Source organism: Gastrolobium bilobum, unplaced genomic scaffold (genome assembly GCF_033153095.1).
Source record: "Gastrolobium bilobum isolate Gb01-03AN ecotype WA unplaced genomic scaffold, APGP_CSIRO_Gbil_v1 utg8959, whole genome shotgun sequence".
Classification (NCBI taxonomy): Eukaryota; Viridiplantae; Streptophyta; class Magnoliopsida; order Fabales; family Fabaceae; genus Gastrolobium; species Gastrolobium bilobum.
Genome location: NW_026899316.1, coordinates 463048 through 534961, shown reverse-complemented (window position 1 = coordinate 534961; position 71914 = coordinate 463048). Strand labels below are relative to the sequence as shown.

The 71914-nt window shown below is 34.4% G+C and overlaps 6 protein-coding genes across 9 annotated transcripts in view; 1 reads left to right on the top strand and 5 right to left on the bottom strand.

The window, feature by feature from the left end:
* LOC133289506 (auxin-responsive protein IAA11-like) overlaps window positions 1-3000 on the bottom strand; it is a 5200-nt gene extending 2200 nt beyond the window's left edge. For both annotated transcript variants that reach the window (XM_061487480.1, XM_061487481.1), the window contains exon 1: window positions 2651-3000. In XM_061487480.1, the coding sequence (XP_061343464.1) occupies window positions 2651-2871 (221 nt within the window). In that variant the 5' untranslated portion in view covers window positions 2872-3000. The remainder of the gene's footprint in view (window positions 1-2650) is intronic.
* Window positions 3001-8236: 5236 nt separating this feature from the next.
* On the bottom strand, window positions 8237-10821 carry LOC133289517 (uncharacterized). Its single transcript, XM_061487491.1, has 4 exons — window positions 10543-10821; window positions 9908-10042; window positions 8865-9052; window positions 8237-8629 (listed from the first exon to the last, which is right to left on the bottom strand). The coding sequence occupies exons 1-4, from the start codon at window positions 10599-10601 to the stop codon at window positions 8421-8423; spliced, it is 591 nt and encodes a 196-aa protein (XP_061343475.1). The 5' UTR covers window positions 10602-10821; the 3' UTR covers window positions 8237-8420.
* Window positions 10822-26810: 15989 nt separating this feature from the next.
* Window positions 26811-28942, top strand: LOC133289504 (uncharacterized). Its single transcript, XM_061487478.1, has 4 exons — window positions 26811-27037; window positions 27225-28140; window positions 28361-28533; window positions 28645-28942. Exons 2-4 carry the CDS (start codon window positions 27289-27291, stop codon window positions 28766-28768), a joined length of 1149 nt encoding a protein of 382 aa, XP_061343462.1. The 5' UTR covers window positions 26811-27037; window positions 27225-27288; the 3' UTR covers window positions 28769-28942.
* A 2401-nt stretch (window positions 28943-31343) lies between these two features.
* Window positions 31344-39627, bottom strand: LOC133289485 (nuclear transport factor 2). Of its 2 annotated transcripts, none has more exons than XM_061487434.1 (9): window positions 39266-39627; window positions 39044-39178; window positions 37545-37851; window positions 36920-37182; window positions 36123-36321; window positions 35456-35577; window positions 35303-35368; window positions 34768-34849; window positions 31344-31934 (listed from the first exon to the last, which is right to left on the bottom strand). In XM_061487434.1, the coding sequence occupies exons 1-9, from the start codon at window positions 39302-39304 to the stop codon at window positions 31789-31791; spliced, it is 1359 nt and encodes a 452-aa protein (XP_061343418.1). In that variant the 5' UTR covers window positions 39305-39627; the 3' UTR covers window positions 31344-31788. The 2 variants fall into 2 exon arrangements, with proteins under 2 accessions (XP_061343418.1, XP_061343419.1); XM_061487435.1 differs by having other exon boundaries at window positions 36920-37179.
* A 1091-nt stretch (window positions 39628-40718) lies between these two features.
* Window positions 40719-50640, bottom strand: LOC133289477 (pre-mRNA-processing factor 39-1). Of its 2 annotated transcripts, XM_061487406.1 has the most exons (15): window positions 50382-50640; window positions 49585-50078; window positions 48630-48736; window positions 47845-48074; window positions 47674-47727; window positions 47058-47225; window positions 46569-46932; window positions 45928-46071; window positions 44629-44781; window positions 44419-44535; window positions 43984-44064; window positions 43699-43854; window positions 42298-42594; window positions 41558-41671; window positions 40719-41084 (listed from the first exon to the last, which is right to left on the bottom strand). In XM_061487406.1, the coding sequence occupies exons 2-15, from the start codon at window positions 50039-50041 to the stop codon at window positions 40986-40988; spliced, it is 2541 nt and encodes an 846-aa protein (XP_061343390.1). In that variant the 5' UTR covers window positions 50042-50078; window positions 50382-50640; the 3' UTR covers window positions 40719-40985. The 2 variants fall into 2 exon arrangements, with proteins under 2 accessions (XP_061343390.1, XP_061343391.1); XM_061487407.1 differs by lacking the exon at window positions 47674-47727 and having other exon boundaries at window positions 40720-41084; window positions 50382-50638.
* A 13423-nt stretch (window positions 50641-64063) lies between these two features.
* On the bottom strand, window positions 64064-65556 carry LOC133289519 (plasmodesmata-located protein 1-like). The gene is made up of 2 exons (XM_061487494.1): window positions 64805-65556; window positions 64064-64442 (listed from the first exon to the last, which is right to left on the bottom strand). The coding sequence occupies exons 1-2, from the start codon at window positions 65550-65552 to the stop codon at window positions 64312-64314; spliced, it is 879 nt and encodes a 292-aa protein (XP_061343478.1). The 5' UTR covers window positions 65553-65556; the 3' UTR covers window positions 64064-64311.
* Between the last annotated feature and the right edge of the window lie 6358 nt (window positions 65557-71914).

Sequence of the window (71914 nt, the reverse complement as noted above, 5' to 3'; positions counted from 1 at the left end):
AGAAATGATAGTAATCCTTGTTATATTAAACTACACAACATTGGTGCTATTATATAGCAAACCAATTGAAGAATACAAAGAGACACACTCAATGTGGGACTTCTACACTATTAACACTAACACTCTTCACACTCCCCCTCAAGCTGTAGCATATAGATCATATGCTACAAGCTTGATACATAAATAATACTCTCATTAGGAACCAAAAACAACAATGCTACATCAACGAAATGAAATGACTAAGTACAACAAATCAACTGGAATGACCATCAGTCTGAAGAGCTGATAAAGAGACAATGCTGGAATGGACATCAGAGCATGGATGGTGCCGGAATTATCATCGGCAAAGACAACTGAGCTGACCAGGACATCAGCATCAAGATCCCTCTCAGACATTTCATTTAACAGTTGGTGAGCAGCCGTGGTTTCCCCTTGACTATGCTACAAGCTTATTACAAGAGAGACCAAGTAACATAACATCAAAATAAATCTCCTAAATGAGAAACCAAAAATCAACAATGTGCTAAAAATGGCGTCGAAATGAACATCAACATGGAAGATGCCGGAATGATCATCGGCAAAGACAATTGTGCTGGAATGACCATCAGCAACATGGACGGTGCTCCCCCTCAAGAGGAACTTCTAAACAGTGCCGGAATTATCGTCGGCAAAGACAATTGTGCTGGAATGACCATCAGCAACATGGACAGTGCTCCCCCTCAAGAGGAACTTCTAAACAGTGCCGGAATTATCATCGGCAAAGACAATTGTGCTGGAATGACCATCAGCAACATGGACAGTGCTCCCCCTCAAGAGGAACTTCTAAACAGTGCCAGAATTATCATCAGCAAAGACAATCATCAGCAAAGACAATTGTGCTGGAATGACCATCAGCAACATGGACAGTGCTCCCCTCAAGAGGAACTTCGGTGTCAGAATTAACATCAGCGGAGACAACATCAGCAACTTGGACAGTGCTCCCTCTCGAGATGGATGATGAATAGTATAAATACTCCATCTTGGGAAGAAAGAAGATTAAAGGAAAAACAAAGCTTCGCGGAATCGGAAAAGTCGTCGGAGACGGCGGTGGGTCGTCGAAAAAGTCATCGGAGACGGTGGTGGATCGCCGAAAAATTCGCCGGAAAGTCATCGGAAAAGTCGCCAGAGACGTCTGTCAACGGTGGACGACGCGGTCAACGGTGGTCGGTCAACGACAACGGTGGTTAACCCAACAACTTCCCAAGGATCATTCTTTTCTGATGTGACAGATCAGTCTAAGCTGCAGTCACAGAGCATACTAAGAAAAACCCGAAAAAGAAATAGCAACGGGAATCCCTCAAGGAGGGTGATATCTCTCTATAACCATATTGAAATTATGGAAAATAGAACTAAGTTAAACGGATTAAGATTCCTCTTGTTAGGCTCTAGATACCATGTTAAATCTCATAGATACAAGAAGAAATGATAATAATCCTTGTTATATTAAACTACACAACATTGGTGCTATTATATAGCAAACCAATTGAAGAATACAAAGAGACACACTCAATGTGGGACTTCTACACTATTAACACTAACACTCTTAACAGTAACTATAAACCAATTTTTATTTTTTTTTGGATAAAAGTAAAAGCATAACAATTCAAAAGCAAGATAATTACCCTACAACTTGAGAATTTAATCCACTGAAGCAAAATTATAACTCTGCATACTTCATATTCTAGGTGGGTAATTTCTACATCATAAGTTGAGTTGCTTTACTTTTGGTTTTTTGTTTTTTTTTTTGAGATATTCTAATCGGTGCATCGCTTTGAATTTAGTCCAATTCGGGGTGAATTCCGAAATTAAGACTTTAAACTTCTTCCAAAAACGGTACCGGGCGTCAATATTATTTGATTAAAGCCTTACTTTTGTTTAACAAATAATATAAGGGTATCAAAATTTGCATGACCTACCGAGCAGACTGAATCTGCTTGGTGAATAATGAAATAAATAATTATAAGATATATATATATATATATAATTATTTAATATAATCTTCATAATATTATACCTAAAATACATAAAAAAAATTTAAAAAATGTAAGTTTCGTTTGATAACAAAACAAATCACTTAGTATATTTTACATGCCCCGGCTTTACATTAGGGATAAATAAATATTACGTTCCTAATCAACCATTTTTATCTAATAAATGATGATATTGGTAGCCGCGCTATACAGATACGGCAACCAAGTCATTAATACCCATCATAGAATACCACTACAATATATAAAAGATTACGGGATAGTTAGCTCTCGTATGGAAAAAATGGCACTAACACTTATTTTTTTCAGGATAGGCATGCGGATCTTGATGTTTTTTTTTAGGTCAGGATACGACCACTTATCCTAGTTAAAATTTTGCTGCAATTTTTTTCATCAGCAATGAAAGAAGAACCGACGAACCCAAAGATTATTACCTAAAACCAATGATAACCAGGAATGATCCATCAAGTAAATGAAAGGCATAAGACATACTAAATTGGATAGCGTGTGATAAACATTAAACACCATAACAAACACAAGTCATTTGTTATTATACTATAATAAGAGGCTACCTAACTACTACTAAATCAAGGAAAATGGGGTGAAGATCATTTGTAATTTACCTGAGACCATTAGAGGGGACAACAGAATCAGGAGGTGTGTTGGTCCCAGAAGTGACATTAGAGGAAGAAGGAAAAACCTTTGTGGCATATGGAGAGAGGCTTAAGGCGAGACCCAATTCAAGGTGAGACTCATCTGGGGAAGAAGAATCCTCGGAGGAGAGGACCAAGTTATCATCTTTAGACAACGTTGACATTGACCCACAATTTGAAAAACCCTGCATGAAACGGGTCTGAACTGAAGAAGTGTGAAGAGTGTGGGAGTGGATAAAATTTGAAGGTGGTTAAAAAGAAAGAGATTATGATGATGATGGATGAAGAAGGATGGGGTAGGAGAGGAAGGGTATGGTGTGGATTATTGGAAAAGCAGAAGAAGAATGAGGGATATATACAAACAAAAACAAAAGAAGGGTAATGGTTAATTAGGTTAGGTGAGGTTTGATTGGTGATGGGAATGTAGTGACAGATATGGTGGCGTGGTTAACAAGAACTCAAGAGAGGGTATAAGTGATTGCTGTGTGGTCCCCACATGTCTGTTCTGTGCACCTCCATCATCATCAATGTCCTTTTCCTTTCTACTTGCTGTGTCTAGTTAGTGCATCTTTCTTTATTTACACTTTGGAATTGGAATCATGTTTGGTTACACATATGGTGAAATATCAAAAATGGAAATGAGCTATAAAATAAGATATCCTTCAAAATGGTTGCAGGTGTGGTAGGACACACGCACAACACACTACACACGACAAAGACCAAAATGCCAACTTTTCAGAAATAAAATCCCTAAAAATAGCATGTTTTAGGATGCGTTATCAGTTGCCTGAATAAGGATTTTTGACAATGAGGTCCTGTTTGCATGACATGGCAATCTATTGGGTTACTCTTATGTTATCTGTCACTTATAATGTTTTCTTATGCAATTGGGTTATGTGTCACCTGTATCAGGATCCGCTGATAGAATAATTTATCTTGGACCCGTTATTTTTTACAATAAATCAGACAAAATATGGCAAACTGATCCATTGGAATTGATAATGAATTCTAAAATGTAGTATTTTAATATTTTATTTAAGGAAAAATATTTCTATTTAATTGCTGAACAAAATTTTCGGTTACACTCACATAAAATTAAATAGATTCTATTATAGAAAAAAGTATTAGTGAAAACTCACCCTATATATGAACCCTTTTATTTATGAACCGTGACATTTCAACTATTAAAATGCCAAAAAGCGACATTTTGATTCTTGTCCCACACAGCACAACTATATATATATATACATATATATATATATATATGAAAAAGTATTTCTCCAGTCACTGGAGATAATTTTATCTATTTCCAATGAACTCAAAACGATGTCGTCTTCGATTATAAGATTAAAAAAATATAATGATAAAAGACTAATATAACACTGCAATATATCAGAATTATAAAAATATCTTGATTTTCGTCCTAAAATGACGTCATTTTGAGTTCACCGGAGATAACTTATTTCCATTTACTGAAAAAATCTTTTACGCATATATATATATAGAGGTAGGATCCTTTGACACCTCATCTAAGAGTCATTGGATTAAAAAAGATCAATGGTGTCACAAGCTTACAAATCAGAGCCGCTGATCTTTTTTGATCCAATGACTTTTAGATGAGGTGTCAAATTTCAAGTTTGACACTGGTGTCAAAGAATCCTACCTCATATAAATGGATTCTTTTTTAATGTTAAAAAAAATATAATATGATCATATGAAAAATCATAATTATACAAAGATAAATTAATAATAATAAAAAAAGAAAAAACAATAAAATAGATAGTTATAAAATCATAACTGTTGATTTACCTTTGTATAATTATGATCACGTCAATATTTATTTTTCACACGATAAAATCAAAATATATATATATATATATATATATATATATATATATATATACACGCTCCAAACGACAACCCGACAAAAGTGGGGCCAAACCATCATTCGACTCGAGAAATTAAGTAGCCTGTCGTTTACGAAAAAACCCTGCATCCAATTGAATGGCCACACATATCTTTGACGTTCTGGTGCCGCGTTTCGCGTATCCATGCCGCCATCTGTTCTCTCCTCTGCCGTTTGTCGACGGTCCACGAGACAGTGATGTGTGATGTCTCCTTTGTGCAGAGCCCACGGACACGTGGAATATTGACACCTTTTAATATTAAGATAATTTTTTCCTACCCTTAAAATTAGGAATTTGACTCAACTAATTGGATTTAATCCACTCATTTTTTATTATTAATACATTATTGCTTAATCTCTTTGCCAACATGATCAACGAACAATATCGTATTAAACAACATTGTACAACATTTAATACATAAGCACAATAAAATAAATTATATTATTAATCATATGAAACATCAAACTCAATAATGCGATAACTAGAGGTTTAAATGAGTTAAGTCAAGCCAAGTTTTAGCTTAAATAAGTCAAATCTATAAAAAATATTTTCAGTTTAGTTTGGCCAATTAGTTTAGTACCATCTAAATTCTAGACTTGACTTATTTATGAAAAATTAAAAGCTTAGTTTGGCTTATTTATAATTATAAAATATATTTTTTTCAAACTCACATACGTCCAAATGTTGAGACTATAAATTCATCAAATTCTGTATTCTTTCGTAAGAGAAAAAATAATCCTAAAACTCACTCAGTCCACATATAAATTTATATCTTTCATGCTATCTAGTCGGAACAAAAAATAACATTTTCAATACATTCAACTATCCCATTAGAGATTCGATTCATGGGCTAGTTTGGAACCAATTCAAGATTCATTAAAGCTGAGACTTATGATCGAATAATAAGTTTCACAAATCCTTTTTAAACATTGATCCAACTCATAAGAGAAGCACACAGACCCACCCACATGGAACTTGTATAGAACCCAAAAATAGGATTAATAATTCAATGACATAAAACTATATTAGTTATTATAATAATATATCAAGTCAGCTCACAGACTTTCAAGCTAAATCTTGTTAAATTAGACTTGGACTTGTTTTCTAAACAAGTTTTTTTTTAAAGCTTAAGCTCGTTCTATTTATTAAATAAGTCAGGTCAAGCCAAAATCTTGGGCCTCTAACAAACCGCTCGATCCATTTACACTCCTAGCGATAACATATAACACTTTTTTTAATAATGCATCAAAATTAAATTCTAATAATTTTACAACAATATATGACTAATTCCTTATCTATCTTCCAAAACACTAACATTATAAATAACTAGTTTTTTATACCCAAAAAAATTAAAGTAAGAACACATTTTTAGTAAAGCAAATGATCACGTCTTACTATTCTTATGCATTATTACCAAGGGGTCACTGATAGAATTCAACCCGTGGTAGACACCCTGATGATGCAAACAATAATTTCTAAAGCGTTTTATGGCTGGATACATCAAAACATGTTTGGCAACTTCCAAGAGGAAGGAAATGACTCAAAATCAGTGTTTTAAAACCCCACCCCGCCCCCCGATTGACCCGGGTCAACCCTGACCCCTCCCCTCTGAGGGTTGGGGTCACAAGTTGGACCATATATGCATATCGACCCCTCCGACCCCCAAAACCCGGCCGGGTTTCAGTGACTCCGGGGTCAGAGGGGGTCACTGCATATTTTTTTTTTATAAAAAAATTCAATGAAACAACATCATTTTATTAAAAAAAATAAAATAAAAGTGCTTGTAAACCTAAATCTAATCGTTCTCTTCTCTTCCAGCGACTTAGATGTCTTCGATCTTCACCTCGCTGCCGTAAATCTTCTAGAAAAGGTAAGAATTTTACCCATTCAAATGAAATTGTTACGGTCGTCAATAGAAAACAAAAGCTCATTCTTACTTCCTTTAAATTTTCATTTGTCAGGAACCTTCTCAAAAGAAGCAGAATCGGATCAGCGTAGTGAACCCATTAGAATATGAGTTTTATATTTTGGTATCTTGATACTTTAATTAGGTTGTGTAATATTGACTTATGGTTGTAATTGGCGAATTATGTTAAGTATATTTTGAATCTTTAATGATTGGTGGTTTGTTTTTTAATATTTTCATATAGGATATATATATTTATGTTTTTTTAACAGTGTTTAAAAATCCGGTCCGGCCATCGACCCGGTCGAGGTCAGGGGTCACGGGTTCAACCGGGAGGTCACGGGTTTAACCGGGGGGTCACGGGGTCACTATGCTGACCCGGTTTTATATATTAAAAAAATATAAATATATATATATCCTATATGAAAATATTAAAAAACAAACCATCAATCCCAAAGATTCAAAATATACTTAACATAATTCACCAATTACAACCACAAGTCAATATTACACAACCTAATTAAAGTATCAAAATACCAAAGTACAAAATTCATATTCTAATGGGGTTACTACGCTGACCTGGTTCTGCCTCTTTTGATAAGGTCTCTGACAAAAGAAAATTTAAAGGAAGTAAGAATGAGTTTTGTTTTCCATCGACGATCGTAAGGATTTCATTTGAATGGGTAAAATTCTTATCTTTTCTAGAAGATTCACGACAGCGAGGTGAAGATTGAAAACGTCTAGGTCACTAGGAGAGAAGAGAACGATTAGATTTAGGTTTGCAAGCATTTTTATTTTATTTTTTTAATAAGACAATGTTGTTTCATGGAATATTTTTTTAAAAAAAAAAAACATGCAATGACCCCCTTTGACCCCTCTGACCCGGGAGTCACTGAAACCGGCTGGGTTTTGGGGGTCAGAGGGGTCGATATGCATATAGGGTCCAACTTGTGACCCCAACCCTCAGAGGGGCGGGGTCAGGGTTGACCCGGGTCAACCCGGGAGGTGGGGCGGGGTTTTAAAACACTGTTTTTAATATATAAAACCGGGTCAACGTAGTGACCCCGTGACCCCCCGATTGAACCTGTGACCCCTGACCTCAGCCGGGTCGACGGCCGAGCCAGGTTTTTAAACACCCCTGAAAACAGTGCGGAAGAAAATGAAAGCACTTTACTTTGCTTCAATGTTTCTAGAGAAGAGGATTATTTGTGAAATTTAAATTTTAGTACAGTCTTCCGGAAACCTTATTGAAAAGAGATATGAACATAATTACAAAGAGTTCTTTTCATAAGAATCCCCCTTTTTTGGGATAAGTTCGGCTGTTAGGCTTCAACATATCTTCCCCTTTCATTCATTCTAAAGATATTTTAAAGAATGGTGCTGCAAATTTTCTCACTTCATCAGTTTATTTTCAATTTTTCATTTTCACAATCTAAACGTATCTCCTCTTAACCCACCAAAACTGTTAGTTCAAATTGATGTGCAAGAGTAGTCTGAGTTATAAGTCTGTCCTAGCATTGTACAATATTAAATACATAAGCAGAATAAAATAAGTTTATCTGGATTTGGGCTCGAAACATAGACAAATGAAAAATAAAACCCAATCTCTCTTGTCCTTGATTATTTGGTCATACATGTTCAGATAATCAACTCTTGTAAAAGTTAAGATTAAGAAGTCAGCAAGATTAAAAAGAAACAGAAGGATGCAGGATAAAACAAAATGCACATCATTCTACAAGGCAACATACATTTATTTTCATAATGAAATAAGATGGTGAATGTTATTATAACGTATTGCACCAAAACAATATTTGGAAACTTATTCACTCAACCAAATATTGACGTCCTCCTAACCTCAAATCATATAAAGGTTTAAAATATAAAAGCTTGTTTATAGCTGAATTGAAGATCAAACGTAAGCTTACTATTATTGATTGGAACTCAATTTTGCCTCTGAATTTTCTGATGGACGAGCTATGCACTCGGTGCAAGCATTACATGAAGGAGGCAAATTGTCAGAGAGATCAATCCGCAAGGTTTGATGCGTCTCCTCATTCCCAGGTACATGAAGGAGAGCATCCATGATTAAAATGTCCCAATCACGAGGAATAAAAAAGGAAGACCAAGTGTCATCATCTGTTTCAAATAAGCCAAACCAATAATCATTACTATTAGCTTTCAAACTGACCTCAATGTCCCCACTTTCCAAACAATAGATTTTACAAAGCCAAGTAGAATTCATAAGCAAAAATATAGCTAGAATAAGCAAGCAAATTCATATCATGCTAGTAATACAGATTAATTCAGTTAACCAAGAGTTTGGGAAAAAGTTTCCATTAAAATCATAAAGATAAATGTTCAAATTGCTAACCTCCATTGCGTACCGCCTTCAGCCGCAAGACACCTGAGCCCAGTGGTCCAGAAACAGGAAATGAGCAAGACACGGAATGCCTCTTATGAGCTACTGCAAGAGATGCATTGTACCATGGACCTCTAGCAATTGGTTCTCCAATAGCATCTATTATTGCCTGGTTCTTGCTCACCTTCTCCATGGCCTTGCTGCAAATTTCACAGCTAATAATTTTAGAATCTGCCAAGGTGAACAAGTTTTAAATTTTGAAATGTAAAGAATAATAGTTGAGAAACTCCTTTCGTGATATGAATTTGTAATCGGATCTCAGAAAAGTATTCAAGAAGCTTACTATCTATTATCTACTATATAAAGATGAAAGCAAATTAAAAATAGAATAGAATTTACTTGATGGGATTGGAGGCTGAAGAATTTGAAAATAGTGATTGGTTTAACCTCAATTAGAGGGCTATCCTCATTTTCGCAGAAAGATATCACAGGGAAGCTATAATTGTAATGCTGGAATGTAGGTAGAAAAAGACATGAAAAGAACAAATGTTTTAGAAGCCCTCCTTCCTTCCTGATAACCATCTTAGAGCTAGCAAAATAAACAGAATTATTAACTAAGTCTTGCAGATCTGATTTGCACGCACTGCCTTTTTTATTTTCAATGAAAAATGAAAATGCTATGCGAGTTAAATTGAAACAAAAGATCACTACAAAATTTAGATGCTAAACTAACTAAACAAATTGATTAGGTTCTAAATATAACCACCATTATTAGTTATTATTATGTTGGAGGGGATAAGAGAATGGTCAAGTTTCAGTTTTAAGCAAAACTATTGGCCTTCTTGAGGAAATGCTCCTCTCCAAAGATAATGAAGATGGGAGACAAGAAATATCATAAACAACGTACATAAAACTGTAAGGTATATTTGGGCTTCTTCTTCTAAAATCTAAACCACAGTAGGTTAAAACGCAGATCTTAATAGATTTCTCACGCCTGACAAATGCATTATCTTGAGATCACAGTAGTTATTATCACATTACAGCTCAGTATATACCTGCTACAGCCATGATAGATAGCAAGGTCATTAAGGGCACTCAGACCAACGCCACCTGTAATAGTAATCAAAACAAATGACACTGCTTTACGACCGAAATATTTGCTCTTCTCTTCATCCACATTCCTTGTGGAACTGCAACAATTTAAAATTGGTAGTCACAATCAAGGACCATATTACAGTTCATACAGTTTCAACCAAGTAATGACAACGAGTACTTTACCATTTTCAATTGAAAAAAAAAAAAAAAAAGGAATAAGTATTTTACTTCCTATGTGTTAGGATTCATCTTACTGTATTCTCAATTCACAGATTTTACCATGAGCAATGCAAACTGCAGACCCCCTAATTTGGGTTAGGGGATTTGATTATTTTATTGAGCTCTGATGCCCGAAATTTTGAAGGGTGGAAAATTGAGGTTACAAATGAGTCTGAGTACACTAAAAATCCTCACTTTTTTGCAACTTTAATCAGCCAACAGAAAAATTTTCCCCTAATAGTCATACAACTCAAAATAAAGTTACATATATATCCAGCAACAATCATCAAATTCAAATACAAGGGGGGAAACAAAAAAAAAAAAAAAAAAAAAAAAAAGTACCAAGAGGAAACACATGAAACAACGTAGAACTCACCTTGATATCTGAGGTTTTGGGGAGAGTTTGAGGAAGGAGCTTAATTTCTTTGCTAACATGATCAACTAACAATATGGTATCTCAGCACAATACTGTCGGTATCCTTGGATTTCGTGATTCACCGAATTACAATGTTCTGTTGTGTTGTATATAGATCAGACAAAATACAAAATGGAAGTGAAGAATGGGAAAGCACAATTACACGAACCCTAATCTCATGCAGCTGCTACAGTCTCTACTCTTATGTTCTGCTTTTCCTTCTCAAGGTTAAGTAAATGTATGGTTGGATTGGACTAGTTTTTCTTTTCTTTTTTTTGGGTTACAAAATTAAATATTTTAATTATCATAAATATGTCAATACTAAATCTGTTTTGTTATTTGAAAAATGTACGGGAGAGAGTAACTGTATCCCCTTTTCAGAGGTGAAAGTATGCATGAATGTATTTTCTCGGGCTGGTGAAACCTAATTATATATTGAGATATGTAATCCATCTTGCTGGGTTGTGATATAAAAACTGATGACGCATTAAGGGTGTATTTTGGTGGAGGAAAAAAAAAAAAAAAATTGGCTAATACTCTTGTGATTTGTTTTAGAATTATTTATGTTTCTGTGGTTTTTTTCTATCACATATATCTATGTGCTTTGTAAAAAATAAAAAATCACAGGGACATATGTGATAAAAAAACATACCCTTTTGCAAACTACAGGAGCATATGTGATAGAAAAAAAATCACAGGGACATTGGTAAAATTTTCCCAAAAATTAATTATTCGATAATAATGAAAAAATAAATTTTCCTGAAATGTTATCAAATAGTTATTTAGTAGGTTAAAATATTCACAAAAATATTGAGTTAATTTTCTTGATGCTATATTTAGTTGATTGTGAAATATTGCTGAGAATTAGGATTGAGGTTAATTTTGTTTTTGGTAGATAGATTGAGATTAATTATATCCCAAAAAATATTAAATATTTACATCATATGGTATTCTCAAAATACCACCAAATGAGTGATATTTTAAAATAGAATTTTTTTTCATAATATGAAACCTGACTTTCCTGGAAAAAGTTTTACAATCCTCATCAAATGTAGAAAAATCGAATTTCCAATCTCACTTTTTCATAATTTTAAAAAAGAAAATTACCAAATACCCCCTAATGAATTATTATTAGGTTGAATCTATGCAATGTATGTTGTTCTATTACTTTTTATATATAAATAAAATTGCTATACTCATATTTTATTTGACCTTCCTCTAATTGCTATATATTTTTTTTGGTAAAAGCTTTTTTCAGTCAATAGAGATAAATTATTTTCAGTGAGCCCAAAATGACAATGTTTTGTAGTAGAATTCAAGTGTTTTTGTAATTATAATTTATTGCAGCGTTATATTAGTCTTTATCATTATAATTTTATAATCTTACAATCTCAAAACGACATCGTTTTGGACTCACTAGAGATAATTTTATCTCCAATGACTGAAGAAATATTTTTTCGATATTTTATATTTATTTATGAGGTAGGATATTCTTACTATCAAATATTTCTACTATTAATTTAGTACCACTTTTCGACTGTTGGATCCCATTTTTCAGCAGAAAATCTCTGAAAAGTTTTTGAATAGAGAGGAAAAAAATAATTTTTGACGTACTATCAGTACATAGTTATATTAGATTAATAATAGAAATATTTGGTATTCTTATTTTACATATATAACAAATTTTGCTACGTAGGTACAAAATCACCCACCTTTTTCAAAAACATCGACTATAGGATTCTTTTATTGCTCCTTCAATCCACACTAAAGAAAAGGAAGCCTTGAAGGAGTTCATATACTGACTTGCATTAATTCAGAATGCACAATGTCTAATTTAGATAATTAGTTGGAAATAAGTTGTGAATTGATTACTTTCTAAGTGGGAATGTGATTAATATTTTATTTTAAATTTTAAAACCAAATTGCTCCCCGTGGTGGGCAAAAGCACCATTGTACAAACCTTTTTCAAAAGATTACTTTGTTCAAAGCATTTGAGAGAAGTTCTTCCATAGTAAAGCAGTTAAAGACATTAGTCAAATATACAAGTCCAGTCCCGTCGACAACCATGACAAGACCCCCTCTACATTAGCTATCAGTTGGCAGTCCCATCAGCAACCATGGCGAGACACCAAACAGTCTCGTAAGCCACGTTGACGGCAATGCATCACACATACTTCAAGCACTACTCACGTTAGGTATCATGATGGACTCATTGAACTAAACTCAACCGAGACCCTCCCTTCCTCGTTCCCTCATCTCATTTCTTTGTTTTTGTTTCTCTCACTAATGTTTTCGTTTGTGTTTTTCTCCTCCTTCTCTCTAAATTCATTTCTGCTTGTCAGAGTTTGGATGTTGTGCACAACTCTCCTCTCAATTTCCAGTCGATTATTGTTGACGAACTCGGCAAGTGTACCGGTCGTACAAATAATAAAGTGATAAGAAAAGTTGTCGATTCCACGAAGACGGATGATCAAGCAATAATTTATCTATTTAACTAAAGTTGGATCGATCATAAAAGGATTTCTTGAGAGTATTGTAATTAAATTAAAAACAGAATTTATAAAATTATTTTTGGTTTTTAATATTTTAGAAATTAAATTCAGAATTAATTAAAGCTAGAAATTGGTTTTAAGTTTTAATAAAAAGGCGTAGCTAGGATTCAACTTCCCCAATGGTTTCTTAACGAGTTTGTTTATTCTTATGATTACATTTAAGATCAAATTATTAACAGCACTTTCTATAATTGACTAAATCTCAATCCCTTGGTAATCTAATCCTTTATTCTAATCCAAAGCCCAATCCCTTAGTACTTCTTCATAAAATAAGCATTAACGCAAGAACCTACGGTTATAGAATTCATAAGTCTATCCCTAAATCATACAAATTCCAGCAATCAATCAATTGGAATCATACACCAACATCCCTATTGTCATGGACGACTCTAATGCTCATTCAAGACTGGCAAGATCATAAATAAGACTAGGAATAAGTATCAGATTGATTGCATAATTTAAAAGCAAGAATGTAATTCATAAGAAATAAACAAATATCAACTAAGAACCCATTGGTTCTGTATCTTCCTAACTACTAAAAGTAATTTAGCTATGCATAATTGTGAAGACAGAATTAAAATAAACTGGAAAATAAATAAAGTTCATGATGAAACTTGATTAAGGAAGACAATCAATGATAGAGATTGGATTCCTCCCTTCTCCTCTGCATCGCTCCAGCGTTCCTCTTCCGCTCCTGCCTTCGTGTTTGTCTCTGACTTCTTTCGCGTTCCAGAATGAATTTCACGGCTTCCTTCGCGTTGTATTTAAAGGGTGAAACTTGGGCTTCTGAATTTTGGACCCGCTCGCTGAAGCGAGCTGCTCAGCGAGCATTATTTTTGCTGGTCGCCCAATCACTCGCTTAAGCGAGGAACTTTGCGAGCTTTAGTAATTTGCTTGCTCACTTGCTCGCTTCAGCGAGCAGTGGAGCGAGCGTTATAATTTTTTTATTTTTTATTTATTTAATTTCTGATTCTCTTCTTGCTCCGCGGATTCCACTGTCGCCTCGTCCTTATCATATTGATATTTTGTTATTCTAGTCTAAACAACCTGAAACAACAGCCAATATTTAGAATTTTATCTATTTGTTGACAATCCATTTTGTTTTACTGTTTTTATTGTTTTAACACTATATTTTTAACTATTTTAATAATTATTTGAACTCTTTTTAACTATAAAAACATAGTGTCTTGGACACTTATCAAACCATTCCCAGATTTACTCATTGCTGTCCTCAGCAATGAATTGAATTAAGAACATGGAATAATGCAAGCATGCTTAATATAAAACTAGGCACTACATCAATTTATGAATGATCAGACTTAGACAAAAAATAATAGGATTTTAAAGAACAAACAATTAACTAAGCAGACTTGAAAGTAAGCAAGTTATAAAATCCAAGTATGAGTTCAGTCAGTCAAGCATAAACACTGAGTTTTAACACATCTCTCACTAGATATATCAAGTCACCCATCACTCATCTGTCTAAAGGTAAGTGTTTCACTCGAATTTTCACTGTATCAATATTTTCATAAGCTTGATAATATTCTCACTTTCCATAAATAATTCACATGCACAAAGATCAAGAGGTCTTTATTCAGGTTGTAATGGGGCTGGGCTGAAGGTAAGATAAATAAGGAAAAACTAGCTAAAACAATGAAATACATAAAGATCATGGTAAAGTGTAAACACTCAAACAATAATCCTTTTTCTCCTTTCCTTCTTCCTTTTTTTTCAGCACTTTTATTTCTTTTTCTGTATTTTTCTTTTCTTTTTCAACCTCCAATACTTTTCTCTTTTTCATTTTCATTTTCTTTCAACATTTTTATTTGCATAGAAACAATAAATATTTTTATTTTTCACCATTTTCTAACCTTTGCTTTTGCTCCATTCACCTAACCTCCTTTTTCACCACTTTTGAATTACATGATAAAGTACTCATGTTTACACCGTACCATGAAATGTCTATAATCCAATTTTATTTAAGGTAGATGTGTATGTGGAGTGGCTAATCAAGACAACAGGTATTAAGAACATAAAAGGTTTATGCTCAAGGGGCTAAACAAGGGATATCATAATGGTTGGCTTTTTGGCTAACTAGTTAAAACAATAAAATGCCTCAATCATTTCAAACATGCATGCAAACAATTACTTCAAGGAGAAACAAAGCAAGTTCTGGTAATATTTTCAACAGTAAAATGCACACTGAAAAGAATTTTCTGTTTAGGCTCAAACCTCACGGTTATATGTGTGCAATTCAGTAATTTATGCTCTTTCTCAATCACTTATACTGTAATTTTATTATTCTTACTGACTCTTAGACTAACTCAATCAAGGCTTATTCATAAAAAAAATATAAAATATACTCTGAGTCATCACATTATAAATTAATTTTACTGATTAATTCCAACTTAGCATGATTTAGTAATCCAGACAGAGAAAAGAAACACAATAAAATAAAGAGGAATAAGGAAAAGAATTTTCCTTGTTTTTCTGAAAAAAATTTGCGGCTCTTCTCATCACAGGGATCATAGTTGTACCAACTGCTACTACTGCTACTATATATATATGGTGCGGTGCGTCCCCATTCCCAGATTTAAAAATTTGTTGTCCTCAGCAATTAATAAATCAAAAAGAAAGAAATGCACACATCAACATAAAAATATCATCAGATAAAGTCAGTAGTAGCCATCATGCTCACAACAGAGTGAGAAAAATAAAATTTGTACATCACCATAGTCATCAATAATCAAAACAAAACAAAACTAAAATGGTTTTAGAAAATAAAATCTACTAGCATCATAAAATAAAATAAAATAACAAACTTAAAAGCGATAAATTCTTAGGTTGCCTCTTAAGAGCGCTTGTTTAACGTCATTAGCTTGACGTTATATCTTCCTTAGTCATGGCGGCTTGTAGCCGGAATTCAAAGATGATGCCATTCCTTTTATCATAAATATTGCTTTGCCGTAATAGTACTCTCGTGCATATGGGCGAGAAGGTTTGGCCTCAAGAACTCTAAACTTAGTCTTGATGTGCTTTCCTTTGCTCTTCGGCTTTGCCATCGTCACCTCCGGCTTGCAACTCTCATCTGGCTTATGATTTTTCTTTTCTTCTTCTTCAACCTTTTTTTCCTCAATAAAGAAAGTTTTCTCTGCCTGAGTTGTAGGTGGTGGAGTTTCTTTTTCATACATTTTGAGAATAGTCTTTTCTCCTTCCACCCTTAAGATCAATTCACCTTTAGGCACATCAATTAGTGCTCCGGAGGTTGCTAAGAAAGGTCTCCCAAAGATCATGGGAACAGTAGCGTCCTCCTCTATATCCAAGATAACAAAGTCCATCGGGAAGATGAACTTGTCCACCTTAACTAGTATGTCCTCTATTACTCCATATGCTTGCTTGGTGGAGCGGTCAGCTATTTGCAGAATCATATTGATCGACTTTACTTCTGTGATTCCCAGCTTCTTCATCATAGATAATTGCATTACGTTGATGTTGGCACCTAAATCACATAAAACTCTCTCTATTGTGATTTAGCCAATCGTGCAAGGAATACTAAAACTCCATGGATCCTTTAATTTCGGAGGTAAATTCTTCTGCATGATTGCACTACACTCCTCTGTCAGAATAGTGGATCCTTCTACTGTGAGCTTCCGCTTCTTGATTAGGATCTCTTTTAGAAACTTAGCATATGATGGCATTTGCTCTAAAGCTTCCACGAATGGGATATTGATGTGAAACTTCTTAAAAATCTCTAAGAATTTAGAGAAATTTTTCTTCTGCTCATGCTGTTGTAACCTTTGAGGATAAGGAGCCTTAACATAAGGATTATCTCCAAGTGATTTCATCATTTCCTCTAAAGAAAGCTTCTTTATTACTTTCTTACGCGGGGTATCATTTAACGGTCCTCTAAAAATTGTGACATCTCTATCGACAGGATCGTCAGCTTTCTTTTCAGCAGGATTTTCCTTCTCTGCATCTTTTTCACTACTTGGTGCAGCTATTGGTTTTTCCACACTTTCCATTGTAATGATGGCATTACATTGTTCCTTGGGATTAATAATTGTATTACTAGGAAAGGTTCCTTAAGGCCTCTCAGCCATCTGTTTGGCAAGCTAACCAATCTGATTCTCCAGATTCTTTATGGAAGCTTCTTGATTTTTTAAAGATGCTTTTGTTTCTTCTGCAAAAATTTCTTGAGATTGAGCCATCTTATCGAATGCAATTTCTCAAGCTGCCTTTTGACTAGATTGCTCTGGTTGAATTCCCAGATTAGCTTGTTGTGGTCCTCCTTGATTATACGAAAGTGCAGAATGGTTTCTCCAGCCAGTATTATAAGTGTTGATGTAAGGATTGTTCTCCCTACGTTGGTCGTACCAAAGAGAATTCACCTGAGATGGATTTATTGTAACCATAGCCTCACATTTATCGGCACTATGAGGTCCGCCACAAGTATCACAGACTACAGGAAATTGCGAATTAACAGCAGAGATTTGATTTTGAGTAAAAAGCTTAACAAGTGAATCTAGCCTTTGATCCATCTTGTCTTGTTTGGCTAACAAAGCGTCATACCCTTCTAACTGCATAACTCCTCTCTTAGGTTGAACTGGTGTGACCTCGTTATCTTCAGATGCAATCTTCTCAATTAGCTCAATATCCCTAGTTGGAGTGATTTCTCCGATGCTTCCTCCAGCTGCAGCATTAAGGAGTACTCGATATGTCGATGTAACCCCTTTGTAAAAAATTCGGACCTTCTCGCCATTCGATAGAACATACTGTGAACATCTCCTGATTAGTTCTTTAAATCTCCCTCATCTCACACACAGGGATTCGCCTTCAAGCTGCTTGAAGTTTTCAATCTGTTCTTTCAGCTCGGAGAATCGAGACAGTGGGAAAAACTTCCTTTGGAATTTCTCAACTAATTCTTCCCACGTGGAGATGCTATCAGCAGGTTGTAATTCCAACCAATTAAGTGCTCTTTCTTTTAAAGAAAAGGGAAACAACATCAAACAGATTTCTCCAGGAAGAACCCCATTAGCTTTAATGAGGCTACACAATTGTAGGAATTTAGTGATGTGGCGGTTTGGGTCTTCGATCGGGTTTCCTTCAAAAAGATTACTTTGAATTAGATTCAGAAAGAAGACTTTTATTTCAAAATTATTGGCATGAATTTGAGGTCTCCTAATACTTGCAGTCGGATGCGAGAAATTAGGGTTTAAGAAATGGCTCATCAGTTCTTCGGGTGGATTTTGGTTATCCTCGGCCATGACTAGTCCTTCCACAGAATTGGAGCTCGATGCGTCTTGTGTCTTCTTTGCGGTCAAACGTTTCCTATTAGTTCTTTCTAAACGTCCTAACTCTGGTTCGTACTGTAGGTCACTCGGATTAACAGTGCCTCGTAGATGCATAAATCAAAAAACTAAGGCTCAGTGAGTCCAACTAACAGAAACCACTAACTAACAGAATATTTAAAGCAAAAAAATTAGACAAAGAAAATAAAATAACAAAACTAAATAAAATAAATAAAAATAAAGATATTAAACTAAGAAAGCAAAATAAATGACAGTAAAAAAAAAAAAAACTAAAATAAAATAAAATACGCAAAATAAAAATAAGAGAAATAAAAAAATTAAAATTAAAATTAAAACAAAGAAACTAATAACTAACAAAAATAAAACTAAAAACAAAACAAAATAAAAAAATATCCAATCTATAATTTTATAGATATAATTAATGTTGATTAAATCAATCCCCGGCAACGGGGCCAAAAACTTGTTGACGAACTCGGAAAGTGTACCGGTCGTACAAGTAATAAAGTGATAAGAAAAGTTGTCGATCCCACGAGAACTGATGACCAAGCAATAATTTATCTATTTAACTAAAGTTGGATCGATCATAAAAGGATTTCTTGAGAGTATTGTAATTAAATTAAAAACAGAATTTATAAAATTATTTTTGGTTTTTAATATTTTAGAAATTAAATTCAGAATTAATTAAAGCTAGAAATTGGTTTTGAGTTTTAATAAAAAGGCGTAGCTAGGATTCGATTTCCCCAATGGTTTCTTAACGAGTTTGTTTATTCTTACGATTACATTCAAGATCAAATTATTAACAGCTCTTTCTGTAATTGACTAAATCTCAATCCCTTGGTAATCTAATCCTTTATTCTAATCCAAAGCCTAATCCCTTAGTACTTCTTCATAAAATAAGCATTAACGCAAGAACCTACTGTTATAGAATTCATAAGTCTATCCCTAGATCATACAAATTCCAGCAATCAATCGGAATCATACACCAACATCCCTATTGTCATGCACGACTCTAATGCTCATTCAAGACTGGCCAGATCATAAATAAGACTAGGAATAAATATCAGATTGATTGCATAATTTAAAAGCAAGAATGTAATTCATAAGAAACAAACAAACATCAACTAAGAACCCATTGGTTCTGTATCTTCCTAACTACTAAAAGTAATTTAGCTATGCATAATTATAAAGACAGAATTAAAATAAACTGGAAAATAAATAAAGTTCATGATGAAACTTGATTAAGGAAGACGATCAATGATAGAGATTGGATTCCTCCCTTCTCCTCTGCATCGCTCCAGCGTTCCTCTTCCGCTCCTGCCTTTGTGTTTGTCTCTGACTTCTTTTGCGTTCCAGAATGAATTTCACGGCTTCCTTCGCGTTGTATTTAAAGGGTGAAACTTGGGCTTCTGAATTTTGGACCTGCTCGCTGAGGAGCTCGCTGAAGCGAGCTGCTCAGCGAGCATTATTTTTGTTGGTCGCCCAATCACTCGCTTAAGCGAGGAACCTTGCGAGCTTTAGTAATTTGCTCGCTCACGTGCTCGCTTCAGCGAGCAGTGGAGCGAGCGTTTCAATTTTTTATTTTTTATTTATTTAATTTCTGATTCTCTTCTTGCTCCGCGGATTCCACTATTGCTTCGTCCTTATCATATTGGTATTTTGTTATTCTAGTCTAAACAACCTGAAACAACAACCAATATTTAGAATTTTATCTATTTGTTGACAATTCATTCTGTTTTATTGTTTTATTATTTTAACACTATATTTTTAACTATTTTAATAATTATTTGAACTCGTTTTAACTATAAAAACATAGTGTCTTGGACTGTTTTACTGTTTTATCAGTTATCATCCTTACTTGTAAGTGTAGTTATTTTATTTAGGTATTATTTTATATGTTATTTATAAACCCTAGGATAGAAACTTATTTAGTAAAATAAATAATTAATAATGAAATAATAATTATATGTAGGTTTTTATTGAAATAATGATTGTAATACAATTGGGGATAGAATGTGTGGGGCAATCTGTTTGCTGAAATGCCACATAGAAGATTCAAATGGAATGTAAAATAAATGCCACAGATAATATTTTTTAATTATTAAAATTAGGTTTATAATTAAATAGTAATTGTAATGAAATAATTACTATATAGTAAAATAATTAGTATAATTAATTAATTAGTAATGAAATAATTAAATGCTAAATTTAATTACTATATAATTAGTATTTTAATTAAATAGTAATTATAATTTATGAAACCCTAGGAAATAAACTTATTTAGTAAAATAATTAATTAGTAATTAAATAATTAAACAGTAATTTTAATTAGTGTTTTAATTAAATAGTAATCAAAATTTATGAAACCCTAACATAGAAACTTATTTAGTAAAATAATTAATTATTTTATAATTAGTGTTTTAATTAATAGTAATCATAATTTATTAAACCCTAGCAAAGAAATCTATTTAGTAAAATAATTAATTAGTAATGAAATAATTAAATGCTGATTTTAATTACTATATAATTAGTATTTTAATTAAATAGTAATTATAATTTATGAAACCCAAGGAAATAAACCTATTTAGTAAAATAATTACACTAATTTTAATTAGTTTATAGTTAGTGTTTTAATTAAATAGTAATCACAATTTATGAAACTCTAGCATAGAAACCTATTTAGTAAAATATTCAATTATATTATATTAGTGTTTTAATTAATAGTAATCATAATTTATGAAGCCCTAGCTTAGAAACCTATTTAGTAAAATAATTAATTAGTTACGAAATAATTAGACACTAATTTAATTAGTTTATAATTAGTGTTTTAATTAAATAGTAATCATAATTAATTTTTTATTTGTAAATTATTATTTGTTATATAGCTACTAACGCCCCTGCATTGTCCCTGGTTCCAAAGAGTAGGGCGTACTTGATGAGGCTGTGCAGCAGTCACACATATCACAAGTCGTATGGAATGACGGACATTTGAAGTCTATGAGGGTGAGCGAGCCTAAAAGGGTATGGGCAACAGAGATGCCATAACCCAGATGACATCCCTCTGAACTTGCAGCAGCACTTGATGCGTGGAGGTCCTGTCAGCAACCATGTTGACGGGAACAATACCATCAAGGTGGCTTATGTGACTGCTGGGTGTTTTGCCATAGTTGCTAACGAGACTTCCAATTTATGGCTGATTTGGAGAGGGTCTCGTCATGGTTGTTGACGGGACTGAAACCGTATGTTTGACTGACGACTTTGACCGCTCTACTAAGAAAAAACTTTTGTCAAATACTTTGAACACGACAATCTTTTGAAAAAAAAGTTTGTACAACGGTGATTTTGCCCCCGGTAATGCCTCCGAATTTAATGCATCTTGGCATTTGAGATTGGCCAGCTGAAGTTGTAAATGGTTAAAACCTACCTTATGCCAATTTATGATTGAATGAACAAAATATAATGTTTAGTACAGTTTTAACTGACAGAAAAAGTTGAATCTTTATGTATTCTCAAGCTGTATCCTTATTCCTTCATATGTCATCATTCAATTTTTATATATACCAAATCAGCACGTGTGTCTCTAGGATTTTTATAAGCTTTTAAGCTCATGCATCAATTTTTTTTCTCTCAAAAAATAGAACCCTTGTTTTAAGTTCTATCTACTTGCATTTCCCCGTCAAAGGCTAAGAAGACAGTTGCACCAATATGGCACAATTTGGAAATTTAGAATTCAGGGACTATTTTGTTTTGTTATTATCGCTCTTACCACGTCACACGTAGTCATAGGTCATTTTATTGCCATGTGACACATAATCGTAATGGAGTGCATGGTTCAATTCGATTTGGTTTTTTTGTCGAACTGAATTAGAAAAAATAATTTAGTTCTTAAAATTGAATTAGTTTATTAATTTAGTTCAGTTTTGAATTGGTTTATAACCAGTTTGATTCAATTCAGAACCAGTTATGAATTAGTTTTTAAAATCAATTTTGAATCCAAATAAAAATTATATAAGAAATTGAAGGAATATATATATATATATATATATATAAATGATACTAAAAATTAAAAAAAAATATTTAAAAATAAAAATACATAAGAGAAAAAAAGAAAAGAAAAGAAAATAAATAAAGAAAAAAAGAAGACGGTAAATAAATAAACAAGAGAAGAGAAATATAGAGAAAAAAGAAAAATAAATGAAAAGAATAGAAAAAAAATCAATTTGGTTCATGATCTGGTTTTCATTTCAAGAACTAATTTTTAAAAATAATTTTTTTAAGTGTAATATTTTTTGTGGTTCTTTTTCCACAGTCGTAAAACTGATTTTTGAATCAGTTCTAAAACCATATGAAAATGTTAAGGAAAAAATAAAAATAAAATATAAATATAAATAATACCATAAATTTGAAAAAAAAAAAGCAATAAACAATTAAAATAAAGTAAAAATAAGAGAGAGAAGTGCATAAGAAAAAATAAAAATTAAAGAAATAAAGTAATAAAAGTAAAGATAAAAAAAAATATCTACCAAAAAAAGATAAAAGAAAGAACAAACTAAATAATGAAGAAAAATAGAGATAAAATATATATATATATATAAAAGCAATTTGATTCATGATTTTTAAAGCAATTTGGTTCTTAAACTAGTTTTGAAAATCACTTCGCTTCATAAATAGTTCAATTCATGAATTGATTTTTCAAAAATAATCCAATTTAAGAACTAATTTTTAAAAAGCAATTCAGTTAAAAAATTGATTTTTAGAAGCTAGTTTGCTTAAATACAGTTCAGTTCAATTCCATGCCACTACTTAAAGATACGAACCATGCATGTCCATTACATCAAACAGTTGTCATCTAACATCTGAGACTAACATGATTGAAAGATGCAATGTTCAACAACCTCCAACTGAGCTTTTCAATTTAGAGACTTCTACGAAGTTTGGTGGTAAAGTTTAAGAACTAATATAATAATAAAATAGGATGTTATATCTATTTTTTTATGTTTACTTTATGTATTATTCTCTAACACGATAACAATCTTAATTGATTTTCAAATTTTTTTCTCTCTTCCAATTGTCAATTAAAATTAATCTAATGGTATTAAAAAATAATAGGTAAAATAAACATAAAAAAATAGACATAATATTATATCCTTATAATAATTTATCCATATGTTTTATGGGTTATATTTATCTTATGTTATATAAGATAAACAAAATTCTTACACACACAAAATGAATGTGGATCCCACATCTATTTTTCTTTCTCCTCTTACATGTGGATCCCACTCCACTTGTAATTTTATTTCTATAACATAAGATAACTATTTTTCTACAACAAAAAATAAATATAACCCATGTTTTATTGTATATATGGCAACACTTTTATTTATATATTTTTGGGGCACAATACATGAAAACAATTCTATTCAAATATTTTTCATGAAAATATAATATTTTCTAAACAATTAATTATTCGTTCACAAATATACGTACCAATGCTATTAAATCTGGCTTAATCATTGACTTGGTCAAAGTATTGAGACACTGGATTACTAGTTCAATCGCATGACCTTGCAAATCTATAATTTATATTAAAAACTATAAACATACTCAAATACCTATAAAAAATAATATCAATTTTAAATATTTTAATTTGAAAAATAATAAATCACACATATTATCCAACAAAGGATCAAACAAAAATATATAACGTGTAATACTGGTGCTTCCAGTTCAGTAGATGACATCTTTAGCTATAAATTAAATCAAAATTCCTTGTATAGTGCATAACCAAGATAATATTAATGTTATAAGTACATAACTTATTTAAGTCAATAAACAACAAATTACTCAAATATTTCAAAATAAAACAAACCACTTATGAATTTAACAAAATGATTTCCTTTATGCATTTTTTTTTTGAATCGGGTCGGATCATTGGTTGAACTGACCGGGTCACCGGTTTTTACTAGGGGTGTTCACGGTCTGGATTGGATCGGTTTTGGAAGCAAAAATCATCCGATCCAATTTCTTCGGTTTGATCATGTAATCATCCATTTGGTTTGGATTTTTTTCAAATCCGATCCGATCCAATCCAATTTTTATCGGTTTCGATTGGATTGATTTTCGATTTTTTTTAAAATCCTAAAATTTATTTCATGATTATTGTGCAAATAACATTTTTTTTGTATATATTGACTTTGTAAAAAAAAATTAAATACGAAAGCATCAGTAATGATGATATAGTTTTATTTTTGAGCAATGAGATATGAAATTTTACATAGATGAAATTTTATTGATGAGATGTAATTAGGCCTTTTATTGAATTTAGTTGATGGGTTAATGGGTTTTGGGTTTAGAAATTTTTGGGCTATGATTGGGGAAAGGCCCAAGTAGGTAGAGGGGAATTAATATATTGGATCGGTTTGGATTGGATCGGTTTTCATCAACCAATCCGAAAACCGATCCAATCCAATTAAAATTTGTAGTTTTTTTTGGGTTTTCGATTTTTCGATTTTCGGTTTATTCGGTTATCGATTTTTCGGTTCGGTCACCGCGGTTTGGATTGGTTGATGAACACCACTAGTTTTTACCAAAATCGGCTGAATTGCACTGATCACACTAGTTCCAATGCTTAGCCGATCCGCTACTTTACTCAAACTCGTTATATGACTAATTTATCAATTCTTAGATCGACTCGGGCGAGCCGATCTAGGTTTATCAACATCGGTACATACTACCCTTTGACGTGCTGTTTTCTTAAAAGATTTTATTTTGTTTTGTTTTTATTTTTAACTTATTTCTTAGTTCATTAATTATTCAATCAAGAGTCGGAAAAATTACAAGTGCGATAAAAAATCTCTTTATTAAGTATCTAGATTCGAATTCAAGATTATTAATTAAACTGGAACAACTCTCTTAAAATTTACGTGATTGCTGGTAATTAAATTTTCTTCTACTAATAAATTTTATAAGGAATTTTCTTTTAAGAATGTAAAATGAAAGGCACAACAAAGGCCTCACAAGAGTTCAATCAGAAGGGGACTTGGAAGACTTAGCCTACTATTCTTTCAATAACAACGTAGACAGATTTAATAAATTTAAATGAGGGTTAGAGCCGTTGGGTTCTCCCCACCGCACTTAAAAATCCCAAAGAGTAATATCTCTCAATAAGATATTAAATTGGTGCATTCAAATGGGAAAAACTCTTAATTGGTCAAAGTCTCAAAGACCCATGTTCAACATCCTCCAACTGAGTTTTTTCAGTTTAAAGACTAATATGAAGTTTGGTGCTAAAGTTTGAGAATTAATATAATAATGAGATATGATATTATGTCTATTTTTTTATGTTTACTTTATGTATTACTCTTTATTGTTAGATCACAATCTTAATTGACTTTTATTTATTTTTTTCTCCTCCCATTGTTAGTTAAAATTATGATCTAACGTTATCATAAAGTAATAGGTAAAATAAACATACAAAATAGGCTTTATATCATATTCCTATAATAATTTATCCCATATTATTTTTTTTTGGGCACGATACATGAAAACAATTCTATTCAAATATTTTTCATGAAAATATAATATTTTCTAAATAATTAATTATTCGTTCAAAAATGTACGTACTATCCATTGATGTGTTGTTTTTTAAAAAAGATTTCATTTTATTTTTATTTTTTAACTTCTTTCTCAATTCACTAATTATTTGATTAATTTGGTTTAGTCGAAAAAATTACAAGAGCAATAAAAATCTCCTTACTAAGTATCTAAATTTGAATTCGAGAATATTAATTAAGGTGGAACAACCCTGTTAAAATTTATGTGCTTGATGATAATTAAATGTAAAATGAAGAAAAAAACCATATAAACGAAAGGTTCGATAGCAACTTCCAAAATTGAATAAGTATTTATTTTTCTTCTATTAATGAATTGTATAAGGAATTTGTTACCCCAATCCCCAAAGTAGAATTTCTGGGAAGATTGATAGGTGTCAACTATGAGAATAGAATAATCCAAGACGCGGGAAAAGAACTAGAAGAACCACGTGTACGGACAAGAAGCTTGTGTCAATTAAAACGTGCATCCTAGTTCCATGAACATTTTCCTTTGCTAACCTTGAATTGAATGTTACTTAAGAATAAGATCCCAATTGCATGGAGGATATGCTCTTCATGTGAAGGTTGGTAGTACTTGGTTCATGTTTTATTACATTTTCATGTATTTAATGAGAAAGACTTGTGAGTTGTGACTTTTCTGGTCCTTTCCATTTGCACCGTTCCCTAAACCAAAAAACAAAACAAAAAAGAGTGACCAAGTTGATATTTTGCTCTAAAGTTGATATTTTGCTCCGAGTTGAGCCACATGAAATGTGATCCAAATGCCTTGTCCACCACTCATTCCATACCCAAACAAACCTCTTTTCACCATTCAGATTCACATGTGAGGGTTCAACCACAGTCCTATCCCTTATATAAGGGAACTGGTTTATGTATGAAATTGTCCAAATAGTTGTCTGCTGCTAGAAAAATCTCTCCTTTCCATTGGTCATCTGAAATTGCATAGAGGTTCATCAAGGACTCTTCAGCATCTCTGAAAAGGGTATTGCTTTCTTCTCCTTCACCTTCCTCCTCAACCCCAACATTTCTTCATTGGTGAAATCAATTTGTTATCTGCTCAGCATCATTACTTTGCCATTTAGTTTTCTGTTTCAACAATCTATGTGCTTTTATCTTATTTAGTGTTGTTCTTGAAGAAGTAATTTACAAGTTCTGTTCTTTTTCCTCAGTGTTTTATACTTTTTCTCCAAAAGCAAGGGACAGCCACATAAAAGCTATCCACAACCAGAAAGCATGTTGCTAAGAAGCTCTTCAACACCAGTTCTTGGTTCCCTTCTCTCTTCCATCACAGATACTCCTAGTAATAGTATTCACACTGAAGCCTGCCATGCACTCAAGCATCTACCACCTACTAGTGTCCCACAACATCACCACAAACTGTCTTTACATCAAACTGGGTCCTTCAGTCTCTCCACTTTCTCATGCAGTTCTTCTCCAATCTCCCCCTCCATTGCTGAACTTGAAAGGCAAAACAAAGGCTTCAGAAGAGTTCAATCTGAAGGGAACTTGGAAGACTTAGCCTACTCTTCTTTCAACAACAACGAAGACAGATTTAATTATGCAGACCCTCCTAAGAGGTTTTCAGTGAGACAAAGATGCATGGCACTGGAGACCATTCCATCTTTCTCTATTTCTAAGCACAAAGGCTTGCGTCAAGAAGAGGAAGATGAAGAATGGGAAAGTGACAGTGAAGATGAGGAAGAAATAGGAGAGTTGGAGGAAGAGAAGAGGGAAATGGAAGGAAAAGGTGATGGGTTCAGTGTGCTGAATAGTGGCTATGGTATGATATTGACTGAAGAAGTGAGAGTGAAGGAGGGGCTTTTCAGGGTGGGTTTTGCTGACAAGGGAGAGGTTGGTGGTAAAGAAATGTATCTTGCAAAGGGTCTTGGCATTGATAATGATGGCTGTGGTAAAGGCATAGGTGGCTGCAGAGGTAGTGGTGGAGGCAGTGGAGGTGGTGATTGTAATTCCTCTGGAGGGAATGATGGAGATAGGCATGGGGTGGAAGAATATTATAAGAAAATGGTGGAGGAAAATCCTGGGAATCCATTGTTTCTGAGGAATTATGCTCAGTTTTTATATCAGGTATGTTCTGTTTCCTTCTGTTTGAAAAGAACTCATCAATTGTTGAATAACTCATTATGATAACCTATTTGTTGGGTGTTACTACGCTATTTTTACAACTCTTCAAGATAACTTAAATCAGAATCGTTTTTATCTCCCAATACTTGTATACTGCAAGAGAGGTTTTATTAGTGAATGCTTTTGGTGATGATTGCAAATTTCTTTTTGTCTTTTTTGACAGTGCAAACAAGACCGTGAAGGAGCTGAGGAGTATTATTCCCGTGCCATACTAGCTGACCCAAAAGATGGAGAAGTGTTATCACAGTATGGGAAGCTAGTTTGGGAGCTTCATAATGACGAAGAACGAGCCTCTAGCTATTTTGAACGAGCAGTCCAAGCCTCTCCTGAAGATAGGTATGTCATGTGCTTTATAACATTCAGTTTATTGTACTTTTTAGAGCAAGTTGTTAGATTATTATATATTGGGAATGCATTGTGACAATAGCTTTTGGTTCATGATATCAGCCATGTACATGCAGCATATGCTAGTTTCCTTTGGGACACAGAGGAAGCCGAGGATGATTGCAATGAGCCACAATGTTTACCACCACTTGTTCGTCAGGGAGCTATGGCTACTGCAGGTGCTTAATGGAGATATGATATATGATAAATTGGTGAAGAAATACCAATTCCATTAAACATTTTCTTAAGTACATAAGGGTGTCTTAAGATGTATTGAAATTCTTATATTGAAGCCAATGTGTTCTGTTGATAAGTGAGCACATTTTATTAACTGAAATCAAAAAACGATCTATTACTTTGACTTTGAGTTTGTGTAACACCCTCTACAGATACAATAGAGATAGCTTTTCATTAAAATAAAATAAGGGAAAGAAGAATAAACGACAACAGCAAAAGATGTTTTAATGTGATTCTAGCGCATGGCTCCAAATTATAGTCACATGGATCCTTTCCCTGATTGACATCAACTTCGACCCCACCATCTTTCTGATGACAAAAACGCCCCTTTTAGTGGCCCTCTTGGGGTGAAAGTGATACAAAGATTAGCCTTTTCCAATTCCAATGGACCGTTCCTATTAAACTTTGATGCATTATGGGAGAGAGAAACACTCACCTCATCATTTAGTCTTTGGCAGACAACACCTCATTTTCACGTTATTTCACTTTACTTTTTGTTTTATCAACGTCAACCTCAATCTCTGTTGTTGTAAATGGCCTGGCCTCAGGTCTCCTTCATCTTCATCTAATTCACCCTCACACAACCCATAGCTAGATGCCGTTTCAGAGAAACACACAACTGCATTATTACCTACTTGATAGTAAAAAATCATTTCAACTCAAAAGGTTAAGTTATTGGATGAGACTACATTAATGGTTGGTTTTATATGTCTCTAACACGTCCCTTCACACGAGATCTCATTATACTTGAAGGGTGGATAATGCATCAGGTCCAGCCTATCTGTGCTAATAAACTTCATAAAACTTAATTAATTATTGATTAAATGGAGCGGTGAAGATTGAACTCGTAACTCCGAAGCTCTGATATTGTGTAAAGAATCATTTCAATTCAAAAATTTAAACTGCTGAGTGAGAAATTACATTAATAGTTTTATATATGTCTAAGAGGATAGTCTTGCTACTTTCTTATTGTGGTTGCATAGAGACATTAACAACCTCAAGGCAGTGCCTCGAGCCATGTTGCATAATCCTTTACTGATTTCGTTGTTGGACATGGAGAGTTATGGTCTGCACAGATAGTTGTATTTTGTTATTGAGAAGAACGGAACTGAAAGCAAATCGATGGATGGATACATGGGAAGTATTTATTGTAAATCCTACTAATCAAGTTGATCTGAATATGAGAAATGGTACTCTCCGAATTCCATAAGTAATCATTGTTACTAGCGTTGTAGCAAGCACACCTCAAAATATTCCTATAACTTTCGAGAGATGGAAGTGACTTCAGGCAGCAATTATGAGTGCTCTATTCATGGCTCCTCAGGTCACAATTATTCTTATAGTTACTCCATCATTTCTACCAGCAAAATTACTTGTAATTTTCATAAATTTGAAACATATGTTTTGAGTTAGTAATAGATAAATGCATTATTGTGATAGTTAATCTAGGCTAATTAATGTTAAGGTTATGTTTAGCGCTGGTCATGATGCGTGCTACAGTTTGTACGCAAACCATTTAGTTAATCAACGTACTCACCGATGACATGTCATATTTGGGGCTTGTACTGATAACTTGTCTTGATTTGCCTCAAAGACACTTCTTTAAAGAAAAATGAAAATGACCTGGACTGAGGAAACAACATATGAAGTCACTTCTTTACAGATATCAGGAGTCAGGACACAGAACAAGTGAGGGTTTGGTTTCGTACAGCAATTTTACACTAGGAGGTATTAAAAGGGAAAGTAACCAAACAATGATCCAATAGCCAGACCTTGCAAAATACACACCACTCAAGAATGGCTCTTGAAGACCTCAATCTGAAGGGAATTTTAAAAAACTAATCTATGCTCTGAGTTTTCACTAAAGGGCAAAGTTGGGGATCAATTATTTGATCCAGACACGCTCAAGATATCTCAGCAATGGATGTGAAAGGTGTAGGCTCAGTATGGAGAATATTGTCAATGCTATGTTCTTGGCTGGAGAGGTGAGAGATAGATAAGGTTGAAATTTCTTTGTTGAATAGGTGCCACAATATTTTGCTCACTTGTGTAGAAACACTCAAGCCAAATTGCAACCAGCAAAAAACAGTCTCCTATCCATGTCACCACTTTACAAAGGGCGAGGAGCAACTCCATTCTATTGAGTGAAATCGCAAAATTTAATAAAAAAAATAGCCACCGTTTTCCTTATACCTAAAATGAACGCACAGGACCTACAAACTTATAAAATTTATCTTTGATTAGGGTTTGCATATTCTAACAAAATCTCGTCTCACGCACCAACCATATGTAGCAGAGAACAAATTAGAGCATCACGAATGACAAATCATAAAACTGTACTATAACAGGATTCTTTTGTGATGTCTGGGTGTTCCAAGACCAAGTTAAAAAAATGGATACCAATCTTTGGGAAGATTTCTCATCATAGGAATTGGGATAAAGCATATATTTTAGTTGTTTTCACGGAAAAATTAGTCATTGAAATAAAGGGTTTGTTTTCCCCATGTTGAACAATGGAAACCAAATCAGAAGAAAACATTAAATTATACTATTGAAACAAGTTTTAACAAAGGCAAAGAACCAAAAAAAAAAAACACAAGAATGCACCGTAACATCTGGATAATTTAGCACAACCTCTACTGTAGTCTAAACCATTTTTTCCTTTCAATACCCTTTCTCTCATTAAAAAGCCCCACAATCCTGATATGGGGCAACCACAAATAACCAAAATTTCCCACCTGAATGGCATAATAAAAAACATTCAAAGGGAACTGTCTGATCTATACTTGCAGAAAAAGTTACTGAAGTCTATGGCTTTAACTTAAAAAAAGACACACCGATAACGCAAGACACCTTTTTATGAAACCACGGAAAGAAAATGCTCTGCTTTAAATACCCACATCAAGCTCAAATCTCACTAATTTATAAGCGCTTGAATAGCATCTGCGTGCATGCTTTTAAGATATCTTTCTATCGAGAACCGCGCTGAGGATAACCATCGCCTCTTAGTCTGGTATAATCTGAAGTATCCTGATTATTTCCCCTGCCCAAGCTCCTAGCACCAAAACGTCCCCTTGGAGCATCTGTTTGATAACTGCCTCTGCCTCTTCCCCTTCCTGATCAATACAAAGGGAATGGATATCAATCACCCAAAAATCAAAAGGAAATTAATATCAATCGTTTTCTATTTTCATTGTAAAACAAAATCACTAAAAACTTCACAACCAAAGAATGACAATACTAAGGGCCTGTTTGGAGCACCTGATAAAGAAGATAGGATAGGATAACTTATCATATCCTATTTTCATCTCTTGTTTGGTGGGTCAATAGGATATGATTAGCTTATCCTATTGTCTCATTTTATCCTATCCAATACATGATTTCTTATCCTATGGGGGGAGCTAGGTTAGGATTCAACAGGATAGGATACCAATATTGGATACTCAATATATCCCCACGCTACCCAATATATCCTCACGCTACCCAATATATTTGTATTTATTGCATTATATTTTGTTTTTTCTTTCTCCTTTCTCCTTCTACATAATCTTATCAGATTGCTAATCATGTGCTCATCAAACACAGGACATGATATAGGCTTATCAGCTTCATATCATATCCTACCCTTATCAGTCTCATATCATATCCTACCCTTATCCTATCCTGTCCACCAAACGAGCCCTAAAAATATTATAAGTTTATACCACATAGATACCACTTCCTAATCAATTTTTATGTACTGCATAGAAGTCTTATTAAAGAATGGAAACAAGCAGTAGAGGAGAAGAATAAGGTAAAAAGTCCCTCACCTAAGCAAAAGAATAAAGCACGTACAAAACAAACAAGCTCACAATAAACCTCCACTCTCTTTGCATATCTACCACGGAACCTCCCTTAAAGAAAAACTATGGGCATAGATCACAATAAAGGCCAAAATAATCCAATCCCATAACAAATCCGATATGACCATTTTATTTTTAATATACTCGAGTGAATCTCAACAGCATTAACTTTTGGATACTACAAGTATTCTTTTGGTCACCCACACGGGTTAAACTGTAGTACTAACATAAATGACACCTATCCTCGAAGTTATTGTTAAGTACAACTATTCAACTATGGATGTGCAATCCTGTAGTCATATACTTTGTCTGGAGCAAGGGGAAAGAATTACATAACATATATACTTGTGCTATTTAGAATGTAATAAAGAAAACTTTCACTTAGCTTTGAAGTTTATGTGGGACTTCCTCAATATATTTCTTCCTATGATTACACAACCATGCTACCTTCAAGCCGATTCCAGGTTGGCCCCATGATTCCCTCAACAAAACTATTGGAGCTCTTTTTTTATCAAACACCAAAAAAAGGAAACGATTGAAGCCCTCCCTAAAAAATTCTCTTTCCCCATTCTGTTTCACCGAAGGAAATACCAACTCAACTCCATTGCAATTTGCAACCATATATTTCCATGAGTTCTATCCATTTCCGATATTAACATTTTCTAATTGTTATTCTTCTTTGAAGTGAAGATGTTGCCCGAATGTCCATCTTTTACCACAAAAATACATGCTTATGTTCGTTCTTCAGAGATATATTTATAGTACACGATCTCCCCCCCAACCCAAAATAATCATAAAATAATAACAATACAGGGTTTTTGAGGATTAGCACCCCAGGCTCCCGCATACTCTTGACATATTCTAATACAATGTCTTAAATGCCAAACAACACATTTCATACCCATGACCACTATTCACCAAAAACAATTATCATTTGGCTGATGCACAAAAGCAAGATAATCTTTGTTGCCAACACTAAGAACCTCATTTGATGTCAAAACAAAAATTAGGCGACAAATACAATCAGTATTGCTACAGCTGCAATGAATTTCTAGGCAAGTACCAACAGCATTAGTTATTCCTTTTGAATACAATTGAAGCCAAAAACTTTCAAGAAAACACTGTTGCCTTCATTAATCATCTCCTAACCTAAAATCTTAGGTCCTCAACACAGAACTGCTTCACAACTAAATGAAACCTAAAATCAGTAATGCTACAGCTGCAATGAATTTCTAGGCAAGTACCAACAGCATTAGTTATTCCTTTTGAATACAATTGAAGCCAAAAACTTTCAGGAAAACACTTTTGCCTTCATTAATCATCTCCTAACCTAAAATCTTAGGTCCTCAACACAGAACTGCTTCACAACTAAATGAAACCTAAAATCAGTAATGCTACAGCTGCAATGAATTTCTAGGCAAGTACCAACAGCATTAGTTATTCCTTTTGAATACAATTGAAGCCAAAAACTTTCAGGAAAACACTTTTGCCTTCATTAATCATCTCCTAACCTAAAATCTTAGGTCCTCAACACAGCACTGCTTCACAACTAAATGAAACCTATACAATTATGCCCACGTGTAAATTTCATTACCAACAAAAACAGTTAATGATAAAACTTCAGCTCCCCACCAGCCATCATCATCAAGGACCTAAACTACAATCATTATCACATCCCATAACACTCAGATCCCATGATGTATAGCAGAGTCAGAATAAAGTGATTCAAACAATATCCCTGTGGGTGTGAAAAACTATCACAACAACCATTGTCATTACCATGTACAGCCATAAGTCTCCTCTGAGCACTAATATGCCATGTCGTATAGAGCTTAGTACTTTATCTAATAGGTGTATAACGGCATTTCAGTAGTAAATACTAAGTGCTACCACAACAACAAGGGCCCAAGGCCCAAGCACGTACAGCCATAAGTTCACCACTCTGACCACTAATGCTATTGCACACCTATTTGTTAGGCACACTTGGCACAATGGCAGTAACAAACACCTTTCAAAGCTTTCCGACTAACAATTTCAAAGCAGTTTCACAGAACTTATTTGAAAGAATAAGAGATAAAACTTAAAAAAAAAAAAAGTAGGACATTACTTCCTCCCCGAGCTGCAATGCCACTGTTTGGTCTCCGCTCCTCTATGTATACTTGTCTTCCAGCCAATTGTATGGGAGAAGCCTACAATAACAGTGCATAATCAAGACAGAGACAACCAAAAAATCATGTTAAACAGGACAGTTCTATCTATCTATCTATCTATCTATATATACTGGACTTAACTTGCACTACAAAATTAATGAAACTACATCCATAGATTTTCTTAAACAGGATAACCAAAAAAACAGGGAATAGAAGCATGAAATCTAAGAATAAAAAATGAAAGTCCACAAAATTAACTCCGTAGCCATATGAAAACATTTGATGATGACAATAAATCAACCGAAGGAACAAAGAGAGGTTTTTACTTTAAGGAATAGAAAAATTGATGTTATAGACTTTCTGTAACAGAAAGCTAAGTCAAGCAAATCAACAACAAATAGATCCACTTATCTTTAACGTTTACTGAATAATTAGATAACCAAATGAATGTTAGGAGGTTTAACAAGAAAAAATAATAAAATGGATTCAAACCTGAAGCGCATTTTGAACACCCACAATGTCTTCAAATTCCACAAATGCATAGCAAACTCCAATTTCCTGCATAAATCAATTTCAACTTTAGCTTGTTCTTTTTCCCATGGTGGCGTACATGGGCATTCAGTTTTATGCAAGAAGAGAAGCTACCTTTCGGACCCTAATGAATATTCCATCAGGCTTAATTCTGCCAAAATTCTTAAATTCCTGGTCAATCTCAGCTTCAGTTACATTAGCAGGCAAGTTTCTCACATAGACAGATGTTACTTCACCTGGGACAATTATAGATAAGAAATCAACTTAATGTTTTAAGACTAGAAATACTTGGACAATATTAAGCTCAAATCTTAAATGATGCGAGTCACACGACACTGTTACAAAAATGCAGTTTCCAGAATGGTAAAACAAAGCACCTATTTAACCATAAAGAATACTAGAATCTCATATCTAAAATTCCTTTGGATCAAAACGTTTATGCCTAACAAGCTCTGTTGTCTCTGCCTAGAGGATTCTTGCCTATAACATATTTCTACAAGTAGAACGACTGTATAAAAAATTAAGAGAACTGTTCCCACTCTTGGTAGCAAATGCAGCAATCAAAATCTCACCCAGATGAATGAATGAATAAAAAAGTTCCCACATATCATTAACATAAATACCATAAGCATTCAAAAATATACAGGCACCAAATATACCAAGAAAAATATCATATCAGTCAGCTAAAATATCTGACAATTACATACCAATTACCAAAATGGTACACCTAGGAGAGGCCAAAATAGAACAAAGTTAAGGAGGAAAGTAACAAAAAATAAACCTTCTTCTTCTAGTCCATAGCCTTCCTCAGCTGCCTCAGCCCCAGACTCAGAAACATATATAGATGCAGAGCTTGTCTGCTGAACCACAGGCTGTGATACATGATTCAACTCTGAAGGAGGAGGGATGCTTTTAAAAGAATGTTGTGGAGCATGTTGTGGAGCAGCTGACAACACTGATTGCCCTTTGGAGACTCGTAACTGCAAGTTCAATGTAACGTGATTAAGACAACATCAAAAATGCAAAATATGTTCCTCTTTCTTAAGATTTAAGTTCAACTAACAACAAAGGACAGTAAGTTAACAATTTTCCAATATTTTATTCCTCATATTTCATTAAAGAGATGCTAAAATAAAAGAGGAACTTCCAAAGCAATAACTTCTAATAAAAAAGGAAGCTGTATTTCTTCAGGACTTTAATCTTTGCCTCCCTTCCTGTTTAGATTTTCTTTCAGCATTTAAGAGACCACAAAAAATATTTCTGCCTACGGTCAAATGAACAATAATAGCTTTGTCACAAGTTCACGTACATAGGAGAACTCAATAAGTGTCACACGAAACAAATTCCAAACTGCAAAAGATTTCAATAAATCAGGATTATGGGAACATGAAAGAGAGCTGAAAAGATTTTTTAAACTTCTACTGCATGTGAAATATTTGTTACTCAAATGGTGTGGTACCTTGTTTATGGATAGTGTATATAGTTTTTACTTTTTACACTGACAGTGGAACAAATCTAAATTTACAAAAAACCAAGTAGTCTGCCAAACAAAAAACAGATACCAAAACTTGTACGTACAATAGATGCATAAGTTTTCTTAGGAGGCTCCTCGAAAGAATCTTCAACAGGAACAACAGGCGTTTCATGGATGGTATGTGCAACACTTTGAATTGGTGGACAAGCCTCCTCTGCAGGAGTTTCTTCCACCACAAATTCAGTTTCAAAATCTTCTTGTAGCTGCTGCTGCTGCTCAGGAAGACTATACTTGTCCACTGGATCATCTATATGAACTGAGTTGACATATTCCCTAGCTTCTTCCTCCAAACCATAGTCCAAAGCTTCTGAAATAACATACTCAGGACCCAAAGAAATGAAGCTTTACACACTATTTAATTTTAATTTAAAATAAACAAGATGAATGGCTTTGAGAAAATTTCAAATTTGTCACAGAAGCATGCATCTTTTTAGCTACTGGAAAAACGAAGTTGCACATAAAAGTTGTTTATAATCATTCACCAGGAAACCTATTTTGCTAGGCCCGACATTTTGGGAAAAATATATAATTGCTAAACAGGATGCCACTAGATGCACAGTCTATGAATCTTCTAACTAAATGTTTGTATAAAAGGCTACAGCACACCAATTTCCTGTTAAAGTAGTAAGAAACAAATGTTTTGAAAACATAATTCGGAAGTTGAATTACCCGGTGACTCAGCAAGAGAAGCAGATACATGTGGTTGTGCATCAATCCTTTCAGACGCCACTGAAACCAGATTTGGGTATGTTACTCCATCATCAATGAAATGAAATATATCATTCAGTACAAAAAAACCCTTCTCCTGAGGAGCAAGAAAGAAGGTTTGAACAAACTTCCGCCTCCTATTGATATCCTTCATCTTAACAAAACCTGAGACCATTACAAGTACACCTCCATCCCAAGAGTCAAGAGAATTAATCGTCTTGATCTCAATTGTACTAAAATTCAGTGACGTGAGAATTGAATGAATTTGCTGCACCAGAGAAATTTAAACTGATCAGTCATCAGCAAGCATTTTTACCCCAAAAAGGTAGAACAAGAGTACACCAATGATAACCACAAGTTGCATCTGAAAGAAAAATACTAAGCTGCCAAACCAGAATTCGATTTAACTAAGAAGCAAAAGCTTTTTAATCAAAAGCTGAAATGACAATTAAGCACTAATTGTTAAGAAGTTGATTGAGATCATCAAAACTGATGCATTCAGCATAAACCCTTTCGATTAGTGGGCATCAGTACCAGCAAATACACTTAAAAGTAAACCAACATAAAATCAATATCTACTGATCAATGTCTGGCTATGGCCACCATGGAATAGGTTTTTAGCAGTATAGTTGCTACAAGCCTACAACCACCAGGAAAAGCTCTATAATTTTCCCAAAACATATACAGGTTGCAAGCCTAATCTTCAATCTCAGTAGTCATTATACCAAAAATTAAAAATAAAAAAAAGTTCGCCAGACCAACAAAGAGTTAGCAGTCCAAAGTCTAAACTCATTTATAACCTCAGCCAACGCAATTCGCTTTTAATCTCAACAATATTTTTACTCTTACATGCATATCTTTGCTCCTATTCTGTTATGCAGAAGTCATTTAAAGCACAAATCACGCTATTAACAAAAACAGGGAGACCTACACTACTAAGCACTGATCGTGCATCATTGAACAAATGTTGTTGGGGGAGTCCACATCCCGCAATAACATTAATGATGACTTCACATCCTCCCTCTGCTTAGGTACTGTCATTCAAATGGGAAAAGGAATGTAATTTAACTAATTAAATAAAATAAAAGATGTTAATGAACCTTTACGTCTTAATAGTATCCTCATGACTTATTCCCGTACAAAACGCCTAGAGAGGCAGTAGCTACAAAGAGTAGGTACAGAACCCCTAACCCGGCGACCTTTAACATGGTTGAGGCTAAAAACGTTGGAAATGACTCACATAACATGGGCAATTTAAATTGAACACCCAACTCACAAATACCAAATATTCTCCTTCTGCTCATAAATTTGTGAGTTGCTCCATGAGATTGAAGGGTTATATTTCCAATATGAGTTCATTTGGTAAACGTGGTTAATACGACTCGCGAGGCAACATCGCAAACAGAATCATCAGAAACAAAAGAGAATATAATTTGCACAATATGTATGAGTTCGCCTACCAACACATCGGGTGCGGTTTCAGTGGAATCTCCATCAACGCGAATCATGCTGCTGGAATCAGAGTAGAACTGATGAACAAGATCGGGTTGTTGGCGAAGAACTTGATAATACTGTTCCACGAAGTAGGAACCCACCTGCAAGCAGACAAACACCAATTCATTTCAAATGGATCAAAGCATCAAACAACACAGCAACAGCAACAACAACAACAATAACAATACCTGAGCAGCACTAACAGAACGTTGATACGAAGACGCCATTTTTTTTTATTATTATTATAGTGTTGGTGGAGTTCAGTGATGGACTAGAACAAACATGCAGTGCTTATCCTAGCCCTGGTGTCAGATCCAGGAAAAGGATGAGTGTGCGAAAAACCCTAAATCTCTGAAGGCGGAATAAAGAAAAAGGAACTTTAAAATAAAATAATAAAAAAGCTTCTGTTGCTGTTGTTGATGTTTTCCAAAACCCAAAGAGAGAACTCGATGAGTACGAGAGAGAAACGAGTTATGAAAGGAACGAAGGGTGTGAAGTAATGTATATGGATGAATAGATCGGAGATTGAGATTGAGATTGAGAGAGCAGAGAGTGGTAGTGGAAAGAGTGGGGGAGGTGCTGATTCCTTTTAAATATAATCTATGGGCTAAGAGTTGTGCGCACGAAATCGCAGCCCTTGGATTAGGTGTCTGGGATAAAGTTATCAAACCATCAAGGGGTCAGATTGTTTTCAAGTGAATCCTATGGACGTGTGCGTAACTGGTTTGACTTATAGCAAAGATCTGCAAACTCTGTGTTTTGTTCTTTTTTTTTTACGTTTCGTTCTCTCTTTTTTCTTTTTCTTTTTTCCCGAGTTCGTTATCAACTTATCATCATCAAAACAGAATTCATTACTCTTAGCTCTTGGATGGGTCTAAATTTTGCTTCATTTGGAAACATACGTTAGTATGCGTCATAAACAAAACAATGCTTTGTTTCTTCTTCTTTATGGAAATTTTGTATCCAAAACACTTTATTTTCAAAAACCTATCCATTCTTTGAACGTAACTCGAAATATTACAATTACTGTGAAACTTACTTTTAAGGGATGGTGTTTTTTTTTTTACGAACTTTTTTTTTAGTGTGTTGAACTACTCATACCAAGATTTAAAATTAAGTTTTCGGATTGTGTCAACCATATAAAGAATAATCTTAGTCAAAAATCAAAATGTATATTACGTAAAGAATAATGCATAGCAAAATCACTTTCGACAAAGTTAAAAAAGTATTTTCACCGTGTTAGCTGATCTATTTTTATCAAAGCCGGATATATTTAAATAGTTAACCCAAAAATTCAAAAAATACGTACTCCTTTTGAATATGCGAAGTAATTTTGAAAAGCTATACTGACACCCTAATATTATTGCAAAACTTTTCTTCCAACCAAACGAAGGACATGAATTAAGAGTGACATTCCTCGTATAAAAATTGTGACAATCATGAGAACTGATTTTACGTGAAGGGGAAAAAATAACTGGGAAGGGAGAAAAAAAATGACATTATGTGATCAACCAAAATCTTCTATAAATTTTATCTACACTTTAAAATTTAACTTTAAAAATTTTTAAACATCTGAACAAAATTAAAAAAAAAAAAAAACAGTATCCAGCTGTCAAGATTTTCATCATTTCTATTAGATCGAAGAAATTGTTATTGAATAGGTTCCGCATAATGAAAAGAACAAGCACTGACCAGTGAAAAGAAAAATACTGAATAAAAAAATTTTAAGAACCAAATTTAACTAACATACAATTGCAACTCAGACAAAATGATTTTCTACCTTAAGTGTATACTCAAGTTTACACTACATCTATGCTCCAAATTCCCTAATATCAAATTACCTATAATATTGAGAAAGAAAGAAAAAATTACAGGCAGCGAAAACAGTAGGCATCTCATTTTGTCAGCTCAATAGTAACTCCCGTAATAGGCCTGAGGAACTGCAGCAGGTTGTTGTGCAGGAACTGCAGCAGGTTGTTGTGCATAATTTTGTTGAGGAACTGCCGGCTGAAATTCATACAAAAGAATCAACACTAAATACAATTCATAATGCCATGGTTTAGTAAAATGTATAGAAATGAGACAACCACAAAAGTTGGAGAAGTCAGATATCAAATGAGAAATAATACTGAAAGTTAAGTTTACGTGCAGTAAAACTAATCCAACACAACTCAATCCACAAATGGAAGGGCAGACACGCAAGGTGCCCACAGGTTTGCCCCTAAATATAAAGAACTTGAGGCTACAACAATAACACAATTACATATTTTTTTCCCCTCAGGAACTCGAATGTTCCCATTTCTTTCCCACTTTCCCTTCTTCAATACAACAAAATTTACAATAAACACTACCATAAACGAATATTCAATTCTTAAAAAAGAATAATGGAGAGACAACAGAAAAGAATTGTAACTACTAATCAAAGAACATATCAAGGGCTAAATAATCACCAAAACTAAAGAGCTGAAACTGCTTTGTACCTGAACAGGATATGCAGGAGGATAGGCTCCGTATGCAGTATTTTGTGGAACTGCGGCAGGCAATTGTGAGTTTGCGTAGTTTACCCCATATCCAGCATACGCCCCATAAGAAGCCTGCAACAAATCAAAGAGACCTCATCAAGCAGCTAAAAAAGTGTATAGAATGATAACACAATTGACCAAAAGACAATTGAAGAGGTTCTGTTAAAGAACCATTAAATAATTAATTAAAAATAACATCCAAATAAATGCGCACATTATACAAGATAATAGGAAGCACAATAACCCATGTTTGACACACAACAAATGTTAATTCTAGTTTACAGGTATGACATTTCAATACTAGAAACCTGTCAAGCATAACATAAAGTGCCTATTCATGACATGATTTTCATGTAGATAAACATGCATCAAGCAGTTTTATACGGGTACAAGGCATATATAAATTAAAGGGATTAATATGATTTCAGAGGCACAAATACTAATTCAACTATGCTAATATGCTCCTTCCTAATGATGTGGCTTTATGAATCTGTCTTGTGCCCTCGTCCATTTCTAATCAATAAGTATGACAACAGAAGGGGTTAATATTGCACAGTTTTTAATCAATAAGTATAGCAACAGAAGCAGTTAACATTGCATTTGACAGACTAACTAACTTACAAACAATTTCTCCCAGATCACATAGACAAAACCAATTCAAGCAGCATACTAGAAAATACGATGAAAAGATAATCTACCTGTTGGGTGTAACCAGCAGCCCATTGTTGTCCTTGTGCTTGAGTCACCGGTGGCCAAGCTTGAGGTTGTCCTCCATAATTAGTCCACTGGTTTTGTGCACTTGGATATGCACCTATCAGAGATTGGGCAGGTGATGGAACAGAATAAGTTCTTGGCACTTTCGTTTTATCTGAAGCTAAGAGATCCTCTGCATGACGTTTTTTCAACTCTGACATGCTCCTATGTGGCAAGAACAGTTTGGCATGCCTATCCTCACCCCTCTTGATGGATTGAACATCTCCAAAGAGATTTAGAAACTGGAAAAATCAACAGAAAGTTCATAAGAAACCAATAATACTACTAACTTATAATTCAAAAGGTAAAAGAAAAACAGAGAAGGCAGGTCTTTCAAGAAACAGAAACACAATTCTATTAACAATTAAGACATACAAAAGACTGAAAAAAAAAATGTATAAAAAAAAAATCAAATAGTAGGACCACACAGTAGAAAATGTATTGAATTAATGAATACATATCATACCACCAATGGCATTTGACTGCAGTATTATAAATCAATCAGCATTGCAACACTGTTTATAGAGACAAAGGTTAAATGAAGGGAAGTGAGATGTATCCTCGATGCTAAACTCTCCAGTCACTCCTACATTTTCCCTATGAACAATTTTCACCTTCCATTTTAATCATTATTTTCCATATCAAATCTTGTTCTGTTTCCAGCCTTATCTGAACTTCCAAATTCTTGGCTTATTATAACCCAACATGTAAATGATCCACGCACAGCTTAAAATGCTCAATAACTTCAGAATCTTAGTCAAACTAGGTCAATATACCAAATTAAAACAAAACACGTACTTGAGCTCATTTACATCCAATATATTGAAGCCACTAACACCTCAAAAAGTATGGAATGAGGAAGAAAAAAAGTTGTCGTTTCTACAATAACAAGAATGAGTTTACACACTTCCACACATCACCTCACATCACATCCATTAACCAAACATCCAACTTATTTATAACCAAATTTTAACTTAACAATTTAACAGTCCATTAGCTCATAACACCTACTACAAACCAATTAGTTAACCATAGGTAGGTTGTTGATTAAAAAAGTTAGAAATTGGTCTAATGAGAAGTGATGTAAAGTGTATTTTTCAAAGTGAATGTCCCTAGCATTACTCTAACAACAAAGCCTTATCCCATCGAGTGTAGTCATTTACCTGGATCAATCAACCCCACTGGACTCTCAATAACCAATTATTCAGTAAAACCATTTAGAATGAAGTCTTTTTCAATGGAACAATTTTATATCGATCTATCTATCTCTCTCTATACACACACATTTTTCCTCAAGGAAACTCATTTGTAACAAATTCTAGAATGTCCTTCTCATAAGGATTTACCTCCAGAAAAATGCTAGAAAGTTCCTCACGCTCGGTTGCACTCGCTACACCATGGCTCTCTGGGTTGGGCATTATGAATTTGACAACCACTGATTCCAGATAGTCAATATCAACTTGCTTTGGCAGGGGTTGAATAGCCTCAAAATGCAATAAAGCCTGCACGTAACATGGAACCAAAGAATATCATTAGATATGAAGAACACTTGGAAATATGAAGAGAAGAATCCCCAACTGCATAATATAAGTGAATTCAGAGCCCCATGGAAAGAGAAAGTTAGGACAGACCTCAAGCAGTGGCTTTGACAACAGAACATTCTCAAGCCCCTCAACTAGAATCTGTCTCGCCTTTTCTGCATTCCCAGAAGCCTAATGACAAAATGTGACAGAAGGATTTCAAGAACAAGACAAGATGATTTCCACAGTATCAAGCTACGCAAACAGAGGGGTAAAATAGAAACAGTTAAAAGAAATAAAAAAAAATGGTTATCTTAAATTTGAAGTTGTTATTCTTTTCAAAGAATCATTCTGACTGCAGACATGTTAACAAAAAAAGTAGCTAACTTTAATTAATGGGGTTATCAGTATTCACCATCTAAACCTGAGGGAAGAAATTTAAATTTAAAAAAAAGAAAAATACATCCTGAGGTGAAATGAAAATGCACAACCAACCAAAGATCAGCTTTAAATAAGAACAAAAGTCAAGAGAATATTTGAACCTACCAAATAAACAAATCGAGAATACTGAGCAAACAACATCGGCAATGTTTGCGAATGTTCTTTTCCTTTCTCAATTGCAATGGCTTGTTCATACAAAGAGAAGGCATCCTCCAACTTTCCCTGTAATATCAAGGAATGGAAAAGCTGTAAACAATTTAAGCTGAAATTGGTCCAAAAGCTGTAATCTAAACACTCTTTCGTCAGTCAACATACCAGTCGGTATTCCATATTGGCATGCCTGATAATTGCTTCAAGAAGACCAGGAGAAATCTCAGTATGCACAAGTTGATACGCAGCTCTTGCACCAGCTATATCTCCGGTCTGCTCCTTGACCCGAGCACAAAAAAGATGTATCTCAGGTTGTCTCTGAATTATAACAAGCAAAACAAAATGATTAAATAGGAGAAAATTCAAGGGAATTCTCTCTGGGACAAGAAAATTGAATTGTGATTGTAATCTGCACAATTTGACAACATGCTAATTATTCTTATGAAAAAAAAAAGTACTACTAGAATATTGCATTTTCTAAATCAAGAGAAAAAACCTATAAATGGAAGACATGTATATCCCACACAGACAAGCAAGAAAATACTTTTTAGAGATATTAAGAAACTCTTGGGCATCCACATATGACCAAACAGGTTAAGCTTTTAGGAAAATTGATCAAAGCCTCCATAACCAGGTGGTCAGGAATATGAACATTACCACCCCAATTCTTCAGAATTAAGTTGAATTTAAACATAAGATAAAATGGCCCTACAGATTATCCATGCTTCAAGCGTAAAGGATTCTAGTGAGGGATGCGAGTTAGAAATACAAAACCATTTCTAACTAAAGGAGAATTGAATCGGTGTTTGACAAAGCTATATACATAAAATTCATGTTTATCAGCTCATTAAGGCTCTCAAGGGGAAAATAAATAATGGACAAGTAAACTTTTAATTACATACAAACGGCCAACAAAGCATCTTTAGAGAAATCATTTGTCACATATAGAAGAGAGATAAAAGTCCAGTTTAGAGCTTTAAAATACCATTTTTCCATTAACGGTCACCTAAAAAAAATTGTCAATATTTTGAGAAATGTTAGAAGTGATAACTGGTCCCAGAAGTCACAAGCCAAAAAAAAAAAGGACGACCAGACATATAGCTCCTTTTTCTAAAAGGATACAGCTACCATCTATTTCTTTGTCAGAAAGCACAAGAAGCAGATGAATATATAGGGCATCACTGAAAGCCCATATTCTGAAGCATCAACAATAACCAACTTTTGTTTGAATAACATACACATATTTCAATGTATCATTACACAAGTTTCATGAACTATTAGCCCAGTCAGAGCCAACCATTGAACTTATGAAAAACCAACATGAACAAGTGGCTAGGTGCTGGAGTCCATTAGATTAGATATATTGCTCTCCACATCAAAGCTTAAAAACTGAAGGGATGATCATAAGATTAAACGCAGCTAGTGATTCCCAGACCCAAAGCTGTGATATTTAGAAGAAATTACCTTGACAAAGACTTGGGTTGCCCGGGCAAGAACATTATTTGCAAGATCCATGCTTCCACTGGCTTCCATACACAAAACATAGCGTATCCAGTACTCAGGATAATTGGCACATGCAATGACACATCTCTCATACAACTTGACAATCTAAATTACACACAACAAAAAGAAAAAGAAATAAAAGAGAATGTCAGAAAAATTGTCCCTGATGATATATACATAAGCAAAAATCAATAATATAAAGCATAAAAGGAAAATACAAAGCATTAAGAAATACTCCTTAGGGGGACAGAGAGGCCCCTCAAATATGAAAGGAGGGACCCTCCTTGCCTGAGACAGATGATTAGGAAGATTATAAGATACCTGCATGCATAACATTCGCACTTTAAAAAGAATAAACTTTTTACAAACACATGACGAACCTAGAATGTCCATTGACAAATTAGGGTTTGAAGTACTTAGCCTCAAGAAACCAATTTGAAGACCCATGCTTTAGTCTCAGTTCAATTTCCCGATTAAAAAGTTGCTTCATCCAACGGATTAGCCAATAAAACATATATACAGCAGATATTACTTACTGTAAGTCAGTCTTTAACAAGAAAATCTAGGAATAGAATTCACACATAAGAAACCAGCTCAGTTACCTTGCTTAAGTCACCCTCTTTTTCTATAAAGTCCAAATAATTGTGCCAATTTTCAAGCTCTCCAACATTGAGGGGACGTACATGAAAGTAGGGCCTCCTGATAGCTGTTTCAAAACCAATGATCTTAGAATCGAACTCTTTAGCTTTCTTATACATCTCTTCTCTAATGGCGATATACTTCTCCAACTCTTCTGCTTCTGTTAAGCCAGCACTTACAGGTTTAGGAGAATTCTCTGCACCATCAGGACGAACCTCTCCCTCAATAGCAAGACCAGTAGCCTCTGAAACAACATCTGCCACTGCAGCAGCTTCATCAGCAGTCCGTAATTCTGACAAAGGTCGATTTCCAGCTAACTCCTTGAAGCTGCAATACCATTTACACCACAGAAGTAATATTACCCAAATATGAAAAAGAAAAAACCAAGAACAGTAACTACTTTTTTTCAAAATTAATGGCGGAGGAGTAATACTATTAAAACAAGAAATCACCTGCTGAAATACCGATCCAACTGCTGGTTTGGATTCTCTAATATTCTGGTGTAGATCAAGGCAAGGCGGGCCCAGTCTTGCTGCACGTACTCATATTCAATATATTTATCCCAAAGAGGAAAAGAAAGATAATCTGCTCCAACATAAGCTAATCCTCGTTCAAAAAGCCTGAAACATGTGAAAGTGCAGTTCTTGTTCATATTTGACTTGAAGCATCTACTTACTGATGCACATCCATATATGGGAGACAGCAGCACTAGTGTTCAAGGGGAACAAACAAATCACTCGTAACATCATATAAGACATCCAAACGCTGCATTTACCTTCCTGCAAAAAATCATACTATGTCCGAGAAATGGAGCAGTCATAGAGGCCATCTTAGCCATTAACCAGACGAGATCTTCCCAGCAGCAATTTGCAAATTGATGCACCTCAGAGTGTCAAAGATAAAGACAGCTACCGTTCCAACAGGAAAAAAAACTACAGAACTATGGGCTTTGAAATCAAATGGAAAGGTATATTGGGAAAAATGACACTAAAATTTCAAACAACTACCACATATAGCGGACTCAAAACCAAGGATTTAAACATCAGAATGGAAAACATTCTGATATGCAATCCCATCAAAGCTTTTCCGCCATATAAGGGAGATATCACTGTTGCACGCATTCTGAAATTAGGTTAGAAAGAGCAGGCGAGAAACATCTGAGCCTAGTGAATGGAAAATCAGAAAAATCTCCCAACGCCAAAAAAAAAAAGTTGAAACAAATAACTAAGCATCCATTACCTACGAACTGTGTCTGGATCTCCATACGTGCTTATAGCAAAAATGCAATAATGCAACCACATGTCCACCGAATATGTAACCCCTTGAACAGCGCGCTCATACACTTCAACAACTTTATCAACAGAGCCAAGACGCGCCTCATGATCAGCATATTTCTTCCAATAACCATAACACAAAGGAAATTCTGCTAGAAAAGCATCATAAACTCTTCGAATCTTCAAAATGTTGTCCTTGAATGGATAAATCATAAAAGAATGAACTTAGTGAGTATCAGAACACAAAATATGGGTACCAAAGGATAAAATACATAAAATTAAGTCATCAAATGAAAATAAAATTGCAAGAATATCAAACATCCACATAATGAGGTAGACAAAAGAAGGGAGTAACAAAAATAGTTGAGGAGTAATAGGAGTAACAAAAATACCTCAGAATTTTCAAAAAGGAAAACATCACATGCATTTGGCTGAAGCCAACTTGAACCATAAAAACAAATTGAAAAAAAATTTATTTCCTAATAACCAGAGGAACTAGATACACAACAGTAACAATCCATCCACTCAAATTTACCCCAACAAAAATAAAAGTAATCCCATCCCTTATATGCAATGATAAGTACAGCACAAGTGACATATGCAAACAAGACATTGCATCATATAACTCTGAAGTTGACAATACCATTAAAATTCACAAGTCAAAAGCTTCCAGTCAATGCCAAAACTGAAATATGTGAAAACTAACAGTTCCCAATATGTAATTCAAGTCTCAAAATTTAGGTCAAATACCTCTGCCACCTTCTCTGTCTCTTCAATCAAGGTGGTCCAAGCAGTAAAATCTAAAGAATTAGCTCTTACAATATTCCATAGTCGATCTTCTTCAGCAGACAAGGCAGCTGCTTAACAGTGCAAACAAATGAATAGGGTAAAATTATATTTTGGTTCAATAGCATCATGTTAGTGAAAAATTTCGGAAGCACAACAAAATAAGAACTATGGAATGCAGACCCGCATATATTAAGCACAGGATAAGTAAGATGAAAGACATCCTTGAACAGAAAAGTTTCAGTACCAATTTTTATTTCTATCAATAAGTTAATAACTAAGGAAAAAATAGTTGTAGAAGTGACTTAAGACACACCCCCAAATTACAAAGCTGAAGTCATAAATCTTCTTGCACTAGACAACCATCAAAATGAAATCAATTTTTAAGACCCCAACTAGTTTGGGATAAAGGTGGTGTTGATGTTTATGATGATGTAAAAACTTAATTTATACACACAAAAAACTATTCATCAAATCAAAGATTGACATCAAAATCAATTTATGAGTTTAAACTTGGTCAAATGTAAACTAGACCACTTATTTACAGCCTTAAACTCCACCTCCAGTGTATGAAAAATAAAGCTTGATCTCATTGAAGATTAAAAATCTCTTATTTTTCTCTTATATGTATATATGGTGTGTTAATTATCAACATTGATATGCAACTTGCTTTGGAAGATCATAACACAATACTAATTATCAAATATCAACAAAAAGGGAAATAGCTGCAAGGGCTGCATCAAATATTTTCTAGTTAATAAACCACTTAATCCTAAGGTCTTGATCTTGATTATACACCTACAAGTTCTATACCTAGCCTCAATATTGAATTCTGAAGTTTTTTGTACAAAATTAAAATAATAGTCAAGGCAAGGATAACTTTATTCACAACTTTTATAGGTAAGAGAAAAAATCATACCATAGCCATCCGCAAGCTGCTTCTCATCAGCTGACCCATCAATATTCTCCAATGCATTCCCGTTTTCGAGGCCTGCTTCATTAGCCACTTCACCAACAACGCCGCCATTTACAGATGAATTGTAGTCAGAAACTAGAGCAGACTCTGTAGCTGTGTTTCCAATCCCACTAGAGGCCACATTAGCATCAGTCACTCCAACAGCTTGCTTGGAATCATCTGTTGCATTGAATTGGGCTTCTTGTAGGACAGAATTAGGATCCCCAGCGTATGCATTCCCATCACCAACATTAGAATAACCAAATCCGTAAGTTGAATTGCCCATAGCAGCTTCTTCAGCGGACTGAGGAACAGTATCACCAGCCTCGGGAACAGGATTTGAGACAGTGTCAGCATATCCAGCCGAAGCATAAGTCTCAGCCATAGATGTTTCAGCAACTACAGTTTCGCTATCTCCCATACTTAAAACAAAAGGCTTTTACCTTCACCCGAAAAATCTGAAAAAACACAATAAAGATTAACCAATTTTAGAAGCCGTTCAACGTGAAACATTAATTGAAAAGTAAATTCCCGTGCGCAAGGAGCGCACGAAGATCACAGTATCAAATAACAGTAACAAGAATTCGAAATGCAATATCAACAGCAACAGAGAATCTAATGCGGACATAATGAGATAACAGCATTTGGAAATAAACAAATAACCATTAAAAACACATTCACAAATGTTTTCAAATAAACTAAAATCCCTAGGGTTTCAGATTCTAAACCCTAATCAAGAATGGAGGGGGCATTCCGAGTACCTGAAGGGAAGATAAACAGCTACGTTGCAGAGAAGAGAGTTAACGAAAATGAAACTCTGCTTCTGCTTTCTTCTAGTGACAATTTTTGGTGGTAAATCGAGAATTGGAATTTGAGAATTAGGGCACCAAACGTGAGGTGCTGTTTTTATACAACCGCTGCAGTGGGTGTTGGCGTGTCCATGGCACTTGATGCTCCTGATAGATCTTATGCCGTCGTTGATGGATAATGCTTCGATCTGAACCGTTAGTTACGTGTTCAGATTCGTTGTTCAGTGTCAACAATGGGCTTTTAGTTTATTAACCTAATGGCCGCAGCAAGTGGCTTCACAGTTCCTAGATTCGTGGCTGTGGACAGTGGTGTTTGATAACAGCATATACATGAAGCTGACTTAACATGTTGGGCTCTTCAGAATTTTGTTTGGTCAGCCCAAGCTCTTTTTTTTTTTTACCCTTTTTAGATAAAATTGTTATTTTTAATAAGTTGATGTATGTTGCAATTTGCAAATAGTATAATTTAACTTTTAGTATTAATTATGAAAAAAGTGTTTGTTATCTTAAATGACACAAAGTTATGTCATTTTTAATAAATTTACATCGTTTTGGTGTGTTCTTACATTCTTTTATACTTTTTCCGTAATAGAAAAAGTGTTTGTCATTTTAATATTTTAATGACATAAAATTATGTTATTTTTAATAAAATTATATCGTTTTGGTGTACTTTTATATTCTTTTTGCTCCACTTTTTTTTTCTTCCAAATTTTATAAAAAAAAATAACAAAATGACATAGTTTCATTAAAAATAACATAAAGTTGTACTTTTTCCATTAATTATACGTTTGTTGGTGTATTTTCTAGTTCCCATTTTGTAATGATAGATGTAGATGTCTATTACTAATACTTTTACCATATTCCATGTTTAGATAAATTTATTATAAAATGTATTAAACATAATAAACTTTTGGCCAAAAAACATGTGTACAATCTATTTTGTTTTCAACGTAATTAATAATCAAAAGATAGTTTTTCAAGTGAAATTCTTTAAAAAAATAAAATGAATTAATAATGCAAACATGTAATTTAGAGATCCGAGATGAAAATTTATGAGTTACAGCCATAATTAAGCTAGTATTTCATGAACAAAAATATTTCACCTGAAAATTAATAACATAACATGCAAGGAAAAAACTTGAATTCTTCAATTGACTTGAGATGTTGTTAATTTCACTGCACCCACGCACATAAAACATAATGAACAAGCGGGATTTGAATGTTGTAATTCAATTACTTTGCTTAACATGAAGGGCTCGTTTGGCGGTTAGATAGATATGAAAAGATAGGATATGTTGGTAAAACATTTTTTTTTTGGGTTTTATAAGTATAATGTTGTAGGATATAAGAAAATTTTTCTACTCTCACAAATCACAATAAAAAAGAGAGAGAAAGTGGAATGATGTAACAGAAAAAAAACATGTGGACCCCACTCTTAATTGTGTGTGTAGGAAAGTGTTATTGGGTTATATAACATGATACTAATAAAACTCTTTTTTTTTTTGGTAAACATGTTGGTAAAACATTTAAATCTACTTAGGGTGCGTTTCTATTGACTTTTAAAAAAGTCATTTTATTACTTTCTTATTTTAAAAGTACTTAGTTATAACTATTTAGATTTTTTTTTAAATATTTGATTTTAAAAAAAAAAATATTTGGCTTTTGACTTCTGCTTTTTTTAAAAGCTAAAATTTATAACTTCTGAAAAAAGTAGATTTTTGCTTTTTTTATAACTTCTGCTTTTTTTAAAAGCAGACATCCAAACAGACTTTTTTCGATAAGTGTTTTTTTTTTTTAAAAAGTAACTTTTAAATAAAAAAAAGTTCATCCAAACATGCTCTTAAAGTGTGCAGTTCGGTTTGGCTTTTTTTTGTTGCAAAACTAAATTGAACTGAAAAAAATAATTCAATTTAGAGAATTGAATTGGTTTGTTTTTCTGAAACAATTGAGTTCAGCTCAAAATTGGTTTTGAATCAGTTCAGATTTGGTTCTAAGAATTAATTTTGAACCTAAATAAAAAATACAAAAAAATTGATGGAAAAAAAAAAGATAAAAAGAAATTAAAAATATAAATGATACTATAAATTAAAAAAAAAGTAATAAATAATTAAAAATAAAAAAATTAAGTAAAAATAAAGATAAATAAGAAAGAAAAATACATAAGAAAAAAAAAACAGTAAACATGTAGCCAAATTATTCCTTTTCAATGGTGAAGCCAAAAAAATAATCTAAAAGGAGACGGGGTCAATATGTAAACAAATTCGAAGCATCATCAAAGTTCTCTTTATATATGAGTAATAATAAGATCGGAAATCGAAAGACTGAATTCGAAGGGAAGAAACTTATGTTATATTATATTTTCTTTAATATTTATATGAGATTGAGGTGACGATTGCCCTCCATAACTCTCCTTATCTCTACCACTATTCCTATGTCTTGCATTGAGGTTGACTTACTGTGTACCGTGCAATTTGCGGAACAGTGACTAAAATATCACTGTTTATCAACTTTTTTACCTAAATATCACGCGAACAGTGTTATTTCTCAATCTGCCATGGGGCAAGTTCGCTACCCGGTGTAGCGAACTCAGTTTGCTGACGTGTCACGTATCTAGTGGACACTAACTTGATTTTAACCAAGTTTGCCTACATGGTAGGCGACCTTCAATTTTTTTTTTTTTTTTTTTAAAAAATTTGATACTTGTTATCCATTAAAAATGTGACACCTCATCAAACCGAGTTCGCTACACAGGGTAACGAACTTGCTCCCGTGGCATATTAGGAAATAACACTGTTCGCGTGACATCTAGGTAAAAAAGTTGGTGAATAGTTGTTGAGATATATAGTCCCACATTGGTTGTATGTGCAACTAATGTGGAGTTAATAAGGCCTTGGACACTCTCACCCTTTGAGCTAGCTTTTGGGGTGGTGTATCCCAAGGTTCTTTACATGGTATCAGAGCCTCGCCGTCCCCCACTTTCTCTTGTGGCATTTCTTAGTACAGGTAGGCTGGGCCTGTTGCATTGTCCACTCTTCAAGCCCAATGGGCTCTCGTGTGAGGGGGCGTATTGAGATATATAGTCTCACATTGGTTGTATGTGCAACTAATGTGGAGTTTATAAGGCCTTGGATACTCCCACCCTTTGAGCTAGCTTTTGGGATGATATATCTCAAGGTTCTTGTGATGCCACCGCAATTTGCCAATTAAGATTGTGGCAACTCTGATGTTGATTAAAGGATAGCAGGTTCGAGTTTGTATAATTTTAAGGAAAGTACTAGGGTTGCTGATTGCCTTGGATTGTTTACCCATGGCCTAGAGTTGGGTCTCCATATATGCGACAAATCATCACCTATAGATGATGCAAACGTTTCTAGTATCTTCCTTAGAGATTTTGGTGATCTGTATTAATTTATAGGTTCGAATCTAAATATTATTGTTGTATCAAATATAAATTCAAAGATGCGTTCATACTTTGACACACAATAACTAGTCCTGCTCCCATTATCGGCACTGTTCATTAGAGGGGGTAAATGAACGAGACTTCTTTTGATTCGAGTCGTAAAGGCCTAGGATACATATCTAAAATTGATTTGTTGGAAACAAATTTGAAATTGTATTAAAGTTCGTTTAATAAAAAAGTCTCATGTTCGAATTCAAAAGTTCAGCTTTAAAACCTTTCAAGTTGGTCTAGTATATTACTTTTTATTTTTATTTTATATTTTTTATACTATTTGTAATAGCTGTCTCTCTCTCTTCAATCTATTTCACCTCATTTTATTGATTAAACAGATTTTTTGAATTATTTTGTTCTATATTATATTGTTTGGATATACATTAAATTTATGAATATTTATGGAATTACTAGTGTTATTGATTGTATATTCTATTTGGATAATTTTTGTTATCTTATTTTTCTTAAACAGACTAAACTATGCTTTTATTTTTTGTAAATAAGTCAGGTCAGGCCGAGAATTATATTCATAACAGGTAACATGTTTGATAAGGCTAACACATTTAAATACAGGCTTGACCTTTTCAGACCAAAGTTCGACTCGCCTCAGCCCATTAAGAGTGTATTTGGATGGGCTTCTGGCCCGCCCCCCAGGAGCTACTTTTTTTATAAAAAAAAGTGTTTTTGAAAATTTTAAACTTATTTGGATTTGAATTTTAGTAAAAGCAAAAGTCAGTCAAAAAGTCAAAAATTAACTTTTTTGACAAGTTAAAAATTTTAACGAAAGAAGCAAAAGCTAAAAAGTAATTCAAAAATTCTACTTCCAGTTTTATCCAATTCCTTCGACATCCATCTCAGTCGCAACATTCTTCTTCCTCTCTTTCAACTTTATTTTTTTTCTTCTCCCAACTTTTCATTCCTTCATCACCGCTCCATTTTTTTCTCGGTATTCTCTCTCTTTTCTTCCATTCATTTTTCATTTTTTTCATTTCCTTCATCGCCTTTCTCTTCCCTTCCTTGCTGCTATTGTTTTTTTCTCTTTCTTTTATTTGTGCATAAAACAGAGAAGAGTGGAATCTTTGGTGAGCGTTTTTTACTTGCTTTCCTAAAAACACTGATTGGAACAAAATGGAAGGAAGAATCTGAAACTTCTATTCAATGCCATTATGTCCTCTGGCATGTGGACTTCGTGGAGTGATGAAGTGAAAGGTTGGGTAAGAGAGGAGAGAAAATGTAACGGAATTGAAAAGCCATGTTGAAGGTGATACGGCATTTTGAACCCTGATATGTTTTGTTTGTTGGTTGAATTGAAACATTTTATTGTGCAGTTTGTGTGAATAATTTCGATTTGTACAGTATTTTCAGCAGCGGCGAGCGGAGAGATAGGGGCGGACGTGCGAGAGGTGCTGGAGGCGATGACGGCGACCGTGGATCGGAAAGGCGCTAGCAGGGGACTGCCGGCGGGGCGGTGTTTTGAAGAGTAGGAAAGAAAAATTAGGGATAGAGGGTGACAGGAAAGGGGAGATTTTTTTAAGGGCACAATATAATTTTATTCTTTAGAAGTGCTTTTTTATTTTAACATTCAAAATATATTTTTACTTAAAAGTACTTTTTAAATATTGCATCCAAACACAAAATAATTTTAACTTTCAAAAAAAGTTATTCTAAAAAATAACTCATAAAAAAGTTTTTTTTTAAAAGCTCATATAAACAGAGCCTAGCACCCTTACTCTCCACTATCAGATTTATAGGCAATGACTAATGAGGTTACGTAAATCTATATTTTTATATTTATTTTACGGGGTAAATTAAGTTATGGTTAATAATTAACTAGCATATAATTATTTCTTGGGAAAAGTTCAAAAACTCTCTCGTGACATTGCTTTGAATCACTTATATTTTTATGTTTTTTTAATCCCTTAATCTTCTATGATTTTTTCCAATCACACTAATTCTTAACACTATTAGAAAAATAGATAAGTATATATATTTTACCCTTCTTAGGAGAAGAAAATAAAATGATAAAACAAATAAGATTAAATGCTACAAAGACTTAGAACACTTAATAAAAGAAAAAAGAAAAAAAAATGTGTTAAAATAAAAAAGGAAACAAATATATAAAAAAAGAAAATAGAATAAGAACGAAAAAATAAAATCAAATATCTTAAAAATCACAACAGTGACAGAAAAGACCAAAACTAAAAAAATATACCAAAAACAAAAAACTAGAAGAAAAAATTAAGATGAAAATAAAATAAAATAAAAATCACTTATGAATTTCCAATGTACTTAGTTTTTTATCCTTTTTTTTCCTTGCTCTATTTTATTTAGATATGTTTAGTCCTTTTTTATTTTTATTTTTCACTCTTTGATCTATTTTATTCTGATTTTCTCTGCGAATTTTTTTTTAGCTTTACGCCACCCCATATACTAAATATTTTCATAAAAAACAAAACAAAAATATCTAAATAAAAAGAATAAACAGACCAAGGACAAAAAAATAAAAAAAACCAAAGCATATATATTAGAAATTCATAGCTGTGATTTCTTTCTGTTCTATTTATTTTTTATCTTAAATTTTCTTCTATATTTTTGTCTTCAATATTTTCTTCATTTAAATTTTTTAATTTTAGTCTTTTCTGTCACTGTTTTGATCTTTAATATATTTGATCTTATTTTTTCTTTAATTTTTTTCTTATTCGAATTTTTATACGTTTATTTATTTTATTTAGACGCATAACACATTTGATTATTTTTTTTGCTATTTCTTTATTTTAGTCTTTTATTAAGTGTTATAAGTTTTCATAATATTTGGTCTTATTTTTTTATCACTTTATTTTCTTATTCTAAGAATGGTAGAATAGGTATACTTAGTTAATTTTCTAACAATATTAAAGAGGGGTGTGAATGAAAAAAAAATACAAGGGATTAAGTGATTAAAAACACACAGGGATGTAAGTGATTCACAACAATATCACATGGATTTTTTTGAACTTTTCCCTTATTTCTTTAATGATTAAGATATTTTGTGCAGCGAATGAATCTTATAATGGAGAAAATTATTTCTCTTTTCCAAGTTAGTTTCGTTCCCAATAGAAAAATTCAAGATAACATAATCTTTGTGTAGGAATTAATCCACTCCATACATAAGATGCGAGGCAGGAGCCCTGTCGTGGCTATAAAAATTGATCTTATAAAGGCATATGATAAGCTCAGTTGGAATTTTCTGAAACGTAATCTGGATGAAATTGTTTTTCCTAATCATTTGATTAATATGATTATGAGTTGTGTGCAGTCCCCTAAGATTAATATTTTGTGGAATGGTAGCAAATCAGATGAATTTATTCCCTCAAGAGGGATCGGACAAGGGGATCCCTTATCTCCTTATTTATTTGTTATTGCAATGGAAAAATTGTCACGTATTATTAGCACTGTTGTTAGGGGTCATATTTGGAAGCCTATTTGTGCAGGTAAAGGAGGTCCTCAGATTTCTCACCTTTGCAGACGATCTTATGATTTTTATGGAGGCGATTATGGATTAAATAGATGTGTTGATGCAATGTCTCAATTTATTTGAAGAAATTTTTGGTCAAAAGCTTAGTGTAAAAAAAACTACAATATTTTTCTCCAAGAACACTAGTGAAGAGTTGGTTATGAGCATAACCAATTGTAGTGACTTCAGGCGTGTAAAGAATATGGGAAGATATCTGGGGTCCATGATACAACAAGGAAGAGTTACTAGAGATCTTTATGAGAATACTGGTGAGAAAGTTAGAGGTAAGCTAAGCTTTTGGCATCAACAATGTCTTTCACGGGCTGGGCGTGTCTCTTACACAATCGTTCATGGAGACTATTCCTCTTTTTCCAGATGCAGAGCTGTAAAATTCCTAGGGGTATATGCTTAGAGTTGGAGAAAATACAATGTTCTTTTGTTTGGGGGATAAGGAGAATCATAGTAGGCATCATAGTATCAGTTGGGAGGTCATTCTTCAGCCAAAGACGTGTGGTGGTTTAGAGTTGAAAAGTTTAGAGTTGATGAATGATGTTTTCATTGCTAAAAGGGCTTGGGAGTACCATTCTTCTCCTAACCATCTATGGGCTCAGGTGTTACATGCAAAATTCGAGACTGATAGGCGTCGTGGTGGTCCTTTCATATCTAGGAATGGTGATTCAAATTTGTGGAAAAACTTGAGTATGGTGTGGAAGAAAATGGAGGTTCAGATCTATTGAAAATTGGATAATGGTGAGAAGATTAATTTTTGGAGAGATAAATGGTTATTTCATGGAAAATCCTTATTAGAGGATCTCAATAACAATGAACAGGTCATGGATATGAACAAGACTGTTTCTGATTGGATAACTATTTCAGGTGACTGGGATTATGAAGAATTGAATCGTTGGTTTCCTAATTATGTAATTGAAAAGTTTAGGAACACTTTGGCCCCTTCCAGCGTTGATGATACTGACATTTTGGCGTGGGACTTATTGGGGCATCATGTTGTTTCCGTAAAAAACATTTATAATCGTCTCAGTAAACTGAGGGGTTTGAGAGTTGGAAATTGTAATGTTTGAAAGAATATGTGGGCATGAAAAGGACCACAAAAATTTAAGTTTTTATATGGAAGGTAGTTCATGGCAGACTTCTTACGATGAATTGCATAGCTCAATGGAATGGTGGTAATGACTCTTGTCCAATATGTAATTCACAATTTAAGGCACTGTCGTCATGCGAAATTTTTGTGGTGCAGTTTACTTACTGAGGAGTTTTGGGGAATTTTCTTTGATCATAATTTTGAAATGTGGCTTCATAATTTCATTAGTGATGGGAGGGGAACTTTAGTGCATGATTTCTGCTTATCTACTTTTTTTATTACTTGTTGGAAGTTATGGCAATGGAGGAATGGAACTATCCACGGTGCTTTGGTTACTCTGTTGAGTCATAGGGAGCTTTAGATTTGTAATTTTCTTAAAGAAGTGCATGAATCTTTGCAAGCCTCGACTGGTACGCAATCAGAACAAATATTTGTGACTGTTGATATTGCTTGGCAGTTTCCAATGGAGGGTTTCATTAAAGTTAACATTGACGGAGCTTCTCGTGGCAATCCAGGACAAGCTTCTTGTGGTGGGGTGGTTAGGGATGCTCAAGGGAACTGGATTACTGGTTTTGCTTACAGGTTAGGTGTTTGTAGTTATTTCAGGGCTGAACTCTGGGGTGTCTTCCGAGGACTGTAACTGGCTTGGAATTATGGGTTTAGGAATGTGATTTTGGAAAGTGACTCTTCTAGTGGGGTCACTATACTCACCTCTTTAGGTGCAGTAGCTCGTGATCGTCATTTGATTGCTCGCATACGAGCTTTGATGCAGAGAGGTCGGATTGTCAGATTTCATCACACTTCCAGAGAAGAAAACGTCTGTGCCGATTGGATTACATATTTCATCTTTGATAACAATGAGAATTTAGATTATTTCGTCAGCAAAGAGGAATTCAACTGTTGTTCCTAGTTGACCTTGCTGCTATAGGCAGACCTCGTACGTTAGTTGTTCAGTAGTTGTTGTTTTTTTTATTTGTTTGATTTCTTTTCTTTGGTGGGCTTAGGCCCTATGTTATACCAAAAATAAAAAAGAGTTATTAAAGGAGAAATATGAAATATTCAGTTAAAAGTACACAGTAAATATAAATTTCTTATAATAGTTATGGATAATTTTTTTTTTGTTATTCTCCAAAAAAAAAAACAAGGAAAAAAGTTGTGATGCAAGCAAATAAAATGGGCAACCAACAACTCACCAAAAAAAAAGGGCAGCCAACATTAATTCGTAGAATAAATTTTAGGAAATTTTATTTCGTGTCTCTGAGCAGCAATGTTATTAAAATCTGTTCGGTCATTGACCCGGTCGAGGTACTGGATCACTGGTTCAACCGCATGACCCAGTAATTATATGTAATTCTATATTTTATATGAAAAAATTATAAACATACTCAAATATCTAAAAAAAAATTGATAATTTTTTTAAATATTTTAATGTAAAAATAAAAAATAACATATTATTATCCAATAAAGGATCAAACAAAAATATAATTATTATGATACAGGACTTCAGGTTCAGTAAACGACACCTCTAACTATAAATCAAATCAAATTTTTCTGCATTGTATATAACTAAGATAATATTAGTGTTGTAGGTATATAACTTATGTAAGTCAATAAACAAAAAAATATTAAAATATATCCATTATTATTATTTTTTTGAAAAAAAAGATTTTGAATTTTATTTTTTGGGACCGGGCCGGGTCAACGGTTAACAGATTGGGTCACCGATTTTTATAAAAACCAGCCAGGTCGCACTGATTCTAACTCATGGCCGATCCGTTGCTTCAACCGGACCGATTATATAACTGGTTTATCGTTTTTCAGGACCACCCGGCAATGTGAGTCCAGTTTTATCAACATTGCTTTGCATTATTACTTGATTTTTTTTTGGAGTTACCTAACCCTAATTATCTCGTTGAGACGAGTTGGCTCCCTCCGGTATCTCCACGAGCTTCGACTCTTTGAGCCGGCTATGGGACTAATCCGGAGTGCGGGGGAACAGTATGGCTGATCTTTTAGTTTTGTGTAAATGGACCTAGAATTTTTTATGATAGGGCAAAAATAAAATATAAAAGTTATAAGTATTATTAAGATTAATGTGAGGGATTAATTACAAATATTTTTTAAGGAGGGACTAACTATTAATACTAAGTCTGTTATTATTAAAAAATTACTATTTTATATATATAATAATAGAAAAAAAAATCAAAATTTAGGGAATGGTAACAATCTATTATTGCCTCTCCCCTAAATCCGCCCCCGGTACTTGGCTCGCCGGTTCTTTTACAAGTTACAACTAAATTAGACTTACGAATTGTACTAAAAAAAATTAGATTTACGAAAATATTTATAGTATTACGGGAATATCGGACATTAGTATATCATTTATCAAATATGATAAAAATAACCTATTTAACTATCTCTTATTTTTATAATTATTTCCATCTATATTTTATTTTTTCTCCTTTTTGATCATAGGGTAATTACTCTTGTAACACTAAAATGTGCTCTAAATTTGCATGTCTCTTTTATGAGTTGCCCTGACGTCGAACAGACGAACACTACCGCGTTAATCATTTGCAATTTAGCACACCATGCTATTAGGACACGTTGACGTTACCAATTCGAGTTTTATTGTGTGAGTGGATGGCTAATAGATTTTTGTCCACTAACATTAATTTCATTTAAATTCTTATTGTAATGTTTGGTAGATGTATTTATAAAGATCAACGTAAAAAATGTGAAGATTTTTTTAATGATTTATATTATTTTTTAACATATTTTTTCATATAAGAGTTATTTGGATTTAAAGTATGGCTATTATATAGATATTTTTTATTGGATCAACGTACAAATGTAAAGAACCAATTCAATGCAAAAATTTAATCTATTGGATGAGTTTTTTTTAATGGGTTATATGATTTTCTAGTAGTATTAAAATAAAATGGAATTCATAGTTTTATTTTATATTTCATGTATTTTTGAAATTGAACACATCATATTAAAAAATAATATATTTTAATTTCATTTAGGAAATGAATAAAACAAAATGCTCTTTCTGTATGTCAAATGCTGACTATATGTTTATTTCAGAAACTCTTGACGGTAAAGAATGGCATGACTCATTTCTAGTGGACACGCGTCTTTAATAATGCTTATTTCATGGTTTCTCCCTTTTCTTCTTTCTTTATGCATGATGTTGTTTTATGTGGCATAAAAAAGAAGAAGAAGAAAGAAAGGTCTAATGCGACGTATGGTCTTGTTCCACCTTTCAAAAGCACTTCTCATTTCTTAATAACTAAGAAAAAAGAAAGAGCAATTCGGTAACATTCTACAATCTTACTTTACAGCTTCCAGAAACAAAGAGCCATCCAATGAGAAAATACTGCTGTGGAAGTAATTATCTCGAAACTTAATAGAATTTACATAAAATGCACAACTTACAGCATGATATAGCTAGAAATATTTAGTATCAATATGCATTCCTCACTTCCTTTTAACTTTTGTGTTTACTTGAACCCTCAATTTTCGCTAATAGCTTATGAAACATTTATATTATCCATAGTTTGTGTAAAACAAACCCAGCACTCTCACTCAATGCGCCTTGCCACATGCGAAAAAATAAAAAATAAAAAGCTTGCCTTTCATATTACATTTATTTTTTTATACAAACCTTTATATATTGCATTAGGCTCTTTGATCAAACAAGGTGTTTTTCACCGCTTTAATTTTAATAAAGGTCTTTTAGTGTCGCTGACGAGTCCTAGCAACACTGAGCGCTGCAATTCTCTTGGGGCATTTACACAACTATGTCAATTGATACAATTTCGTTAGTGTAAAACTTCAAAAGCTGTACCTTTTTACTCGGGTATCTAAATCAGATTTTTTTTTTTGATTTTACATAACTTTTTGAGATCTACATAATGACACATCATTTGACATATTTTATCTCTTACAAACATGCTATGTTCCAAATTTGTAAACAATCACAAGAAAAAGACTACGATAACATGTTGGCCATGCTTGATACCTCTGAAGCTGTCATCTACCCCTGCTATGTTTCTTCTTTCCCTACTACTAGGATTTTCCATTCTTGCTCCCACTTTTTTTTCGCTTTCTTTTTCATCACAAAAATAAAGCAGGGATAGACGATAACATGTTGGTCATGCTTGATGTCTTTGAAGCTATCGTCTATCTCTGCTATATTCCTTCTTTCCTTATTGTTAGGGTTCTCCATTTTTGCTCCTACTTTTTCTTTGTTTTCTTTTCTTCAGAAAAATATAGTAGGGATAGACGATAACATGCTGGCCAAAAGCTATCGTTTATCCCTGCTTTGTTCCTTTGTTCCTTTTTTCCTTATAGCCAGGGTTCTCCATTTTTTTTCCAACTTTTTCTTTATTTTCTTTTCTTCACAAAAATAAATTTTGAAATTAACTATTATCTCGCACAGGTGCTATTGCAACTCTAATAGACAGAAATTCAATTAATTAAAATATCAACAAAATTGATTTGAAAATCGAGAAAGTTAAACAAATCAAGGGTTTTTACCTCTTCTCGCCAAAATTTGACAAACATCATATGTTATTATTCAAACATATGCTTCTGGATTTAAAAACTCTTGTGATAGTGGTACCATTATTACAAATCCAAATTATGTTTGTGAGAGATAAAATATGTCAAATGAGGTGTCATTGCGTAGAACTCGAAAAGTTATGTGAAATAAATAAAAAATCATTTGATTTGGATACCCAAATCAAAAGTTATGACATTTCGAAGGTTTACGATAACAGAATTGCCTATGGTAACGAGATTGTGCCATTTGGCACAATCGTGTGAGTGACACCAAAGGAGTTGCGACACTCAGTGTCGCTGGATCCGGTGGCATTAAATAACCCCATTAGTAAATATCAGAAATCAAATATCAGATAACGAAATTAAAGGGGTAAACGTAAACCACACACACCCGGTCAAAGATCCCATTGCATTAACCCTCTTTATGAATGCATTTTCTCATCCATAAGGAAAACCAATTGGACTGTGTTAAGCGACCGTGAATGTATAACTTGGTTGATTTTTATTTTTTTTGCTAATTCAGGTAAAGCACAAAAAGAAAAAGGAAAAAAGAGAGTCAATGATTAATGGATAAAAGCCTGGAGCGTTTACCAGCAAGTGAACGAGTGTGAGTGAGTGTGACCATACATAAACACTGAAATTGGAGCTAAGGAACCGCATAAACATTACACCATAAAGCCGATATCTAAAACAAACATTCTTAATATGCTATACTATTTGACTCTTTAGTTTCATATCATAAATGTTACAGCAAATGCTGTGGCAAAAATGTTGGTTACAATTGACATAAGCACATCTGGATTAATAAAGTGAGAATAGCAAGATTTTTTTTGGTCAATAATTTGTGATATAAATAGACCATATATTTAAATATATCATGAGATTTTACTTTCCAGCTTCCACCTTCAATTTCTCCAGTTGAGCCTTCAATTGGCAAAGTAAAGCGGCACGTCATATTGCATTTGAGAATCAGTAGAGGGGTCTACCCTAAACATAGAATGCCACAAAAAGAAAGGGGTCATCTTATTGCTAAAGTCATATGGTGGGGACAGTTGTCTTTCACACACCACCCAATAAACTTCTGTCGCCCACTTCACTTCCTTTCCATTCATACCACAAATCGGATTCAGTCAGCATAAAAACTTCCTTTTTCAATCCCTCTTTGATCAGAACTATACAAAAGGCAAAAGGTATATTCATTCACCTAAGATGTTAAAAACTAGATGCATGAATCCCGAGGAGTATATACAAATTTCAATCCAATTCAGCCTCAGCGTTTCCCACCTCTTTTCTTCAACACTGACTTAAGAAATAACAAACAAACAATCAAGAATCCCAAAGCTGCAAACCCACCAACCGCAAGAGCCACTGTCCTCTCCGTGTGTTGATGCTCCCCTGACCCTGATCCAAAAAAATAAAACCAAACTCAAAAATCATGCTTTTATTAAATTCTCACTAAACAAACAACCACAACCACCTACCCAGATCCCTCGAATCCCTTCCCCAACCCCACTTCTCAAATCCCCCCTTAATGGCATTTGGCTCAATAATAATTTAGATTAGCACTTACACAAACTCATATCATATAATATACACAATACATGTTTTTTCCCACCTGAAAAATAATAAATAATTTCCCTTATTTTTAAAAAAAATTGCCGTTAGCTCACACTGACATAAGCACAAACACGTAAAGAACAACATTGAAACTTGCATAGATATTCTAATAATCACAATACATTAATCTCTATTGTTTTACTTACCTGACGAAGATGACATGGTGGGAACTCCACTGGGGTAAAAGCTATAACTGATATAGCAATTGTGAAGATAAATTTGTGCAGAAATTGAGTCACCACAATCAACCTTGGCTTGTTCCTCAGCACTCTTGACACAAACCCCACAATTATCATTCCCCAAATCACCCTCACACTGCCCCAACACATATAGAGATTGGTAGCTCCCCGTGTAAAACAAGCTCCCACCACTCCTCACGCCATTCTCCACCATACCAAACGCAGTGTCCCGCGCGGCCTCGAAACCGCCGCCGTCGCCGGCCTTCTTGGACCCGCAAACCTTGTACAGCAGCTGGGTCTGAGGCACCTGCCTGAACCCGACCACCTCGTACCTCAGGTAGCACCCGCTGAGCTGGACGCGGGCAGCCGCCACGTCGCCGCCGCAGAGCTTGTCGAGCATGTCGGCGATCTTGCTGACGCAGCTGTAGCAGTCGGAGTTGGTGAGGTCGCCCCTGCATTGGTAGACGCCGGTGATGGCATTCTGGGCGTCGCCGGAGGTTGTGGAGGCGAAACCCTTCTGTCCGGAGCTCGACACGAGAGAAGCCAATAGGGGTTTGAGGTTCTGTGACGATGGGTCTTGCAGTTTCTGATCAGAACAACCCTTGTAAACCAAGTTTGTTGTATCTGCAGCTGAGGTAGGAGTAGGAGTAAGAGCACCAAGAAGGAGAAGGAGAACAAAAACTGTTACGAAAAGCGTGAAGGGGAGCGTGTCCATATTTTTAGTGTTTGTTTTCGCTGCTTATTTTTTTTGTTTTATATGCAACAAACAACCTCTACCTCCTCTCACTCGTTGTATGCCATTCTGGGTGGGATCGTTTTCTCGTTCTCAATCAAATTAATATTTTAAGTGAAAAAAACTAGCTAGTTCGTCTTTTGAATTATTAGTGAAACAGAGGTTAAATTATTGGTTTGTCTAATTCTGTTGCAAAAACTTGGACATAAGTGTAAAGTTAATGAGGTTATTTTGACCCAAAAGCATCTTTTGAATGCACCCAACAAATCAACAAATTATATTTTTTATACAGTTAGACGCGGAGCGTGTTCCTCTGTGGTACGGATATGGTAGCCTCTGCGGTTTATAACGCGTGGGCTTAAAGGGTAATGAACACTGACGCATTCTTATATACTGTATACATATAATTATTTTAAAGGAAATAGTTAGAAAGACTCATAAATCATAATACAAATAAGGTTCATAGAATGGTGGATAGAGGAAAAGATTCAAGATGAAGTCGCCCTGTTATTGTATATGCAAGAACGAAAGATTTTCTCTCGTAAAAGGATAAAATTATTCTCCCCCTTATTTTAATTTCGAGTAAATATATTTTTTAGTCTCTGTCAATATCCACGAAGGCCTTCTCAGTACTTAGCAATAAAAAATGAATAAATTGGTCCCTGAAATTACAAAAAAGGGGGGCCACGTTGGTCCTTCTGTGAACTCCACCGTAACGGTCCAACTAACGGTGCCCATGTGGCACGTTAGTGTGCTGACGCGGCTTGGACGTTGGACAGCGTGGATGAGCAAACGACGACGTTTTGTTACAAATGGGTTCAGAGCTTTCCAAAGTAGGGCACGACGTCGTTTCTTGCTTTAATCATGAATCCTGAATATGAAAATACCCCAAATTTCTTCAATCGAACCCTAAACAGACACAAATTCCCCAAATTGATGAGCAAAACCCTAAACAGCAATACGCCCCCAAAATCTCTGGACGTTGATGATTGAAACTCGACGACAGTAGAGGACATCAACCGGATTTGCCAGGCGTGGGAGAAGATGAATGTTTCTTCTAGCATGGGGGATCAAGTGGGAGTACTTCAATGGGGGAAGAACACTGACAAGGACCACCGGTCGTAGGTGCAAATGTGGAAGTACTTCAGACTGGACACTATGCAAAGAGCTGTGAGGGACCACCATCTTCCAACAAAAACAACAGACAAGCAAGACCAGAATCTGTAAGGATTGGATCCAACTCAGTAGATGAAATCACATTAAGTCAAGGAGGCCCTGCAGCACATGGTAGTTCTCAACCACATGAAGGCAACTTGAGAGGAAGCAGCCCACCTTCATAAAATCCACAACAGGCAAATGAAATGTTGAGTGAGGAAACAAGGAATGCAGCATCCAATGTCACACGAAGCAGATTTTTGGCCTTCATGACAACCTCTGGTTTCAGGGCACCAAGGCCTGCCTCAAGAAAATGAATGAATGTTGTACATGAAGTGGGAGTAGTGCATAAGGCAACTGACAAGGACTGCATATAATGTAACTGACTTTTTTTTATAAATTATGGCCATTATGTTTTTGGAGGCCTCATATAGTCAATTTATATTTTATTTTTGAATTCTGGACATATTGTATTTAGGGGCCTTTCTTTTCATTCCTGACAGTTGGCTTTATTTTGTAATGCACTACTCTTATGTAGTTCTTGGACAAAAATATTTAACTGAGATATGTTTGTTAACTGAGTATTGCATGTCTACTGGTTGAACATATTGGACAACATTTGTATGTGATGTATTGCACTTCTGTTTTGAACAAATTTGGGCTACATACAAAAGCAGACAAGTATGTGCAGCCATTTCTCTGTTTAGGGACCAATAAGGGGCCCGTGCATTTTGTCAGGGACCAAAATGGTCACAACGTTGATGAATGTTCCAGCTGTTATGTCTAACAGGGTAGATGAATGTCATACAAGCATGTCCATTTTTTACTGTTATGCCTAACTGAGTTATGTAGTTGTTGGACCTCCATGTCATCTGTTATGCACTTTTGTTCTGTAAACTTGTACTGGATAGAAAATCAATGAAGTCATGTCCTATTTTTCTGTGGTCAGGGACCAAAATGGGCCCCGTGCATTTTGTCAGGGACCAAAATGGTACTCGATGTAATTTGTCAGGGACCAAAATGGCCCTCGTGTTTTGCCCTGGTTAACAAATGTGCATAACAATATGGAACTTTTGTAACAGCAATTTCATGGTTTTTGCATTTATATCTGTACATGGATGGTTTGTGATACAATGTAGCAAGTTATTGGCCTTCTTTCTATGCCTAACTATGCAATATACCATACTAAAAGAAACTTAGCATCCAGTACTGCAGTAGTTTATACACAAATATATGATGCCAGAAGATATATAGGAAGACATTGAAAGCTTCTTTATAACAGGTCATATGATACCATACACAAACAGACAGATTCGAACCAACAGAGAATGTTCCATATAATACAACCTTCTTCATTAATTTGTATAACAACAGTACTGAGTACTCATTACAGTTCATTGAAGGAAAAATACATTGGGGTAACTTGTTTTCACTTTTACCACACTAACAGCAAACATACAGAAGATGATCACACCAACACAAGTAGCACCTAATACCCTAGCTGACCTATCAATTGTCCTAATTTGTTTGTCCATCCTATCTAACTCCTCCACCATCTTCGAGTATACATCATTCAATTTTCTTTCCTGCTCGTGAAGCTTCATTCCTTGCTCAGTAATTTTCACATCTTGCTCTCTCGCCATCATGTCCACATACTTCAACTTGAAATTAATTTCAGCAACATCCAACTCGACAGTGTGAATTCTTGTTTCTTCCAGCTCCATGGGATCATTACACATGTCATCTACCCATCTAAAAAAATCACAATAGGGTTTCTTTTCCTGCAAAAAAAAAAACCACGGATAACAAGTGTTTCAACTTAATAATGGGGCACATTACACATGTATACCTTGAAATTATGACACCCAAGGAAAGCCCTGTATGGGTTTCTCTCAGTTTTGGAGGTCTATACAATACTTTGTCTCCCACATTTGCACCTACGACTGGCGGTCCTTGTCAGTGTTCTTCCCCTCATTGAAGTACTCCCACTTGATCCCCCCATGCCATAAGAAACATTCATCTTCTCCCACGCCTAGCAAATCCGGTTGATGTCCTCTACTGTCGTCGAGTTTCAATCATCAACGTGTTGGACAAGTGGCTTCAATACTCAAGAGGGGGGTGAATTGAGTTTTACAAAATCTTTTCGCAAAGTGCCTCCTTTGATATTTTAAAGACTATTTCTTCAATAAAGTGATTTAATGAGGAGAAATCTAAGTGTGGGATCAAGTGTAGAGATTAACAAAGTAAGCAAGCGAATGGACAAAGACAATCCAAAGATGCAATTTCAATAATAAAGTAAAGAGGTAAATGTTAGAGAAATTGCAAACTAGATGTATCTTGGTTCGGTCACTACCACCGTGACCTACGTCCAGACTGAAGCCGCTCGATCAATTCTTTTCACTAACTATCAAGCTTGAGGGTGCTTGACAAACCTCTACAACCTTTCAAGACTTCAGGCTCTTGATGCCTCACAATTTTTCACTCCAAATTTACTTAGGAATTTGGTAACCTCTTAAGTATAGGGTTCACTCTCCTATCAAATATAGAAGTAAGATTGAGGTGATTAGAAGTGGCTAAGTACTCTCAAAGTACAGATTGAACAAATTGAAGAACTAAGAGATGTATAACTTCAAAGGAAAGATGAGCTTAAGTGTATGCAATGATCAAAGTAAGTAATTAATGAGCAATAATAGGCTAGCAAGAGTAATAAAGCTTCAATGAATGATCTAGGGTCGTGTACTGTTCATCCCAACTGATGTGGTTATTTATAATGACACATCCTATGAAAACTAGCCGTTTATAGCCGTTGTAATCCATACATATCCGGATATTCTTCGGGCTCATATCCCGATATTGGATATCCGGATATTTTTGGTTCCATATCCGGATATTTCATGGCAACATCCTTTTTGTACGAATTCTGAGTTTCTTTCTTTCCAAATGGTTTTTATGACTTGTACTGCATGTTTTTGGTTATCGAAATTATCTAGAAAAGTTTGTATCACGTAGGTACTTCTTCCAAACCAATATTGTACATATGAAACCATTTGTCTTGACTTTTCTTTTGAGGATGAATGCTTTTGAAATACGAGTGATGAATGACCTTGAGCCCATGCAATGCTTTGTATCTATACATCTTTACACATTTTTCCTAAGTCCTAAATAAATATACCATTTGAGATTTTGGACTTGGATTGATGCTTGAGACTTGGTGCATGCTTTCACATTTGCTTTTTGGATATTGCTTCGTCTTTGAATAATTCCTCTTTGTTATCATCAAAACTATGTTAACGTGGAATCATCAAGTGCACGTTGTATCCATATCATCACTTTGATTCATCAATCTCCCCTTTTTTGATGATGACAAACTTTAAATTGAGAAAGAGAGTTAGTGTTGCATAAATTCATTCAATTGAAATAAAGCACTCCCCCTTAGTTCATGGTATAGGTTATTTATTAATTTTCAATATCTCCCCTTATTTACCGTGCAACTTGACTAATTGAATATTTCTCAATTTAGTATATCTTTCTCCCCCTTTGGCAATATCAAAAAGAAGCAATCCAATAGTGAAACGAGTATGCAAGTAAGAAAATACGATGTATATCAAAAAAAATATAGTGCAATGAAGTGTCAAAGAAAATATGATGTATATCATTAAGCAAAAAACGGTACATACATCAAGTAGATACGCGTAGTACTCAAAGCATAATAGCAGTCAAAAGGAGTACAAGCGTACAAAAAATTATAGTCTAGCTAGGAAACAAAATAACAATAAGCAATCCTAGACTAAGAGTCGTCCTCGGAGCCAGAAGCAGAAGGAATGTGCTCATCACTGAAAGTGCCCTCATCTGAAGCAGTGGCCTCATCTTCCTCTCCTCATCCATCAGGATCAACATGAGAGCCACCAGCACCACTGGTAGGAGAATCAAGGCAAAGTGACGTCTCGATGCGAGTGAGACGTGCAGAGACATCCCCACAGAAAGCAATATGAGCAGCTTCTTGCTGGTGAAGATAAAGCATAAGATCATGACATGTGTAGCCTCGAGAGGTGGTGAGTGGAGGAGGCAACAGAGGAAGACGAGTCGCAGCAGTAGAGGGTGGATCTACTAGCCTATCAGCAGCCTGCGGGGGGCTCAAGTCCTCCTCCATATAGTGCTTCATCATCCCATTGCCACTGGCCATGGGATCAGATGATGTTGGCCTTTATTAGCAGCTTTTCTCCGAAGCAGTGGTGACCCGTCATCAGCTTCTTATTTGCTTCATCGGCCATCGGCACACCCTTCATTTCCATGATGCGCTGAATGAGCATGGGGTATGGCAAATGAGTAGTGGAGCCATGGGAGGCCTCTGGCATCTGAGAGCAGAAAGTGTGGCGCCAGTCTATGTGGAGCTGATTACGGATAGCCCACACAGTGAATAGATCATTCTCCTGAACAATGGCATGATTAGAATGCCTAGGAAGAATGATGTGCGATATCACATATAAAAGAATGCGGGCGGAGATGGTCAACTTCTTAGCTTCTATTCGGACCAGATTGGTCCGTGCAGTCCGAGGTCGAAGAATAGTAGTCACGAATGCTGGACGATCGTAAGACTGAAAATCTGAAAAGTGAATGCCATCAAAAGTGATTGGTTCAGCAACAGTCACCATTTCATCATCATCCCACAGATAAGTATAACCAACAAGCTCGTCCCAATCATCTAGGGAGACGATAATGTCGACTCCATTGACGCGAGACCGTAACGTGCCATGAGAGTACTCGAGGTTCTTGTAGAAAGCTCTAACAAGCACCTCCGAGTAAGAGCATCGGAGCGCAACAAACTGGCGTAGGTTGATGGCATCGAGAATCTGACAGATATCAAATCCCTGAGCTGTGAAGAAAGCGACGTCCAGGTACTTCGGCTCCAAAATGGGTCAAGTAGAGAATCTCTCAATAAATGTACGTATCTCTTCGGCATTGCCATCGAAGAGATACCCGAAGCCAGAACGATCAACATCTGCAGCAGCGGGGGCAGGGGAAGAGGTAGCGTCAGCTCTCCTCTTGGACCGACGTTCACGGGAACCATCAGCCACAGTAGTAGGGTGGAATGGAGGATGCCGAAGCACAGGGAGAATGAGCTGGGCCTGAGATGCAGTCCAGAAACTTGCGCACAAACTGGCAGAAGACGACAGAGACAGCAGCGATCC

Bases quoted from the DNA above. Each gene is read 5' to 3' on its own strand.
- LOC133289485 (XM_061487434.1), bottom strand. From the start codon at position 39,304: ATGGCGTCTTCGTATCAACGTTCTGTTAGTGCTGCTCAG. The intron at 39,179-39,265 runs GTATTGTTATTG...GTCTGCTTGCAG, and splicing joins GTTCTGTTAGTGCTGCTCAG to GTGGGTTCCTACTTCGTGGA. The intron at 34,850-35,302 runs GTTTGAATCCAT...CTGTTATTGTAG, and splicing joins GTGTTCAAAATGCGCTTCAG to GCTTCTCCCATACAATTGGC.
- LOC133289517 (XM_061487491.1), bottom strand. From the start codon at position 10,601: ATGTTAGCAAAGAAATTAAGCTCCTTCCTCAAACTCTCCCCAAAACCT. The intron at 10,043-10,542 runs GTGAGTTCTACG...AAATTGTTGCAG, and splicing joins CCAAAACCTCAGATATCAAG to TTCCACAAGGAATGTGGATG. The intron at 9,053-9,907 runs GTATATACTGAG...TGAAATTTGCAG, and splicing joins ATCTATCATGGCTGTAGCAG to CAAGGCCATGGAGAAGGTGA.
- LOC133289477 (XM_061487406.1), bottom strand. From the start codon at position 50,041: ATGGGAGATAGCGAAACTGTAGTTGCTGAAACATCTATGGCTGAGACT. The intron at 44,536-44,628 runs GTATGTTGACTG...TTGATATTACAG, and splicing joins CCAATATGGAATACCGACTG to GGAAAGTTGGAGGATGCCTT. The intron at 41,672-42,297 runs GTAGATTATCTT...GATTTGTTGCAG, and splicing joins CTGCTGGTTACACCCAACAG to GCTTCTTATGGGGCGTATGC.
- LOC133289504 (XM_061487478.1), top strand. From the start codon at position 27,289: ATGTTGCTAAGAAGCTCTTCAACACCAGTTCTTGGTTCCCTTCTCTCT. The intron at 28,141-28,360 runs GTATGTTCTGTT...CTTTTTTGACAG, and splicing joins ATGCTCAGTTTTTATATCAG to TGCAAACAAGACCGTGAAGG. The intron at 28,534-28,644 runs GTATGTCATGTG...TCATGATATCAG, and splicing joins CAAGCCTCTCCTGAAGATAG to CCATGTACATGCAGCATATG.
- LOC133289519 (XM_061487494.1), bottom strand. From the start codon at position 65,552: ATGGACACGCTCCCCTTCACGCTTTTCGTAACAGTTTTTGTTCTCCTT. The intron at 64,443-64,804 runs GTAAGTAAAACA...TTTTTGGATCAG, and splicing joins CACCATGTCATCTTCGTCAG to GGTCAGGGGAGCATCAACAC.